General features: G+C 52.1%; 3 protein-coding genes across 6 annotated transcripts; 1 reads left to right on the forward strand and 2 right to left on the reverse strand.

The window, feature by feature from the left end:
- Window positions 1–7,180: 7,180 nt before the first annotated feature.
- SF3A3 (splicing factor 3a subunit 3) lies at window positions 7,181–15,091 on the reverse strand. 2 transcript variants are annotated; one of them, XM_074161887.1, is made up of 17 exons: window positions 14,955–15,091; window positions 14,828–14,875; window positions 14,624–14,676; window positions 14,219–14,324; window positions 13,705–13,777; window positions 13,229–13,320; window positions 12,709–12,791; window positions 12,186–12,324; window positions 11,795–11,863; window positions 11,366–11,433; window positions 10,958–11,065; window positions 10,569–10,638; window positions 9,582–9,746; window positions 9,364–9,474; window positions 8,819–8,909; window positions 8,176–8,231; window positions 7,181–7,594 (listed from the first exon to the last, which is right to left on the reverse strand). In XM_074161887.1, exons 1-17 carry the CDS (start codon window positions 15,048–15,050, stop codon window positions 7,517–7,519), a joined length of 1,506 nt encoding a protein of 501 aa, XP_074017988.1. In that variant the 5' UTR covers window positions 15,051–15,091; the 3' UTR covers window positions 7,181–7,516. The 2 variants fall into 2 exon arrangements, with proteins under 2 accessions (XP_074017988.1, XP_074017989.1); XM_074161888.1 differs by lacking the exons at window positions 14,219–14,324; window positions 14,624–14,676 and having other exon boundaries at window positions 7,283–7,594; window positions 14,955–15,050.
- Window positions 15,092–19,753: 4,662 nt separating this feature from the next.
- Window positions 19,754–47,350, reverse strand: FHL3 (four and a half LIM domains 3). Of its 3 annotated transcripts, XM_074161924.1 has the most exons (7): window positions 47,281–47,329; window positions 25,895–26,016; window positions 23,982–24,163; window positions 23,731–23,905; window positions 22,898–23,067; window positions 22,548–22,734; window positions 19,754–21,381 (listed from the first exon to the last, which is right to left on the reverse strand). In XM_074161924.1, the coding sequence occupies exons 3-7, from the start codon at window positions 24,135–24,137 to the stop codon at window positions 21,230–21,232; spliced, it is 840 nt and encodes a 279-aa protein (XP_074018025.1). In that variant the 5' UTR covers window positions 24,138–24,163; window positions 25,895–26,016; window positions 47,281–47,329; the 3' UTR covers window positions 19,754–21,229. The 3 variants fall into 3 exon arrangements, with proteins under 3 accessions (XP_074018025.1, XP_074018024.1, XP_074018023.1); XM_074161923.1 differs by lacking the exon at window positions 25,895–26,016 and having other exon boundaries at window positions 47,281–47,350; XM_074161922.1 differs by lacking the exons at window positions 25,895–26,016; window positions 47,281–47,329 and adding an exon at window positions 34,513–34,660.
- Window positions 47,351–48,135: 785 nt separating this feature from the next.
- Window positions 48,136–53,226, forward strand: UTP11 (UTP11 small subunit processome component). The gene is made up of 8 exons (XM_074162026.1): window positions 48,136–48,328; window positions 48,416–48,477; window positions 48,980–49,082; window positions 49,337–49,450; window positions 50,185–50,278; window positions 50,576–50,706; window positions 52,198–52,308; window positions 52,918–53,226. Exons 1-8 carry the CDS (start codon window positions 48,266–48,268, stop codon window positions 52,999–53,001), a joined length of 762 nt encoding a protein of 253 aa, XP_074018127.1. The 5' UTR covers window positions 48,136–48,265; the 3' UTR covers window positions 53,002–53,226.
- The last annotated feature ends 3,445 nt before the right edge of the window (window positions 53,227–56,671 follow it).

Below are 56,671 nucleotides of genomic sequence, written 5' to 3' on the forward strand. Positions count from 1 at the left end.
AGGGACGGAGGGGAAGCTGCGGGGATAGCACCAGTTGGGAGGTTCATTTCCCAGTGAAACCAGGAGACGTGCTTTTTTCAGTAGCACCTTGGATTAATTTTTTGTTGAATTTCCAGGAGCCCCAGCTGGCACAAGCCAACCTTCGAGCTGCCGTTTCATTATGCAAATGAATTACTGCAGGTGCAAGCAGTGGTAGAAAATGTCACCAGACATTGTCTTTTGCAGAGCTGAGGTAGGAGAGTTTGGCCTAAATTGGCTCTTTCCACAGATGTGGGAGCAACAGCCAAGATCTAGAGACTAGGAAAAACCCGAGCAGTTCAAGTGGGGGCTCTGCTGCGTCCCCGCTCCCGTGGGGAATGGACGAGAGGCTGCAGAGAGGAAACGAAAGGAGAACACTCCAAAATACCTGCTGTAAACACTAAACCTCTCTTCTTACAAGAAACGTGGTGCTGGATGGTATTTTTGAGATAGAAAACCCCTGTGTTTCATCGTTTTCACTTGCTATGGATATGATGGCATTGTGGCCTGAAACAAACTCAAAAAACGCCAAGCCCTGCGCTGCGGTTTCAGTGCAGCAGAACATCAGGCTGGTTGAGGCTGCCCTGACACGTGGAAGGGGCCGGCTACAGCTTCAGTCAGGCTTTTTTCATCCAGTCCCACATCCGCTGCGCCAGAACCTCTCAGCCGGCAGCACCTCGCCGGGCAGAGCCTCTGGGGGTATCCAGGGCCGAGCCTCCCTCCAGCGCACCCAGGCCGGGCTATGCCCCCTGCCAGCAGCACCCAGCCCCGCTCAGCACCTCCCACCCCCGCCACGGGCCGGGGGACTCACACACCGTTTTTTGTATTTTTGCAATCTTTTCTTGGAAGAGACAACAGCGACAGAGAACAGCAGAGTGTGTATTTGCACGAGCGGCAGCGCACTGACACCAGTGAATTCTGCCCGAAAAGCTACGCAGCAGCTCCGGGTGATGCAATGACAGGCTGGGGGGGATGCCAGGGGGTTGTTCATGTCACAGGCTAAAGCTCACGTCTCTGCTCTGCCTTTAGCAGTAGAGAATCACAGATGCAACACAGGATAATCTAAAACATGAGACACTTTTAGAGTGATCCCATTTTCCTGCCTACTAGTTTTACCTACCCGTAGCAGAGCAGTTTTAAACTAACAAGTAAGAGTAATCTGCACTGGAAGCAGACTATTAACTAGAGCAGACCCCATGCCTTCAGTCAAGGCAGAATTTTCTGGTTTTTAAGCAGGCTTAGAACCCTCCTCTTCCTGCTCCTGAGGTCACTCCTGCCTGCAGCCCCAGCAGCGCACAGGCACACGCTGCAGCAGCTCTCAGAAACTGTGATCAGCTTTGCAAGTCTCACAGGCTGACAGGTTTTTGGCAGGGCAGGGAAGAACACCTCTGTTGCTTCCTTAGTGCATAGATAAAGTGCTTTTCCTCTGGATGCACTGGGGGCCCCTTGATTACAAGTATTTAAAACTCACTGAAACAGGAGCCAGGACTCTCCAGTCCCGGGAAGGTGCAGGATTTAGGGTGGATTTAGCCACGTGCTTCAGTGTCCCCCGCACACGATACTGGCTTAGCGACAAAGCTCATGAACGAGCAAGGCACCGGGGCACCAGAAATTCATCCTCTCCAGTTGTAACCCAGAAGAGACATTAACTGGGACTGGGAAGCAGGTGGAAAGGGGAGAGCATCCCACGGGGCAGCTGCCCAGACCCCCCTGCTCTGCAGGAGCTTGGGCGGGAGCCAGTGTCACCGCTGTCACCAGCCAGTGACCACCAGCCACCTCCCAGTGAGAGGGAGCCACACATCCACCCGTGGTCAGGACCATTCACCGAGCAGCTCAGGAGTGGCAGGAGCCATCCCTGGGCAGATGCCCCCCCAGCAGACGCCCCTGGAAGCTGTGCTGCAGGACAACACCGACGGAGCCCATCAGCATCCTGCAGCCACAGCCGCTGCATCTCAGAGGCCTGGGGCCAGCCCATGGGCAGGAGGCACCTGCACTGGGGGAGAAGCAGCCACCTGGGACTGGGAGACTTGGTTCCAGAGACCAGGACATAACGAGGGCGTTCGATAGCAGCCTTGGCTGAAGTCAGAGAGGACAGGGAGCCTAAAGAGCGCTGCGGAGCTCCGCTGCAGGGGGGGTGGGCTGCTGCTTACCCCCAGAGGGAAGCTGAGACCCTGCAGTGCAGGAGCAGGACCACCCCACATGCCATGACCCTCAGGAGCGGGGCCAGAGTCACCTGCCCAGCACTGTTGACGTGAACTTTGCCATCCAGTTTGAGACAGCTTGCTTTCAGGGTAGCTGGGCAGCACTCCTGGTAACAGGCAGCCTTCACCCCGCCAGCACAGACTGGTTTGGCCACCTTGCAGGCTCGGCTACAGCCTGCCACGTAGTTCAAGCCCGTCTTCTTCATCTGGGAGGAGGAGAGAGACATTAGCCTGGGGGTCCTGCCAAGCCTTTGGCATTCACATTACAGGGAGGCAGCCGGGCTGCTGGGCACCTCCCAGCTCACAGGCTGTCCTGCCATTTAGCCCCAAGGCCGTACCTCACAGAAGTCGTGCCCGACAATGCATCTTGCAACAGCCTTCTTGCCTTTGAAACATCCATCCCCGTGACAGGAGAACGCTGCGCACACTTTCCCCTACAGGAGAGGGCCAGAGGAGACACTGGATATTCATGGGTCTGGAGAGCAGGACCCCCAGGACAAGAACTGCACTTCAGGCAGCCCTTCTTTCTCGAGGGCTCCTTTCTAAATCCCTCTGTTCTTGGTATTCAGCCAGTGCTGTCTCAGGCATTTTAGCTCCAGAGAGATAAAAGACTGACAGCGCCCCGCCTGAAACTGCAGGAAACTTCAGTGAAGCAGCGTTTCAAACCCCCTTTTCCTTCCTCTTAACAGGGCTCTGCAAAAATAAGCACCTTCCCCTCCATGTAGGCTCAGGAGAAAGGCTGCAGTGCCCCATCAGCCCCGGGGCTTGGGAAAAGGCCTGTTTGACAGGGCTCGTTACAGGCTCTTTCATTTCAAAGCTCGTTAAGGTTTTGTTCCCCTCCCAGAGGCTTTTGACCCCACGAGGCAGGGGCAGGAGGGACCCTTCCCTCTGCCCCACTCAGGTGGGAGCTCGGCCATCCCCAGAGAGCCCATGGCCGCAGCGTCTGCCCGGCGGGTACCTACGTTTCGGGGGGGAGGCCGGGGGGTGGTGGTGGTGGTCGTAGGCGGTGCAGTGGGGGGTGGCAGGTCACCTGCGGGCACAGGAGGAACCGCGTGAGGCTGTGCCCAGCACACAGCCCGCAGCCAGAGCTGCTGGTCCATCCCTTCCCCTCGCCCCGGCTCTGAAGGAGAGCAACCCCAGGGCAGAGGGGATGTGGTGCTGCATCCATGGCCAGCCCTCTGCCCCCCGCCTCCCTCCCGTGCAGTGGCATTAACCTGGCACCCTCAGGGCGCCCCGGGGACCCCGCAGGCAGTTACCATAGGAGCTGGCATTGAGCTGCAGGCAGCGGGGGGTGCCACAGCAGTCCAGGACACACTGCTGCCTGCTCACGCTGCTGTTGGTCCTGCACGTCTCCACACTGCACCCGCTGCTGCACCCGGCTGTGTAGTTCGTGCTGGAGAAACGATAAAGCTGCAACAGCAGAGCCAAAGGAAAAAACACTAGGAGTGTGAAGAGATGACTTTACGAAGGAGCAAAAATAACTGACAGACTGCGACAGAGAGCAGGGAAACAGAAGACTGGCAGAGACAGTAGAGTACTGCGGATTCCCGATATAAAGAAAAGGAAAACACAGCCCCCCTGTCACAGCCCCCCTGCGCCTCCGTCTCAGCGAGCTCCGTACCTCACAGTAAGTCTCATTGTGGCAGGTCACCGTTTCGTTGGCATGGGCTTCATCCTGGTAACACCTCTCCCCAGAGCACCGAAAGCTCTGGCAGGTGAGCTGGAGGGAGAACACACCGGGGTGTCACCGCACAGCACAGCCTCCTCGCATGGCATCACCATGCTGTCCCCGACCACGCACCTGCAGGGGCTGCCGCTGTGCACCCCCCGGCCATGCCCCAGCTGCCTCTTTCCATCCCAGGAGATGCTCTCATGGCAGTCCTGGCTCCCGCAAGAGACCAGTCGGGCCAGAGACCCTGCCCATGGGGCTGTATCAGCCCAGCCAACAGCTTTCCTTTCCTTACCGGTGCTCCTTCTGTCCTGTTCACAGAGGCACTGGCGGCCACCGAGGCATTGGTGGCGGCTGCTGTGCTGTGGGCCACTGAGGCATTGGCAGCCACTGCTGTGCTCTGGGCCACCGAGGCGCTATTGGCAGTCACTGTGCTGTGGGCCACCGAGGCATTGGTGGTGGCCACTGTGCTGTTCTCTGGAAGACACAAAGTTCCCCCTTGGTGAAGGAAAACACCAACCTCATGCTCAGCAAGCCCTGCATCCCCTCCTGAGCCTCTGCATGGTCCAAAGGCATCTGCAGGAAGCATAAGTGACACCGTGTTTGGGATGCGGATGGCAATAAGTGACACAGTGGCCCGAACAAGGTCCTTTTCCAGCCAGTGACCGGGCAGCCCACAGGCAGGTCAGAGACAACAGGCTTCCGCAGCAGCACTATAGACTGATGTTACAACAGCTTCTCCCTCCCCCTTCCAGCCACACTGCACGTGAAGAACTGGCCTTTCTAGGGTCAAAACCCTGAAAATAAGTTCCTCAGTGCAGCTCCATTCTACAGAATACAGCCTGGAGGGGACAGGCACAAAGTCCCCACTCCCCACAGGACCCCCAGGTTTCCCCTGGGGCGCAGAGCTCACCTGCTGTGGCAAGAGGGTCCTGGCCGTGGAGGTGCAGAGCCAAGACGCAGAGCAGCAGGCCTGGAACAGAGCGGGGACAACTGAGACCACCACGTCTGCTGCCCCAGCAGCAACTTCACCCCAGCCCGAGGAGCCTCCCCAGCAGCACAGGCAGTTTGCCCTCCAAACACCAAATCCAGCCCCACCAGCTGCCCTGGAGCAGGGTGGTGGCCTGTTCCCCTTGGGGTGGTCATGGGGAGCCCCACAGACACACCTGAGGTCAGGGACCCACACTGGCCACAGGGGACCAGCCCTGCTGCAGAAAGACCCCCCTCCACTTGCCCGGAGCCCCAGGTGACCAGCAGCCACCCCTCACCCCAGGGAGCCCCTGGCACAGCCTCTGGCAGCCGGGGCAGGGATGGACATCCTGGGCACACCGGCACGGACACCGCTCTCCATCCAGCAGCGGAGCCCCCGTTACCTTGAACTGGAGGGATGAGCCATCGGCAACCTGCCATCTTCATCCACCAGCACCGTCACCAGGACCTGTCGGGAAGAGGCAAGGTCAGAGCTGGGCAGCGGGAGGGGACAGTCCGGTGTCACTGTTGCAGTCACAGCAGCATGTGCCCCTCAAGTCTGCCCGGCACAAGGTGCAGGAGGTGGCAGAAACAGTATCAGGACACATTACGTAAAATAGACTTTTCCTGTTGAGGGATTTTTTTTGAAGGAACCTTTCTCCTAGGAAATTCTACAGACTCCAGAGAAATCCTGGTTGTTCAGCACTCCATTCTTGGTCCCTGTGGTGGCAGGACACACTTTTCAAGCAGAAATAAGTGCCTGAAAACACCCACCACCGGCACCTACCACCAAAAGCTCTGAAAATTTGCTGTCCAGGTCATCCCAACAGGCTCTCAACCCAGAAATCACCTAACGTAGAAATAACCCTTGTCACTGCGCTTGCCCAGATGTCAGGGAGCCACAGTCGGGCCCCTCCAGCTGCAGCCGGAGGCGGCTGAAGCAGCGCAGGGGGGGGCCTGGGGGAACACTCAGCCCCGGGACGTCCCCAGCCGCTGCCTCCCGAGGGGCTCCCCACGACAGGGCCCTGGGGCACAGTGCTGGGGAGCAGGAGCCCCCGGGGAGCCACGTGCTCCCGTTGGTGTGGCAACTGGCCGGCAGCAGGCAGAGCCGCAGGCAGCTGCCGGCAGCAGGGAGGCAGGGTGGTTACGGTGATGCCTGGACCACGCAGCCCTTTGCTGATGCTGCTGTGAATGAAGATGTGACCCCCCTGGCAGCAGCACCTGCCACAGGAGGACCCAAGCCCACCAGCCCTCAGGGCAGCAAGAGAGACCCTCCGTGGCAGCTCTTGCTGTGGACAGGTAAAGAAAAAGTCTAGTGTTAAAAATGCCCGTTTCCAGACACACTGATGCAACAGGCCCTCAGGACCCGGCAGGGACTGGAGCACAGCCCCACTGGTGCTGGCACACAGCTCTTGTGGAGCCAACACCTACAGCTTTCCCGAGTGAGATCATCACACTGCCAGCACTCAGGTATTTCTGGTTAACTCATAACTGGCAGTCACATCTGTCCCACCCGTCCATCTCCATATGCTTCTCCCCCTCAGCCCATGCTGGCATCTCTGACCTCCCCAACCAGGGCAGCCACCACCCAGGCCAAGCCTGGAGACCCTCACTGAGCTGGTGCCACCCCAGCACAGTCCCGCTCTGGGGCAGGTGAGGAACTGCCCATCAGACACAGCCTCATCCCTCAGAGAACAACCTCCCCCCGGGGCAGGGAAAGAGAGAGCCCGTGGCACCGACTCACCCTGCCCGTCTGCTGCCCGCAGCCCCGGCCAACACCTGCAGCCGCTGCAGGGGGTGGCAGCACCTGCAACACCGATGCCGGCTGCACCCTGGTGCCACCAACCAGCCCCACCCCAGCAAGCACCGGCTGCGCACACTGTCACCCGAGGGACGGGACTGTCACCTGCTGCTCCGCAGCATCTGAAAACCCAAATGGCCCCACGCAGCAACAACAGAGGAAGGGTGTTTAAGGCCCCTCAAGAGATGTCACAGAAGCCCACTCTGTGCCAAAATGAAACCCACCTGAGGAGCTGGAGGGGACAGGACTGTCACCGCGTGGGAGAAACGATGAGCTGCCCGCACAGCCCAGCCTCAGTCACACTGTTATTAACACCCTGAAAAAACCCCAGCGGCCAAACCTCCGCAGGGAGACAGCTGAGGCAGAAGCAGCAACGCAAACACATTTGTTTTGCAAAGGAGTCCAAAGGCAGCCACACGCTTACAGCAGGACACAGCACCGACCATCGCTCGTCAGCATCCACCAACCACCTCTGCTTTACAGTCAACCCTCATCACAAAAATTTCCATCAGAACAGGAATAAGGGAGAAGCAATTGTTTCCGACGATTCAAACTACATAAAAAGCATTTAAAAAATACCATAATTAAATTTCTTCCTTCCAGCATACAAAGGGAGACAGGTTTCTCAGCGCTTCCTGAATTAAAACCAGTTTATTTTTCAAGTTTGTTTTTTTTTTTTTAATATAAAATAACATCACAAGTCTGCTCTTCACAAGGGGCTTACTAGAAAGTGATTCTATAAAGTATCCTTGAAATCTATATTCATGCACATAGAAAATCCAGAAACTGAAGCAGAGTCAGAGCTGCTGACACATCTCCACTTGCTTTTCAGACGTGAAATCCTTCACTTGGGAAAAGCTACAGCAGCCCTTGACGTTTCAGGTCTTCATAGGTCTTTTTATTCACCACGTTCCCACTGGAATCCTCGTATTCCTCCTACAACGGAACGAACAGTTTAGAGACAGCCGGACACAGCCTGGCTCAGGCTGTACTACAGCATTTGAGTTTTAGCTCCAGCAGCACCTACTGAACAGGACCCTGCTGCCCAGACCCTCTTCAGGGGAAGGACTGCTGAGGGTCTGCGAGAAGAGCTTAGTCAGAGCCAAAGTAACCACCAGCTGAACTACAGGCTGCACTTCCCACTGCTGGCCTGCGCACCCATGAAAAATGGTTTGAGATAGAAGTTTACAAAAAGGCACTAGAGTAAGTAGACACATTGCTCACTACAGCTCCTTTTGCTTCTCACAAAACAGAGATGACATTGGTACTGAAACGCAGCATGTTAGAAGGTTCTCACACAAAGGGCTGAGTCTGTCCTGTCAGAACTACAGCACAAGAAGTGCTTTTCATACACCACCCCCAACAGGAGCTGTGCAACCAGCAGTGTGGGTTCTGCTTATCTCCCCAGCACACAGGGCACTCAGAAATTCTTCTGACAGAACCAGGCAGCTCATGCAGTAGACGGAGGCTTCCCTGTACACGGGACTAGAGACACACATGCTTCTGTAACATCTCACCTCTGTATCGGGCTGCCATCTCTCTGACGCCTTCTGCTGTTTCAGCTTTGCCCACACTGTAAATACAAAATCACACAGGATCTGATGCCATTTCCCTTCAGATACTAGTTTTTAATATAGTAAAATATACACATGAACAATAACCTGTATCTGTTAACCTAAGTGGTGCAGATTCAAGAAACGACCTCTGCACGAGGAAGCCTCCTCAAAACATCAGCACAGATGAGCCGCATTAAATTATAATCGCTATAAGTCCTAAGTACTGTAGGCTTTCAAAATCTGCCCATAGGCTCTACCATTTCTGAAGGTTTTTCTGGCTTCCTCATGAAGATGTTGACAAACATCAATTAATAAGAGTTACATGGAACGATGTAGCCACACTCTGCCTAAAGAAATGGTGGGCCATTGCACCTGGCTGAGATTTCACACACAAAGCATCACAAGAAACAGCTGGTAACAAAGGAAGGCTTCGTTCATATCCCAGCGAGCACCTCCTTTTCAGATCCAGGAGGGATAGTCCAAGGAAGGATCATCCCACACGCACCACGTTTCTTACCCTCTTTCCCAAAACCAGTCTCAGGTCATAAGATAAGACAAATGTTTGGCAAGAGCTAAAATGAGCATTCTTGTTCCTGTCACTTACGTGAGACTGCATCCTCAATCTGTGTGACATTGGCAAAGTGTGCCGTGTTGGGAATGCCCAGGCACCTCATCCCGTGAGCATGTCGCCACTCCTGGGGGAAGAGGCAAGAGGTCAGTATACAAGAGGGAATGCCCTTCAGCCGCAACACCAAAGACTAAAGACATATTAGCCTCTGGACAGGGTGAAACAAATACTATCAATATACAAATCTACCAGTCCTAAAAGCCTCTATAAAAATATTTTTTCCGTATTTTAGACAGTAATGATACACTGGCAGTCAACAGGCACTCTGCACCACTCAAATCTGGATACTGGAATTACTGTTCAAACAAGAAGGGACCACACAGAAATTTGCAGACAAGATCTTCGCGTGCCCTACGTAATTTATAGTTCCAATCGCATGGCCCTGCAGCATCAGCCCAGACACACGTTTCAGAAGTGGAAGAAGTGCCACTCGGGCACTCCAGTGATTTACTAGTTACTTAACTTATTATAAAGATTATCTGAACATAGTACTGATGTTTCTGTAGCAAAAATTTACTTACTGCAAAGTGACGCTGGAAAGCTTTGGGCCCTCGGTAGGTGTAGTTACCGCAAATCTCACAGTTGTAGTTGATGTTTAAACCATGTAATTTATACAACCAGTACGGGATGGGCTGGCGAGTAAAGAGAAACAATGATTAGGCCAAAAGGCAAGGGAAGCTCCAACAGAAGAGTGGAGTCAGTGACACCTCCCTCTTTTCCAGACCCAACAGTCTCATACCTTGCCATCCCAACCAAGAGGCAGATTTTTAGGATTATAAATGATTTCATTTTCTTCATCTTCACTCTCACTCTCGCTGATCTGCTCTTCCTCCTCCTCCTCCCGCTCTTCCCCTGTCCGCGCCTGCTTACGCTGCACATTCTCATGAGTGAGGTGTCTCTGTTCCTGGAGTGTGAGGAAAGAGAGGGAATTGTTCACACAATGTGACAGCAACAAAACAAGGGCAAACTCTGGCAGCGTGAAACACTTCCTCAGTGTACAGAGGGAGGGGAATGGAAGACCAGTACAAAACAGAGAACTCTCATTTTATTTAGCACAACTTAAATTTTCAGTATAACATTTCCTTCCTAAAGAATGACAAACCTGTACTACCATTAGCACTTCCAAGATGATGAGCTAATAGCAACAATCACAAAAAGCAATCACCCCAAAGTGAAGCAAGGACTTAAGGCGAGCATCAAGGCACAAGAAGTAAGTGTTCACAATACCCTGTGGCTTAGGCATGAAACAGAAATTATCTACATCAATGTGGTGCCTCGGAGAAGAGAAAGGAAAATAAATAAATAAATAAAGACAGGCTTTCCCAAGGGAACACATAGCCCCTGTATCTGGGTCTGTTCACAAGAGCCTGCCAAATAATTAGCTAGCGGAAATATCAATGTAATCCATCATATTCTACTGACTGACAGAAAAAGCTATCTGCTAACACGCTAACAACTCTGGACATGAAAGTAGCTCTCCTGAGCATGCTGTCAATGAAAGCACTGGGTAAAGATGTGGGTGACCTTCCAGTCATAGAATCCCAGAATTGTCTGGGTTGGAAGGGACCTTTAAGATCATCTAGTCCAACCATCAACCTAACTCTGATAAAAAAAAAAAAAAAAAAAAAAAATCACTAAACCATGTCACTAAGCACTATGTCAACCTGTCTTTTGAATATTTGACAGCTCCGAAATAAAAAGCTCAAAGACAAAATATAATCCTTACCCCAAGGACTTCTACATACTCATAAATCTGAGCTTCCAGGAATGCAAGATCTTTATTTCTTTCAGTATCTCTGCAAATAGATAAAGAAACTTTATGAAGCCCGTTCCAGAACTGCAAACATCATGTGTACCCTGAACTTCTAAAGCCACATGTGACTTGTGTACGGCAAGAAAACAGAAACAAGTCTCAGGCAGCTTGTGTGCACTGAACTGCAAACAAACCACCCAGCTCCGGTATCTGCCACTTGGTTCGGGGTTATTTGGTCCAACATGAACAGCTTCTAATACTCTAGGAATCTGTCACAACTATACAGGAGTGATGTCTACAGAATACTTCTCATCCAAGTGAGGAGAACACCACCAACCTGAGAATGACCTTTAGGAACTCACCTCTTGCTTCCTTTTGTCTTTGGATTCTTAGCAAACAAGGAAGGATCAAGCGCTTCCAGGGATTTGCCTTTAGTGCTGAAAAGTCTCTGAGCACGCTCTTCCAGAGTCCTGTGGAGATGCAGGAGGAGACAAGGGCAAACTACAGTTGTGCATTTCCCAAGAATTATTAGAATTCATGCAACAAATTCTAAATTTAGAAAATCTCATGATCTCTTAAATCTATTATCTTTGTCTTCGTTCCTTAAGCCAAATTCTTCTATACAAGAGACTTCAACATGGGGCACTTTTCAAAACAGTAGATCCCAGTATCCCCGGATTGGTTTGTCTTTCATTCAAGCAATTCTTGTACAATGCAGAGGACAAAACAAGTATCCCATAAAGACAGAAGACCTCAAAGACTGCACTTACCCACCACATTTTAGTCCCAAAGCCAGTAAAGCTGATTTTAATCTGTCCAGTCCCAGGGAGGCCAATTCCTGTTCAATTAAAGTAAGTCACAATAAGAGAGAAGCTGTTAGACAAATACAATATGGATGGATGTCCATTTTAACTCATTAAAAAAAAACCAACCAAAAAAAACCCCACCCAAACAACATTCAATGAAGGACTCTCAAGAGTGCACCACTCCTCACTGAAAAATGAGGAATGTGACAGATCTAACCAGATCTTTCAAGTTACATCCCCTAATGGGAGAAATTAAGTTGCCAGCATAATCAAAATTTTATTCAGAGAGCAGAGAGCCAGAGGTGAAGGCACCCCAAGTAAAATTATTAAAAGAATAACTAAGTTTCCACCTGCTCAAAACTTCACGCTGAGTGCAGAGCACTGAAAACATACCTCCCAAGAGGAAAATGCCGAGAGATCCAGGTGAGCCCCAGCATGAGTGAGTGCACTGCTGGTCTCTTTCTGCCAAGAAAAACGACAACATCCATGTGACATCCTACAGCACTTCACGCAATGAAACAGTCTGACCTCTACAAAAACAGTTCATTTCACACAGAAAAATTCTCTCACTCGACTGAGCAATAGAACAACAGAAAAGACACAAAATTTGTTTCAAACCTGTTACATTGGTTTTCAAATTTGAGTGAGTATTAAATTGCATCTTTGTGATACACATCACACACCCTGCTATCAGACTTAACCTCAGTCATGGCTTTACACAAACGCTTCACAGAAAACCTATCACAAATACAGAAGCATTCACACAGGCCTAAGGACTGCTCACCGGCCAGCCAGGGAACGTCCCATTCTCCCACTTCTTCTCAAACTCAGTCTGAATCTTCCCAAAAAGTTCATTCTGGTCCAGTAACGGTTTCACTCGATCTGTGTAATCCTGTAGGTACTCAAGAAGCATTTCAAGGTACCTGGCAGAGCAATCACGAGCACAGGTAATTCAATACCAACCTTTAACACATTTCTCTAACCACATCTTTGGAAAGTGATTACCCTCTAGTACTCCACAGGGAAGTCACCAAGATTATGAGAGTTTTCAACACATGATTTCTAGATGCAGCAGTTACAAGGATAAAGTAAGGTCCTTCCACAGAGCAGGATGTGGCTTTCCACATTTTTGCTGTGCTGCGTGTTTTCCCAGGGCTCAGACACATGACTGAGTTACTATAGCTCAGTGACCCAATTTACACGACCCAAGTTTGACTGTTAATTATATTCTTAGCAGCTGTACACTTAAGAAGCAAACTCCTTCTCCTCAACTGTCATAAAAGCAGCAGGGAGGCAAAACAGCTCACCTCTTATATTCGGCATTTTTTCTCTCCTTGGGAATATCGAAGAGTTGGTCAAATGTGGATAAGTAAGTGATATAATCCAATTTCTAAGAATGAAAAAGTTTGGGTCAGATTTTAGACACCTGCAGCCAACTTAACATCCAGTTTCTAGTTACCAGACCAGAAGAAAAGCACTAGCTCATGCCATTATTCCGGACTGCAGAGGCCTCTGTGCTCTAACACATTGCCTCAGACACCTATCAGTACTTGGCAGCAGAAAACAGAGGCTTTTTTACCAGGCCATTGTTACATTAACAACAGAGAGGTATCAACTGAAGAGAACAGAAGAGGAAAGTCAGGAAGCAGCATTCAGAATTCACATGCTCTCAAGCTGTACGTGCAACAAAGGGACTTTGAAATAGCTACTTTGAAATAAACTTATTTACGTAAGAAAAAAAACAAGCAAGAAATAACCACGAACCAACCAAAGAAAAACGCTTCAGCTTTAAGCACTGAAGTTGCCCAGACACATGCAGCCACTTACCTCCGATGACTTCAGATTAATGTACTTGAGATAACAATCATGCAGATCTAAGTATCGTCCATACCCTTCCTCATCTGTGAACTCCACCAGATCTGCAGGACAGATCATGAAGAGCTTTAACATGAGCTTAATCTTCCCTATTTATTATTCATATGCTTTAGAACTTGAAAAGCATTAACTGTGGACTAATTTATGCTTAAGGAAAATGTTTACAAGTGGTCAACATCCTCCATCCCAGAAGATGCCACAAAGACGCTCCAAGAGCTGGAGCCCCTCTGCTGTGAGAGTCGGGGGGGTTCAGCCTGGGCAGTTCAGGAGAATTTAAATGGCAAAAGAACAATTTTCAAAAGACATTTAATAAAAGGGAGGTGGAGCTCTGAGATGTGCAAAACGGATCAAACTCCTCATTAAACAATGCCTCTCAAGCAAGCACCGAACCGTCACTTAAACTGGCCTCAGAAAAACTACAAACTTACTTTGAGCTTCTTCACTTGGGTTGTCTCTGGCCTTCAGCAGTTCCTCAAACTCCACTGACATTGGAACACAGATCTTCCCGAACAGACAGAAGTTACAGAAAAAATTATTACTTCAGCTAATGCCCCAGAACAATATAAAATCATAACAGGCTGCAAACAATAAAACTGCTAATTGAAAAGGTACCCAAAGCATTTCTTCACCATTGCTTTTGCACAAAGAAAAAAAGTCTGACTTTAGCCAGCATGAGATGGGCAGCTCAGAATGCTCCCGAGATAACAGAGAGCACACAGAGAACACATCCTGCACCTTCTGCTATTCACAGCACTCTCGCAGGAGCACACATGCCGCCTGATGCACTGCCTCACCTTGAATGTTTTATTTTCTCAAGTGGCATTTTAGTATAATTAATAATTGGATATTAGGGTGATTAAACTGGATAAAAGCTGTTTATTGCAGAGATGAGGTCTAACAGACCAAAAATCACCTATTCTTATGAAGGAGATAACTACTTACCTCATTTGGGTGCTTCCGGTGAAATTCCTTAATTTGTTTCAGTCTGTTGTAGAATTCTGCAAATTCATTCGGCCCTGAAATGGCACTGAGTTCTTCTTTCCGTAAGCTATGAGTTCATGAAAAAAGGGCAGATTACAAGTGGAAAAGAAAACCCTGCAGCCTCCCCTTATAAACTTTCAAGGCAGCTCTGGGTCTCCCCCCGTGACTTAAACCAAGAAAACAACAAAATGCATCCGACGTGCGATCTGGGTCCTGCTCTGGCAGGCTGAGTCTCCAATGCCTGACCCCTGGGCTCGCGTACCAGCACCTCTCCCCACGGGTTACAACCGACTCAGAGGAGCCCCAGGCCTCAGGCAGCAGGCCCCACGGGGCGCACGCAAGCGGGGTGTTTGTGCGAGCACTTACCCGTCCTTGTCGTCGTACAAGTCCCTCAGGTTGCCGCTCACCTCCATGTACCTCTGCAAAACAAGCGCAGGCCCCGCCGTCGCGGCGCCCGTCACCGGGGAGGGACCAGGCCCACAACCCCCCGGCAGCCGCCTGGCCCGCCCCGGGGCCGCCGTCAGAGCCCACCCCGGTCCCACGGCCCGCCCCCGGCCCCGTCGCACTCACGTCCTGCATGGCCCGCGTCCGGTGGTCGGAGTTGATCTGGTCGCGGAGCTGCGGGGAGAGGAACGGGGTGAGCGCGGGCCGGGCCGGGCCCCCGCCGCTCCCCTTCCCCCCGCGGCCCCGCACGCACCGTGGACTTCTTGGTGAGCATCTCCTTCACCATCACGTCCATGAGCCGCTCCCGCTCCTCATGATACCGCCGCTGCTGCTCCAGGATGGTCTCCATCCCGCCGCCCCGCCGGACGCCGCCGCCCCGTCCTTCCGGTCCCGCCTGCGCCCCGCGGGAAGGCTCCGGCCTGGCCCGCGCCCGGCGCGGAGGTTCCGGCGCGGAGGTTCCGGCCCGGGGGCGGAGCGGGGCGGGGCCCGGTGCCGGGGGGGGAGAGGCGGGCCCGGCCCGGTGATGCCTCTGCGGCCCGGGGGCGCCTCAGGCCGGCGGGTCCCCGGCCCCCCCCCCGGCGAGCCCCGGGCCGTTCTGCCGCAGCCGCCCTCCCGGGAGGCTGCCTTCCGAGCCCCTCGGGCCCGCCCCGGCGCTGGCCGTGTTGGGTGGCGCGGACAGCCCCGAGGCGCTGGCCTCGGATGTGGGGTCAGGACCGACCGCAGCCTGGGGGCGGTGGCCTTTCTCCAGAAACGGCGGCAAAGTGGAGGAGGCAAAGTCCAACGCAGGAGGCAGCTGCGAGGCCGTCGCCCTGGCTGGGGGCGGCGGGGCTGGGCCCGGGCCGGGCCGTGCGGGGTAACGGGGCCGGGGGGAGCCGGACCCGCACGAAAGGCTGCTGGAAGCGCTGCCGGCGGCTGCGCCCTGTGGGGCCGCTCGAGCGAAAACGCAACTGCACGCGCTTTGGAACAGCCTTGGCACCTGCCCGAAAGGGCTCGGCCTTGGGCCCGGCAGCACGCGTGCCGACAGCCTCCTGCCCAGGGACAACTGCTGCGAAACGCGCTCGTACCCCTGTGCAACACAGAGTGGGCAGAGAGCACCCCATCCTGCAGCACAATACCCCATCCTGCAGCACAATACCCCATCCCGCAGCACAGCACCCCATCCCGCAGCACAATACCCCATCCCGCAGCACAGCACCCCATCCCGCAGCACAGCACCCCACAGCATCCTTCAGCCGTGCACCCACACGCTGCCCACCCCATCCCCGCACTCGTCCTCTCCCCAGCGTTGCTGCTGAACATGCAGCAAGGACAGAGAAAACAGGAAGAAGTACTTAGAAGATGTCATGGCTTTAATTACCCCTATCAAAATTATTGCAAGCGTGCTTAAGTAAACATTCACCCAGCACGTCCCAGGACCCATCTGGAAGGGAAGGCAGTCTGCAGGCAGCACCAGGGCCCAGGGCCGGCCACCCTGCCTTTTGGGGGCCCTTTGCTCCCTGAGGGTTGCCCGGGGCTGGGCGGGCAGCCAGGGTGTCCAGCCCACGCAGCATGGGGTGCCGAGAGCCAAGGCAGAGGAGGGCAGTGACCGCGCTGCCTCAAGGCTGCCTCCACCTTGTCTTCCTGTGAAAACTCTTGAGCCCCAGGAAGCAGGGGAGACGGGGGCCTGCAGGCACGGTTGCTTAGCCCACACGCAGTTGTAATCCGTGGCCCTCGGCTTCTGCAGCTGGGCTGGAGGCGAGAGCTGAGCGCAGGGCGGGCAGGGCATGCCCAGCCTTGGCACTGCCACATGTCCCTGTCACCTCGGTCATCACAGCCCCCCCAGGCAGAGCTCCTGGCCCCACGGCCAGCACCGTGACCCCTCCTGGGTACGAGCCCCTGCTGCCGGGGACACCCTCCCACCCCCCCCATCCCAGGCAAGGGGGTGCCAGTGGCTGAGGCTGCAGCAGTGTTACACAGCCATGAATCAGAGTCCTGGAACAGGCCTGAAAGAAATAAACGTGTAGGATCTGGTACGCAGCCCCCTCTCTGCTCTCGCGGGCCAGGGCTGGTGCCCTTGGTACCTGGGAAGCGCAGAGGTTGGTTGCCTGACAGGCTTTCACAACATGACTGTGCCTGAGTGACACCATCCTGGTGGAAGTCCTCCCACAGAAACCGTGGCTGCAACCTTCCACTTTCACTTGGATTTTACTTGCCTTCTTCAGATCCACCCTAAATGCCAAGGAGAGATCATGTCAGTGCTTTGCCCCTACTTTGCCAAATGCAAAGCTATAATTAAATTTTAACTCACAAATAAATTATTCATATTTTTCTACCATGCATGATAAATTACTTTAAGCCAAAAGCAACAACAACAAAAATATTTGGCTTAATTATGGCAGAGAAACGTGATCCTGCCCTTGGGAACAGCCAATTCACTGAGGAGAGAGTGATACTGAAGGTACGAATATTGTCTTTAATTACTCTTGCACTACAGGCTGCCCCAAAGTACGTCATTTCTTCCTCATGAATGCCTGTCTAAAAATAAAAACGGAGATAAGATTCTGAACTTAGTGTTCTGTGTTCTTCCATTTCCCATTGCATGAAACTTCATCCCTGGAAAGGGAAGGAGTTGAACTCTAGCAATGTCCACATGGCCCCTTTATTTCGGGCTGCTGGCGTTGAGAGGGATGAGGTGGGACAAGACCAGCCCCTGCGTGTCCTCCCTCCTCCTGGCCCCAGGAACAGCAGCACACCAGGAGAAGGTTTGCTCCGGGGAGATGGTTGCTCCAGGAGGTGCCAGTCTGTCCCGCAGCAGCCCCTGCAGCCCCTCGGTGCCATGTGCCACCACAGCCAGCTTCGTGCCCGGGGCCGTGGGACAGACCAGGGAGGGACACAGCACAGTTCTCCTGGAAGGAAGGGTGGGATGACGGGAGCAAACCTACTTGAGCAGAGCTATGCTCCTTGCCCACCTCCCCGGGACCTTCACTAGGCTCTGCCCTGTCAGGGTAGGGACAACAAAAGAGACGTGGGGGAGCATTCACAGGATGCCTGCAGGGTTCAGCCTGGCTAAACCCACATCCCTACCTCCTAACACTGGAGACAAAGGAGAGCTATTCACCCTTTAATATCAACCCTGAGACCTGCCTGTTACCATCGTGGGGCCAAGCCCAAGCCTCCAGCTTCTCCTGGCACAGCCTCCTGATGGGTCACCTGGAGGGATGCAAGAGCAGCCAAGGCAGGTCCATGCTCGGTTTGGGAGCTCAGACAAGGCATCACCGGCACAGCAAGCTGACACGCTGTCTGAACCTGTGTGCAGCCACGGCTGGAAAAGCGGCAAACGCCAGCAGGCAGCTGGAATTAGCCCTTCCCTCCTGCCCAGCCACAGGCAGGAGCAGGCAGAGCTCGCTCCCAGCCGGCAGCTCCCGTCGGCTCTGGGGCAGACATCGCTGCCGCCCGGACTGTACCCCATACACCAGCTCTCCTCCAGGGAAACCCCAGCTGGAAAGAGAACAAACCCCTGGGAGGCGAAACCACTGCCCGTGGCAAGCCACAGCCAGGAGCAGCCGTGTCCGTCTCCTGGGGAGGGAGCACAAGGCTGGCATGTGCCCAGCACGGCCACTGCTGCACGGCCTGCAGTTACGGCTGGTGCCCTGGGCCGTGACACAAGGCTCTTCCACGCACCAGGAGCATCACGTCCTTGTACCCACCCCCGTCCCTGCCCGAGCCCTGCGGCTGCACCAGCCAGCCCACGGCAGGACCCTGCTCGCGCTCTGGCGCTGGGCTCCGGGCCCAGAGCCGGGACCCCTTTCGGGTCACCCCACCGGGTCCGGCAGCGGCTCGGACCTGGCTCTGCCCGATGGGATGCGGTGCAGCCCCCGGCCCTGTGCGAGCTCCTGGCAGGCTCAGGCACCGAAGCACAGCTCGGGCATGTTTGGTTAATGCCAGGGGCTCTTTCTGCATCCCCAGCGCCTTCCCCTTCTCCCACCTCACCCCGCACCCTCCCCCGGCATGGTTTGCCTGTACTTAGTAATATTTTCATGAGTGTTTTAGCTCCGCACTCGGGGAGTCTCGGGGGATGTTTGTGCATGACATCACCCTCCCCCTCCCGTAAATCAGGCACTGGGCCATGCACAGCCATGACCCATTCATGACAGGGATAAAATCCAGATGTTCCAGTGCTCCATGCAGCTGGGTCATTTCCTTTTTTGGCTAAAAACGTGAGGCTCTTGAGGCTGAGTGAAAGAGGAGCCCGGGGGCCCTTTGTACAGAAACCTTTTGTGGTTAATCCCTGGAAACAGCGCTGCAGAAACAAGGGTTTGTAGTGCTCCAGCTGGAAGACAGGCTCAGCTGGGAACCTCCCGGGCTGGAGCTCCTCGCCTGCCCTCTGAGGCCGAGCAGCAGCAAAACCAGAGCCCGGCGCGGGTCACAGGGCAGCAACAAAAACCTTGCTTGGAAAGCCCTGGTAGCTGCCAGAGCAGGAGCCTTTGAAGGAGCCAGGAGTGTCCTGCACAGGGCTGGCGGTGGTCCCGCAGGGGCTGTGCCTGTCCCCCTGCCGCAGCAGCACCCGCAGGGGGAAGGGAGCAGGGAGCCGGGGCCCAGAGGAAGTCGTGGCAGCTGTTAGTAAATGTAAAGGAATCTGTGGAAAACAGTTTCAGATGCTAGGGGAATAAACGGCTCCCTGGCTGATAGAAGTGAGTAATGAGCATGCACCGCTGCGGGGAAAGCTGCCAGAAGGAGACAGACCACTGCTACCCCGGCTGGAGACGATGGCAACTTCCCCACCAAACCCTCCCGAGAGGCTCCATGTGCGGAGGGGAGAGCAGGGGAATGGCAGCGTGTCTGCACAGTGGGATAGGACTCAGTGCCACAGCCGAGCAGCTGAGCCGGAGCTGAGAGTCAGCCTAGAGGCATCGTGGCTGGCACCGGCCTATGGTTTGGGGAAGCAGGAGCATTACAGGGATCCCCTGTCCCCAGGACAGGGTTAGGGACAAGGACAGGGCTGAGCAGGGAGCCGCAGCACCGACTCAGACAGCACTCTGCCCTGCACCTGCCGTTCCAGAAACACATGAGAGTGAGCATCACTAAAACAGTTTATTATATAAAGCTGTAGGAAGTACAGAGGAGGCTGAGGTTTAGGACACTTCCTTCTAGAGACTGCTCCAAGCTCCTCAGAATAGCAAACACACAAACTCTGATTTGCCTGCATCAAAGCTTTCAAACAAGGATTTAACAAGGGATCTGCATACAGAGTTAATACTTCAGCATGCATAACATTTTCTGTTCCTAAGTGAAGCCTGGGGGGGGGCTAGCCCCTTCATCCCGCAGTTGGTTACAAAATGACAGATATTCATGACAAAAGAGTACAAAAGGGAAAAAAAAAAAAAACTACAAGAAGATGCTTTCAGAAAAGCATGTGGCTGTCTGAGCAGGAAAGCAGGGTCAGCATACGTGCCCCAGCAAGGCAGAAGCAGAAGGGATGTAGAGACAAGGCAGCCATTGAGCGTCCCACCGCAGAGGGGGCTGAGGGGGGCACAGGGCCGGCTCAGCCATGGGGCGAGGACGGCTCCAGCCCTTGTGCGAGTCTGGGATGGTGCACGATGTCCTGTTTGGCACAGTTAGGGCCAACCCAAGGACTTGGCAGATGCAAAGCCCCTCCTCAGGGCAGCCCAGGTGCCACCTTTGCTTCTCATCTGGGACACAGCGAGGGAGGAGTGTGGCTGGGGGAGCCGCCGCTCTCTGCCCGCCTTGGGGGGACACACTCAGCCCAGGCAGGGGCAGGCTGGGGACACCCCGACTGCCCGTTATTAGCTGACCCATACCTGTGAGTGATTTGAGCTCCTCATCCTCATCTGGGTGAGAGCACCTCCATGGAGATGTGCAGAGCAAAGAGTCTGGCCTGCAAACGGTGAGGTGGCTACAGAAATCCGGAGGTTGATCCCATCCGGCAGGACACATGCCCTTCTCCTGGCCACACTCCAGCTTGGTGTCCCCAAATGTCCCAAGCAGGGCAGAGAGCACCCTTCACACCTGGGTCGCCACAGGCCAGCCACACGCAGAGACAGGCTGTGCTGCAAAGCCATCCCCTACGCACAGCCAAGCCACACGGACCAGGAGCTGCTGCCTCATGCCACACAGAGCAAGGGAAGCACGTGGGGAAAAGAGAAAAGTCAGCACCATGCCAGGGGAGTGAATACATGCTGCCAGCGCACAGATCCAGCAGCCCAAGGCTGAAGCTGCTGCTGCCGCCCTTTGCTGGGGCCCTGGGCTGGGCTCGTGCCTGGTCAGACGGGAAGCAAAAGGAAAGAGTAAATAATGGGGGGTCTTGAAGCTCCTTTCTCAATTTTATTTAGCTTTGACTCTGCACAGAGCCATAGCATAGCGTACTCTAGCCTTCAGAGAGGGGTGCAGGAACCCCCTGAACACACCGTGGTTCGGGCTCAGCCCCCATCTCCTGTGCCTTGTGCCCTGCCCCTGACAGGTTGTTGGGGCATCTGGCACAAAGACCCTGAAGAATAGAGAAAGCCCCTGCCCCGCGGTGTCCTCGGAGGCTCATAGGTCGCTGCTGCAGTCGCGGCACAGGATCTCATCGTTGTCAGGAATGAAGCCTTTCCCGACCAGAGAGGTGTTGCAGCGGGCGCAGTTAAAGCAGTTGTGATGCCAGTGACGGTCCTCAAAGGAGACATATTTACCACCGCCAAAGCCTATGGGAGGGACAGGGCACAGCGTTAGAACCCCTGGAGAAACAGGGACAAGCTTCCTGCAGAGACCAAGTCTTGGGCTGTTCATCTCAGAGTCAGGTCTTCACGTGCTGCTCTGTGGCACCAAACACCCCCCAGTATCGAATACATCTGAAATTTAATCTCCTCTCTTGCAGGGGAAGAGAGGAGCAGGGAGCGGAGCTGCAGCGTCGCAGTGAGGGAGGGGGCTGTGGGGAGCTCTGGCAGCGCTGCCTGGAGTAGCTCCTTCCAAGTACAGTGCGAGTGACATCCTGGGAAGAGCCCTCCTGCCACCAGCCCAGGCCCAGGCTCCTGCAGAGGCTCCGCGGGCAGCTTCCTTCCTCTGCGGCAGTGCTCGGACCTGTGGGCTGTGACCCCCTTCTCCCCAGGGCTGCGACAAACTGATAAGGGCCGGACGGGAAGTGGGGTGGCCGAGAGCTGCCCCGTCCTCAGCCAGTCATCTCTGAGTCAGCAGCTGATTCACGGCTTTGCTGCCTCCCCAGCAGCAGGAGACTGAGCTGCAAAGGGAAAGGTCAAGTGGGGGAGGACAGGAAGGAGGCCAGACCCTCTCAGGGGTTTCTGCGGGAGAGGACCCCCTGCTTCCCCTCTCTTCAGCAGGTCCAGCAGGTCCAGACTCCAGGCAGCAGTTGCTGCTTCAGCTCCAGCTAGAAGTCTCTGGCTTTCCCTGTCTGTGGGCAATCTTTCGACCAAGCAAGGCAAGCTCGAGACACGAGATCACACTGTGAGGGGTCACTTTGGGAGCCTTTACCCCTGAGCAGAAGGAATTCCTCCCAAGGTGCACAGTTCACCGCCTTGAAAAATGCAGAGGAAGGGACACAAGCGGCCCTAGGACCACTGCAGGGGAGATCCTCTCTCATAGGGGCTCCTTGGAAAGTGGCTGCAGTTGGTTTTGGGGGGGACATGTCTGAGGGCACCTTGCACTCCCCAGCATTTGTCCCCAGGGGGCTTGAAGTGCCTGGAGACACCTGAGCAAGGCTGCGTGGTGGAGATGTGTGTGAGCATCCTCTGGGTCACGCGTACACTCGAGAGTGCAGCTTCACCCGGAGAAGTCACCGCAGGTCTGGTAACAGGGCAGGTAGGTCATGGCCTGTCCTGGGGAAGCGCCCTGTACCCAGGGCCATTGTGCTTACCTGTGATGGGCTTTGTGCAGGCGCTGCACTTCTTGGCGTAGAGGTTCCCAAAGCACTTGATGCAGTAGGGGTTGTCGTCCTGGGAGGTGAACTGCTGCCCAGCCAGGGGGGTCTTGCAGCCCGTGCAGACGAAACACTCCTTGTGCCATGGCTCATCCCGGTAAGTCACCCCTCCCTTGGTGAGGGTCTGCGGGGAGAGCGCACACGGGTGACACGGGGACGTGAGGAAACAGGCCACAGCACTGGGGTGCTGGCGCCTGAACCCGTCCCTGGTGGGGCTTGGGCAGGAGTGGGGAACACGTCCCTGGACCAGAGAACGCGGGGGCTTTGGGCTGTCAGGCCAGACATACCTTTTTGCAACGGGTGCAGCGAGGAGCGAACTTGCTCTCGTAACAGGGGACACAGTAATAATCCTTATTGTCAGGGATGAAGGACCGTGACCCGATGGGCTGCTGGCAGCTGCTGCATATGAAGCAGTGCTCGTGCCAGGTTTGCCCGTTGTACTCCAGCTTACGGGACCCTGCAGAGAGAGGCGGTCGCTGACAGGAGGGAGCAGCTCACACGGGGGACAGAGGAGGCTGCGCAGGATGGACCGTGGTCCCCCACACCCTGCTCTGTGCCTGCCCTCCCCACGGCAGCACCAGGACACAGCAGCTGGAGCGGGGAGGCCCAGAGCCCCCCCCCCCCCACCAAAGGGAGGCTGCAGGAACATGCCCCAGACCCACACGCAGCCCGCGGCAGAGACGCCTGTTGTAACCCATTTGTAACCTGCATCTGAAGATGGTGCCAGAATGGCCAAGCAAAGACACGCCTTTGCCTCAGGCCATCTCCAGAGATGATCATGCATCTTTAGTCATTCCTTCTCTCTTTAGTCATTCCTTCTCTTCTTGTCAGCACACACCAGAAAATGCCCAGGAAACCCTTTGTTATCTCCTCCCTGGCTCACTTCCCCATGAAAAAGGGGAACAGACAGACAGGGCTGCTGTGGTGACCACAGCTTGGAATCCTGCTGCCTTGCCACACAAACAGAGTGCCCGTCCCACCCTGTGCACCCTGTGCAGTGACAGTGGGGCAGGAGAGCAGGAATTCAGCTGTCTCCTTGCTGCCCTGGTGTTGGACCCTGCAGCCCTAGCTGATGCCGCTGGGAGCAGGAACAAATTGCAGCGCTTGAGTCTGCTCCTACCTGGCATGACCGTCTTCTCGCAGGCGACGCACTTGGAGGAGAACTCGCTGCAGTAGCAGTCATTGCAGAGCAGCTCCTCGCCCTGGCAGGTGAAGGGCTCGTCGGCCAGAGAGCGGTCACAGCGGAAGCAACGGAAGCAGTGCTCATGGTAATGGCGGTCCTCATAGTACAGCTCCTGGGGGGACAGCCAAGGTGAGGGGGGACTGATGGCCCCGGGGAACCCCCTGGCCGGCCATGGGGCCCGTACTCACCCTGCAGTCGTGGCCGATCAGCTCCTTGCACTCATCGCAGGTGTTGGCAAAGTGGGCGTCGTAGCAGGGGATGCAGTAGGGGCCATTGTCCATCTGGATGTACTTGCGCCCATACAAGGACTCCTTGCAGTTGTCGCAGTCGAAGCACTCTGTCATGGTGCCAGCCTGAGGGGCTCCTTCACCTGCCAAGAGACCAGGGGAGATGCTGGGTCAGTACCAGCTTACGCCACCCAAGATGTCCCCGCGCAGCCCTGCCATCTCCAGACGACAAGGGCCCGAATCCTGCGTTGAGCCAAACAGGGGAGGGCATGGACTCGAGCCGCGGCACCTGCTCCAGGGCTGTTCCCACTTCCAAAAAAGCCTGTACACAGTCGGGGCCTGGCATGAATCTCGCTTTGGGTCAAGTTCAACAGTTGGAGCACTTGGGCACCACTCAGAGAACATAAGCACGTGGTTGAACTTCTCACCGCCTGCCTCCTTGCTGGGAACCAAAGTACAAACAATGACCAAAAGAGAGAAACATTTTCCATGGGAAGTTTTGATTTGGCACCAAAAACAGGAGCACGCACACACTGGGTGCACATCACTGTCACAGCAGAGAGCCAGCCACCCCGAGGGAGATCTCTCTACCAAGCAGTCCTTCCGAGACCCATGCTCAGCCACCAGCACCAACGGTGAGACTCCTCCCGACAGCCTGTGAGCTCATGCTCTGCCCGAGGAGGCTGTCAGCGTTTCAAATCCTGGAACTTCTTCGGAACTCTAAAGCAGCTGCTCCACAGGGAAGCAGGAATCGGGTAGCCCATGCCATGCCCAGCTGTGAAACCACATCCCAGCAAACCATTTACACATATTGCTCCAACTACACTCTTCAGGGAGAAAGTGTTGGGGAGGGTGGGTGTTTTACAAGCAATAGAGGTGTTGGGGTTTTAAATGCAGGAGATCAGACATCTCTTGTTGCCTCGTCTCCCTCTCAGACAAGAAGTTGTGGAACTATTTCACTTTCTTTGGAGCACTAACTTCAGAACGAGAGCATCTTCCTTCTTCTGTTTGGTTTAACCTGGTTATTCCTAAATATGGAGTTTTCCACTCGCAAAATCACACCCTTCTTTATTACAGGTTGCTCTCAAGTGTAGACAAGCCCACGGAATTACATCTGAGCAGTCAGCAGCAGAGCGCCGCACGCTGCAGTTTTCCTCCTGAACCCACCCACTTCAGAAAGGGCTATTATGGCTCAATCTCCAGTTTAGCGTTTCGTGGCGCTGGGGGCTCCCCGACAGCCTCTGCGCCTCCTCCCCGGGGGTGGCGGCTCCCTCTGGGGCAGGAGCAGATCCAGACAGCCCTGACTCACAGCAGCGAGCTCCCCAGGGCTATTCTTGGTCAAGCCACACGGCTCCCAGCTGTTGTCAAGCCTGGTATGTGCCGATAGGGCCGCCGGTGAATAAATCTAGTGTTCCCACATGGCTACGTGACCAACAAGGGGGAACAAAGTCTCTTTTCAGATGCTGTCATTTCCCAGCTGCCGTCCTGGCCGTGTCCCGCTCCGCTGGCCGCTCCGTGCCCTGCAGTGGGACAGGCGGCTGCGGGGGCTGCGGCAGCTCCACAGCATGTCCCCGCCACCAGCATGTGCTTTGGGCCACCGCTCTGCTCAGCCCGTCCTCCAGAGCCCCAGCTCCAGCCCCAGACTCGCCGCCCGTGGAACAAGGCAGCCCAGGCCGGGCAATTCCCAGTCTGTTATACCGTCTCTGGCAATACTTGTCTCTGGCAATACCCGTCTGGAGACGGGTAGCTGGGGGGGGTTCGCACAGGGGAGCCAGATGGGTGCGGGGGTGCCAAACTGGACCCACTGCCCCAGCTCTGCCCCAGCCCGGGCTGACCCCCAGCACCCCCCTCTAGGGCACCCCACGAGTGCTCACCCGGCTGGGCAGCGGCTCCTGCACCCCCGGCACCCGACGGCTCCCGGCGCTTCTCACCCACCGCCGCCTCCTCGGCCGCCCCACTTGCCTCTGCTCCCTGAAGCCACCCGGGACCTTTCTCTCTGGCAAAGAATGAAAATCAAATTAATAACCCTCCTCCTCCCGCCCTGTTGAAGGGAACTTTCCAAGGTGTGTCTGTAATAAAAGGGCCTCTAATGAGCACTCCTACCCCGGGAGTCGCAGCACTGCCGGGGCAGGGAGCTGCCATGTTTGCTCAATGGGCTGCGCTTTATCTCTGTGGTCTGTAATACAGGGTCAGAGGACACCAGAAAACACGAGGGAATGAAAAACAACTTGAATGGAGAAGCCTTGGGTTTTACTGGTGACAGGGACTCATCCTCTCGAGCGGTGCTGTGCCTGAGCCTGTCCCTGTCCCCAAACTCAAAACAAGGGACAGTGTTTCCCCCTGTCGCAGGGGCAGGATAAACCCACCAAGGGCCGCTGGGGCTCTCACACCACTGAACCATGAACTGCCCCAACGAGGCATGAGTCACTGCCGTCCCCAGCCCCACACGTACCCCTGGGACCCAATGCCAGCCCGCAAACCACCAGAGAGCCACAGGCCACGAGCACCGGCTCCGCAGCAAGGGCTTTGGGCCGTGGCATGGCCAGAGCAAGCTATGCTTGCCCCCGCTTTGAGCGGTTTCTCCCCAAAGTCTACCTACGTCTGCCGCGCCATGCGAGCCACGCGCCGGCTCTGCGGCATCCCGGGGCGCTGGCAAACGCCCAGGCACCGGCAGAGCAAGTCCCGGGAGCCTGACGTGGCCGAGGCCACAATGGGAGCGTACGGGATCAGACTCCACACTGCCTCTTCCACAGAAAAAAGAACAAGCCCAGGAAGTTTGCTCGGGGTTATTTGTGTTAGATAAGCCGTTTGCTCTCTTTGTTCCGGCCTCATACGCAGCGCTGGGCAGGGGTGTCAAAGCCCAATGCTATGCCACAGCAAACCCCACAGCAAACCCCACTTCTGTGCCCCCGAGACACGGTGCTGCTGGAGACCAAGTCCATGGAAAAAAGGAAGGTGGGACAACAGAAATGGAGTAAGAGAAATAGTATAAATGCCCACAATTCTTACTATGATTGTAATGAGGAACCTGGAAATTGTCTCCATTCATGAAGAACAGAGGTGGAGTTTTAAGATACATTAAAAAGACCCCTTTAATTGATGCTCAGATTTAGAAGACACAACATAGGCAATCACTATGCGTGCTAATTAGCATGTGCTCATACCGCACAGCCTGCACCACCCTGTAAACATCAGCTGTGCTAGGCTGATGTACGTAACGCTTTCAAATACTAACCAAGGCGTTGCCCTAAAATGATGGGATTCCAGTTGCAAAGAAGGTGTTTTATTTGCCCATTACCTGGTGGCCGCGGTCCCTGTGGGACAAGGTCCCTCGTACTGGGGACAGTGGAGCTGGACGTGGGGTATTCTCTCAGCTGTTCGCTGGCTGTCTGAGGGCAAAAATAAACCATGGAGATATGCCTGCAGCTGCCTACCCTTTCCCTTTGACAGATATAGTTGTGCTCATGGAGGAAAGGAAGTTCAGTTCCTCTCTTGTGCCCATGAACAAACAGCTTTGGGAACAAGAGCTCCTCTCACAAACAACATTTAAAGTGCTCCAGGATGCAAACCTGATCAGCCTGGAACAGAGCTCAGAATAGCTTCACGTATGAGAAAGGTCAGCAATTTGTCAAGGACACTCTGCAGGGTCCACTTTCTAATTAGAGAGTAACATGCACCCAACACCACCCCGGTGTCATTGTCCGCAGCAACACAGCAGATGGCTTAGCAACAGCCCCAGGAGATTATTACATTAATTTTAGTGTCGGTAAACTGGGGAGCTGTTATGCAAAGGAGGCAATACAGGCTGTCCAGGGCCAGGCTTTCCCCTGCACACAATCACTTCAGGGTTTAACCAGCCTTTTGAGACGATTCCTGCTACAATGAACTCCTCCTGCGAGAGGTCTCATGCACATGGTGAACCTCTAACCCTGTGTCACTGCACACCAGGTTGTTGTTCGTTGTCAGGTCACAACCAGCTGCTCCACAGTGATCCCAGAGCAACCCATAAGGATATTCCCAGGGAAACACTTAATCTGTCCAGGCCACAGGAGCAGACCTGCCTCCAGCTGTCAGGTTCCTGCCTGTTCTCCTCTTCCCTGGGCTGCTCTGAGCAGGGAACTGCTTGTGCCGTTGCAGCTCACACCTAAACAGAAGAGAAAGCACAACCTTGCTGGGACGGGCCAGCGTTCCCCGTGTAAGGATGAAACTGTCCAGGGACCAGGCTTTGGAAGACAGTCCTCAACGTGCTCCAAGGTCAGAGGAGGAGAAGAACACTTTTTGTTCCTGTTGGCTTTCCAGAACCATTATGGGTCCTGGAATCTGCGTGAAATTGTTTCTGCCTGCTGACGACCCTAAAAGGGAAACCAGCTGCTTGCTCCGAGGAGCAGCTCCAGCCCCTCCATTAGGCTGGGAACGTTTTCAGTCCACGTTTCCCGACACAGCTCCTGCAGATCTGCCCAGGGCCACTGCACACTGCAGGCAGGGGCAGCATGGCCAGCCCCGGCTCTCCAGGGGCGGAGGGGACGAGTCCCTGGGGGCCAGCTCTGGCTCTCCCCGGGGTGCCGCTGGGGTTGCCCGCACGCCCCCACATTGCTGCCTCTGTCTGCACCCCCTGCTCTGCTCCCAGACCCCCGCACGGGGCTGCAGACCTGGCACAGTGGGAACAGCATCCCCCCATCTGCTGTCAGAGGAGACCCTGCTGCCGGCTGGAGGCAGCTGGCCAGGGAGGTGCTGCGTGTTCCATCGGGGTACCCCAACCTGCACCCTGCACCCCTGGGAGCGGTGCTGCATCAAGCCCTCACCCCGCTGCTCGCAGCAGCACCAAGTCACATCCTGCCCGCGGGTCTCTGAGCCGCCTCCAGCCGCAGCCTCCCACGGGCAGCTCGGACACCCCAATACAAGGGGCTGCTCGGGGGGCTTTGGCACGGAGGAGCCAAGTCTTGGCAAGGACCGTGAGCGCAGCCACAGACCTCGCCCAGCGGCTGCCCCATGGCCAGCACAACAGGACACAGCAGGTCATTTCTCCAACACGTAGGGAAGATCTGGCTCCTGCAGTCCACCTCGGGGGAGGCAGGAGACAAATGAGTCATTGGGGGCACGGCCAGGCGGCCCCACTGGGATGCTGGGGTGACGCACGTGCAGCGACCGAGCCCGGCTGAGCCGCTTCCCTGGGCACAGGCAGAGTAGCCTCTTGCCGGGAGCAGTCCTGGGCTGCCCCGGGATCTGCAGCACCTTCAGCCAAACGCTGGCACAGTCGTAAGGAAACACCCTGCGTTTCAAGTGAAGAAAGTGCTGTTGGAATCATCCTTGCCCAGCAAGGTAGGCAGCTCCCCACCACTTCGACAGGAAGGAGCAGCAGAAACTGCTAAAGCGTCTGACAAATCACAAGGCATACCTAGATTGTTGCACAACTTCTATAGTCTTAGGATGGCAGATTGAGGGTTTCCTAACATTCAGAAGAGATCTCCAAGGTGCCCTCCATTCGAAGCGCAAAACCACATCACATGGACTCCTCCTGACAGCTCTGCGCACAGACCAAGGTAAGTGCTAAAAGCACAACTGTCCCACAAATGTCTGATCTCACCCTTAAACCGAGAAAAATCTCACCTGACGTCGGGCCACAGGCTGCCCAGCGGTGCCCTGCAGGAAGCACTGCGCTGTCTGCACAGCCGTGACTGAGACACACACCCGGTCCAGGTACACTCAAAGGACCTGGAAAGCAACAATGCTTTTTCTGAAGTATACTTTTGAATTACCATAAGTGACTGGCCAAGTCTGCCAGGAAGGCCAATGAACCTTAGAGAGACCATCGGCAGTCAGCGATCTGCACGTGGCCTTGAGGTGCTTGCACACTCTCCGGCAGACGTGGCTGGGTCTGCAAGAAACCTCGGCACCCCCAGCGCTCGCGGGGCCGTCAGGAAGCTCAGGGTCCCTGGTTTCAAAACACCAATGAATTCATAGACCTTTTCCCTCTAGCACTAAATTCCTGTTCTTTCTCCTAAGATAAGGAAACATAAAACAAAATTTTTCCTATGTGAAAGGAAAACCTGCTGCTAGTAAGTCAGGCTCTCACAAGACAGCATCCCCATACAAGGTAATGGGACAAAGCTCCGAGCCAGCGTTTGTGCACACTGGGACTTTTGTCCCTTCTCTACCCTTTAAAGAAAGAATCTCTTTTTAATGAGGCCACAGTTGCAGGGGAATCCAATTTTCCATGCTACAGTGGAAAACCAGGCGGGTTTGCCCATCTGAGATTCAAATTGTAATTTCTTGTGGCCAAGACCTTGCTCTGCACTCAGTTTCCAGCTACTTCTGCCCCTTCCTCCCCTCATCCTCCCTACCCAAGCAGGTCCCCTGAGTCCAGCTGTGAGCTGAAGCATCCACAGTGAGCGTGAAGATAGGTGGTTTGGAAGAAGAGAAACAGAAGAACTATTGAAACACCACCAGTGAGAAATGCCAGGCTCCTTGTGGGTGCCCGTCTTCACGGTGTCTACTCAAAGCCCGGACCGAGGGCAGAGCTATCAGCAGCAGAGCTGTTGGGACACATTCAGAACAAGCAGCCTGTGTCACTCTGCTAACATTAAAATGGAATGTTTGCTCAAGAGATCAGCTGCTAATCTTACTCAAAATGTATACAAAGAAAGCAAATTCCGTGCACTCAACAGGAAGTCCGGAATTGAAACCATTTGGGCAGTTTGGACCTGTCATGATTCAAGAAGACCACTTAACTGAAGGAGATAGTCCAAGAGCAGAGGAGTAAGATATGAACGCATCAGAAACTTCTCCCCAGCCAAACAAAGTCCCTTTTACCAGTTGGTTAAGAAAACTGCAGCTTAGAAACGTGCCAGAAGAGACTCTGGCCGGTCTCTGGAGAAGGGAGAGGCTCCACACGTTGGGTTCCTTCCCCTGCCCTGTGCAGCACGGGCCAGGCAGGAGCCCGCTGGCAGTGATAGCCCGTCGGCTACCGGAGCTCGTAGGGGGCTGCGGGTCAGCAGCTGCAGACATGGCCGGGGTGACCATAATAGGAAGAAAGATGCTGGAGCCAAGTTTCAGGGAGTGTGACTGATCACAGGAGCTTCGGTGCAACCAGAGGAACGGGAGTCACGGGCCAGGGAAGTGGCTGCTCATATCAATTCTTAAAAAGGAGCAAGGAACAGGAGAGCAATCGCTTTCTGAAGTCCTGCTCCCTTCTCCTCTCCAGCACGTTACTCATCCCATCTCAGAGAGGAGGACCTGCTCCCGTTCAAATATGGTAACAGCGGTATCAAAAACATTGGAGTCACACTGAAAGTGGGCACACACTGTCCTCAGGCTTTCCCCCTGTGTCACAGCCAGCGGGAAAACCCCAGCCCGGCAGCATCCCCGCCGGTGCCATGCTGAGGCTGCCGGCCCTGGACCGCACCACCAGCTCCATCACGTCCCCAGCGCAGGAACACACGGAGTCCCCACCTGCCTGTGGTCTCTCAGCCTCAACAGCCCCAGCAAAAATGCCATCAGCTAATGGGTGCTTGACAAACCACATCAAGAGAGCCTGCCAATGTCAAATCCAGAAATTCCCTTAGTTTTCCTCTTTCAACCAGAAAATTGGGCAAGAATGAGGAACTTGTTGCTTGTGCAGGGCAGAATAGGCTTTTTAGATACATTGAGCAGACCATACATTAACCATCATCCTACTGGCAACAAACAGTAATGCAAGAACATAAAATGAACCCTAAAGATAGTCATCAACCATATAAACCAAATTAATGGGCAGTGGCTGGATTCCAGGCCCCAGGTTTCACACCAGGTTGAGGCAGAAGCTGATCCGGGGAGTGAAATGCCCATACCTTGGACAATTTATCCGTGAACCTTCTTTGTCCATGTCATTATGAAGCAATGGACAAGAGAAGGTGGGGGCTATAACTGGGTGAGGTCTCATCAAGAAAGTAACAAAGAGAATACGTATAAATGTGCACGAAACTACAAATTGGTCTTTCTGGTGCGTCGTGTCACCTGCCTGTTGCGCACAGGTTTTCTTGTCCTGTGTGTTACAGCCTCGTAACCCCACACATCACTGCAGCTACAGCCCCGCAGAGGCACAGGGCACCGGCACGATGTTAGCATTCCCCAGAAATAAACACATGGGAAAACCCATCCATGACCCAAACTCAAAAGACAGAACTCAGCTGCACGAGCCCAGGACATCCTAAACCTTCCCAACACAGAAACCCAGTGAGATCTTTACAGCACCCTGGCTATTACAGGAAGAAAAAGGGAGTCCCGAAGAATAAGCACGTTGTGAAGATTATAATCTAGCAATGAAAGTTTAATTTTAGATGGAATTGATTTATGCCCATCTAACCCAGCAGAGCTGGCCCGCAGCCACGGAAATGCCCAACCGCTGATCCAACCGCTCAAAGCCAGGACTCCGGCAATAATGTCTCAAAATCTCTTTGCCCCATGAAATAAAGGTCATATCCAGTACCCGAGAATTCAAACATAAAAGCACGAGAGGAAATGACTAACTGCACAATGAGGCCAACTCACCTTCATCTTAGATCTGCTCAGCACACAAGAATCTTGCAATTCAAACAGACATCACAGCCCATACGCAGAAAAAAGAATGTGACTGCTCTAGTTGCTAGTTCTTGGGGTCTGTGCATCTCAGTACAGATATCACTGCAAAATAATGGAATTCCACTCTATTTCCCTAAAGTTGTCTTACAATTCCAGCCTTATGCTGTACTTTTCACTTTTCTTTCCCTTAGAGGCAGCTGTTTTTTTAAATGGAGGATGAAGCCATTCTCATTTCTGAGGCGATCCATAATTTAAGTTGGTGTTTACAAAGCTTTTTGTAGTCCCTGAATGAAAGGTGCTTAGGCGATTATACCTTTATTTTGCACATAAGGGCAATCAAGGGGCTGCTTCTGAGCTGGTGGATGGGCTGCAGGGGATGGACAGACGCAGGGGACAGACAGACACAGTCTCAGCGCGCGTGTTCTGTGCTCATGTGCTGGGAAGCAAACCTGCACGGTCTGAGCCCAATCCCTTATTAACTGTTTTCTGCAGAAAGCCTGGCAGGTCTTTTGCTGATTAAGACTCTGCTCAACTTCAGGGTTTTTTTTTAATAAACAAAGAAACTTTGACTTACAGTAGCAGGAAAAGACATATAAACCAGATATGTTTTATTTAATGCATGCCTGTTACTTAAAGGGCAAAGCAAATTTTTTCACCAAATTTGGTCAAAATACTCCCTTTTTCACGTTGATTCTTTGTCTCCCAAACACGAGCATTTGTAGTTGGTTTCTTGCGTATCAGCAGGCACACGGACAGGAAGGTGCCCTGCACTGTAACCCCGGCAGATTTGTGCCTTTCGGGGCTCCCCACCCCTGCAAAGCCAGTGGAGTGGGGAGAAAGCCGGGGAGGGGACGGGGAGACGGTGCAGGGACACTCCTGTGCCACACATGCTCTTGCCCACCGACCGTGTGCCCCTCCACAGCACCGGCTGCTCTGCGGGCGCCGAGCACGGTCCCCTCCGAGGTGCTTCCACAGCTGCTGGTGTCCCCTGCTAGCAAAGCAATCAGCGCTGTAGCTCCAGCATGTGAGCAGCTGCTAAATCTGGGGAAGGACTGAATCCTGGCAAAGACAAACTGTCTCAGGTTTCCATCCCCAGAACTGCTGGCCTGTGGCCCGAAACAAAACCAGGATCATTAGTTGCTGGGTAGATGCTGTAGGTCCCAGCTGCAGCCCCCTGGGAGAGGTACGGCTGTGATGGGGCACACCGAGCCCTCCGGAGCACGGGGAACTGTGGACATCGCTGGGAGGGGAAAATAACCTCTTCTTTTAGCCACTGCCTTCCCAACGTAGCAGCAAAACAAGATTCCTTCTGCTGTTGCTGAAGATTTCCCTGCGAGGTGATCTGGTCATCGGGTGCCTCTTTTACCGCACAGAGCTGGTTAGCTTCAAACCAGCCTCCTTGTGCAAGCATTTCTCACTGGCACCTTTAAAAATCACTCTTAAATACTGCACGTTTTTATAATAGAAGTAATCAGTTGCAATTGTCACATACTTTACATAAAAATCTCTAAGAAATAACTCCTTGCAAGCACTAAAAAGAAATTTGCAAGATGCAACATGCTCTCCAATCCCTGCCATGCCCTGCTGCAAAACCTGCAGATAAAGCATTTGGTGGTACCTGCGAAAGGGAAAACTGTTCCCACATCCAGAAACAGCTATTTTAAGGGGCACAAACGCTCACAAAATTTCTGAATGCCTTTATATCACGCAGCCGCACAGTTTCCACTGCCGATGCTCCTGCTCAGAGCTGGCGCTGCTGCTCTTGCTTCACCCTGGGCAACACGGAGCCTGGGCTTCACTGCAACGGGGTACCAATACGCCCCAATAACCCTCTCTCTGTTCTCCAAACTGTCCAGAACAAAAATGCTCGATTTGCAAGATATTTGTCCCAAATTGGTGAGCCCCTGGAAACAGAAACTCAGACCAGTTCTGTTACCTTGCATTGCAGGAGGCGATGGGGCAGCGCGAGACCCGGTGGCGCAGGGCGAGAGGCAGCTCTCGGAGCAGGGACAGCTGGAGCAGGTGCCACAGCAAAGAGACTCACCAGTAAATCATCACTTCACCAGCAAAACACCCAAGTGCTTGCCCAGGAACAAAAGCAGCCACATCATAAACCAGAGGGTGACATCAGCACAGGGATTGCATTTCCTATGGAGGTCTAAATGTCATTACTTGTGACTGAAATCGGACACTTACAATTCAAGTTACTCTAAATTTTCATAAGAGACATAAGAATTCCGATTCCAGTTGTGTAATATATTTCATCTCCAAAACCTTTCTATTTCTCAATGTCACAATGACAGAAAAGAAAGAGAACAAGCAAAACTCCAAAAAGAAAGTGAAAAGCTAATGAACATCATTATTAGCCTGACCTACCAAGTCAGGTGCTAATGAGGTGAGCAGCAGAACTCACTGATTTCCAGGGGAAAGGGTCAGTGTTACTCAAACAGCATGATCTACTTGGAGCCCAGCTATTCAAACCCTCTGGATTGCCCTCTTCCACTCTCACTCCAACTTCTGCTCCGCGTCTCCTCCTGAAGCCAAGACCCCCGGCATCACGGCTCTGGCAGCACTAACTTCATCACCCCGACTTGAGTCAGGGTTTCGCAGAGCGCGAAGCGTGACGTGGTCTGTGCCGATGGCCCAACACCTTCACCAGCCTCAAGTCCCTTTGCGATTTTCCACACACAGCTCTTCAGGCTCTCCAAAAGCAACACATCCAAGGCTTCTATACAAGCACAATGGGCCAGATTTAATCTTCCTGTGAGTTACATGATGTTTGCACAGGGCTGAGAAATACTAGAAATAAAATTTCTCTTGGCCGACTTACATGCAACACGCTCTCTACTTCTTGCTATTAACAACTCTTCAGTAAGTACCACAATTTCTCTACATATTCCAGAACCCTCTGAGTTGGGCATCACAGCAATTTTCTTGATATTAAGGGTTTGCGGAGCTAAAGGTAGCCACTGAAATGTCTTAAAATTTAAACACTGACTTTTCTATTTGAAGATTTCCATGTGCCAGGAAAAGAGGCAGATGAGAATAACTAATCCTCATTTGAGGACACAAACTAAAGATTAGTTTCTTTACTTGGAAAGTAGTTTATCTCCCTGACTCCCTACTGCAAATAACAAATATCTGTGATGATCCAGTGCAAGAGCGTTCAGTTTCCACGGATCTGACATCCCAAACCTCTCACAGGATTGTTGCTTCCTCAAGTCCCTAACAGCTGTCACCAGCAAAAACATTATTTACCCTTGTAATACCTGCAGGGCAGGGAGTTATTTTATCTCCCTCCTGGGATTTGCACCTCAGAGGGTCTTGGCACAATTTGATCCTGGTAGAACTAAAAATGGAACCAAGATCCAAGTCCCTGCCCATCTTTCTTCTGAGATGCAGCACATTTCCCGTCAGTTGGAAACTGTGACACCCCCGGATGCGTGTTATGGCCCTACGGCCAAATAGATTCCACAAACTGAACTTTGTGTGAGAAGCAGGGAAAAAGGAAGAGAAGGACATGATCTTTAAGGTCCTTTCCAACCCAGACCCTTCCTATGCCAGGCAGACACAGTACTGTGCAGCGGGAGTACAGTTAATCCAGACTCGGGCTCTTTCGACCCAGTAACGCCATTCCTCTGTGAGTTGCTCCCACCATTTAAATTTCGGGCTCTAGGAGGGAGTGCGCTGAGCTGGAGGCGGCCCTGGAGGAGTGCAGCGCTGGGAGTCACACACCAGTTCAAACGGCGTTAGCTCTCAGGAACAAAAAAACCCCACGTTTTCCTTAAATGAGGGTAGTGGAATTCCAAGGGGAGGTCAAAAGCCTGGCAGAATCCAGCAGTTCGGGCTGGTACGTGGGATCGTGGTGCTGACAGAAGCAGTCCTTGCACCCAGGGACAGCTCAGGATCCACTTCTTCTGTTGCTGTTCTTCACCACCTTCACACCCCAAGCAGGGTCTAGGAACCTGCCATCAGCTGCAGACCTCAAAGAGGAATTTTTCTTTACAGTTGGACTCGATGATCTTAAAGGTCTTTTCCAACCTAAATAATTCTGTGATTCTGTCTTCAACCCTGCAGAAGTCAGGCCTTTCAGACAGACGTTTTACATTATTACTCAATTTCTTTTGTTTCACTAGAAGAGCCTTAAAAACCAGACATTTTTCCCCAGCAGTACCGAGTTAGTACACACCTGTTTTAGGGGAAAATGTCATGTTCTGCAGCCACACAGACCCGAACTACAGCAGAAAATACCTAACGTCTGATACACTCACATGAGGGAAACCCTGTGGGCTTGCACCATTCAAGAAATAAGGTTGCTTTACAGTTACAGGAAAAACACATGTCCAGAACAGGCTCTAAAGCTGTAAGATGCAGCTTGAAAATCAACTGCTAATTGTTTTTACAATTTGAATTTTATATTAAAAAACCTCCCAGAGACCTCAGGAGGCAGAGCTCAGCCTGGAAAGGATTTTTATGGTTACACTGTAAACCCACAGAGAGCAGGGATCTAGAACGGAAACAGTTCATTACGGCTAAAATACTGATCCTGGGTTCTGCCTGAAACAGCTGGGACTATTTCTCCAGTTAAGCAAATTCCTGTTACTGAAACTCACTCTGATATTTAAAGAAGTTTGGAAGAGATGCTGAGTAGCCACTCTTCTTCCCAGATATCAATTAATACAGTCCCAATCTTGTTAAGTTTCTAAGTGAACACTTGAAGTTAGGGTAAACAAATTCAAAATATCAAGGTCATATTTACATTCCAGGGTAATAATTAAATATTTAATATCTTGTGGCTCCAGAATTCTAGGTTTTTCTATGCACCAAAATAGTTAGTCATGTAACAACCATCTGTAGCAGCTGGAAGACATTCATTTGACCTGCTAAGATTCATTAGTTTAAAAATACATAAATAAAACATTCATTTTATTTCCAAAAAGCTAACACTGCTGCTTTCAGTGCTATGAGGGTGCTTGGTGAATAATGCTTATGCAATGTCCTCAGCGGGAGGTATCGGACACCAGTTTCACAAATGCATACAAATATCCGTTAACTAAAACAAGCCTTGTATTTAGGTTAATGCTCTTCTGTACTAACTCATTATTCACAGCAATATGAAAACCAGCTTGCAAATGGTTCAGTCTCTACTTCCATTCTTTCTCCCGTGCTCCCAGATTCCCATTGCTGAAATCTACTTTTAAACATTACAGATGAAAAGAAATTTCTCTTCAGAACTGGAATTCAGATACCTGTGTTAAAGAACTACAAAACATAAGTCTCCACGCATGCCTTTTCGCTACAAGAAGTTCCTGCATAATCTCAATACAGCTTTTTAAAAATCAAGTAAACAAGAGGCAGAGCTGAGATTGTAAAAAGAGAGTTGAATTTGGCTCAGTATCCACAGGGATCACTTTTCTGGCCACAGTTTGCAAAGGGTTATTTATTGGCCAGCCATTTTTCTTTTGCTGGAAGATGCTGAGGTTTTAGCAAAGTTTCTGCAGAGTATGCAACAGTATTCAGCATTTGCTCAGCTAATGAGTTAAATCATTGCAGCTCTCTGATGACTTGAAGATTATGGGTGTAGGAAAAGGGAATGCTCGGAGAAGGGAACTTTCAGCAGTCACCACCAAACTGTGGTTAAAACAGACACCAATGACTCTATTCAGCTCCCAAACCTCAGACAGTTTCCATTTTCTCAATAACAAAGCATTTTTGTGGAATGAGGTAACAGCCTCCATCTGCCAGGTCTAACTCTCCACTAGGATTTCTCAAGAGCCGCTGAACCAGGAGGCTGCGGGAGGCAGGAGCCCCCAACGCCTGGGGACAAAGGGACAAGGCGCCGGGACAGAGGTGGAGAGGAGCCTCTGGCACCAACACACAAACTCTCCTGGGAGTATGAATCAAAAGTAGCCTCAAGTGAGCTCCAGGCTCCCAGCTGGAGAGGGCAAGAGGCCGAGGAAAGAGAGACTTTCCAGAGAAGATGGACTGCGAGAAGACAAACGGGTGCTGCAGGTTGGGTGTTCAGCAACCCATCTCGAAGCTGTCACCAGTGCAGAGCAGTGATTTAGGAGTGACACAGGTCCCTGAGCGCACATTGCGAGATGCGCAGTGCCCGAAGGAACACAGACGCCTGCTCCCCAAGGACAGCACAGACCATGGGAAGGGCCGCTCGGGCTGGATTTACCCCTCCACAACCGAAACACTGATCTGAGCCAGAGCAGTCACAGCCTCAGAGCGGAGCTGGGAGGCGTTTTGGTTTTGTTCTTGCCTTGGTTTTGTCCTGGCAGCCTGTATCTCAGCCTCTCGTTCCAGGGATGCTGAGCACCCATCTGTTCTTTGATTTCAGACAAACCAGCTCAGTCCCTCTGAAAAGCAGAACATTCATTCAGATTCTGGTGAAGATTCTACCTCCTGTCGGGACCCGCACACCTGGCTCCCCCTAAGCAGACACTTGTCAGTCAGCTCCAGGTTCAACACATCCCGACCCACCGAAGGATGAGCAGAGACCGGCCGCAGGCTCATCACACAAAGGTAAAAACCTTGGGACAGCTGGAATGAGCTTGGAGGAAAAGGTGGCTACACAGCACGGAACATCAGGAAATTATCTCCATGGTGTATGCGAGTCTTCTGATCTATTTTTTGTCCCTGCTTACATAAATCTTTAAGAAGCAACGCAGGAAACTCTCCGGGACACCGCAGCCACGGGTGCAGTGACTGACTCTGACCTGCAGCTCGGGCAGGTCAGAACATACAGGATCCAAAACTCAGCTACTGCTGCGGTAAATGGTGCTGCCAAGAGCAGTTATTCACACCATCTGGAGCCCTCATTCTGCCTGTGTGACCGAAGACATTTGAAGACAAATCTTAAGAATCATAATTCAGAGGGATTAGAAAAGATTTCTAGAAAATCCATTCTGATTGCATTATTTTAGTCTGGTACGTCAGATTTTATATTTACAAGGATGACAACAAAGATTCCCAAGCAGAAACTGCCCCAAAGCCATTTTGCACAAATTTAATTGAAATTTGCAACCTCTAGATCCATGATACTACTGCAGTACAGAGAAGAATCAATGAGGATAGGAGTGTAAGTGGAGGTAGTGCCATCTAACATTCACCAGAGCATCAGCTTGACACACTTCTGCTGTTCTGCCACAAAACTCTCTAGCCAAAGCCTTAACAAAAGCAAATACATTTAACCCTGGTGCTATTTAGTCCTAGGGAGATGCTGAAATCCATGCATTTATACATTAGTCATATGCACTAGCAAGCAACAAACTCATAAAAATGCATGGAGCAACTGGAACTCAACTCACCTGCAACCCAAATTGAGCAACATGCTAATTAGGAGAAACATTTCACTTCCAAAGATGCCAATTCTCTAACCATCAATCTTTATTTCTGCAGATCAGACACAGCCTCCCAGACATGCACTGATGTAAACCAAGGAGGAGCTTTTTAGTATCAGAAGATCTGGGGTACACTCCCACCACTGCTGATTTCCTGAATGCATCACACAACTTCCTTCCCACCCTGACATCTCGTTCTCTCATCGAAAGCAAAGGCAATTTTTCAGCTGGTTTTCTGAAGGTCTTTGTGTTCCTGTAGCACTTTCTCCTGAGGTTTGTGAAAACGTTAATATGGGTTCAATACCATACCCAGCTGGACACCTGGAGAACACCGCTGGCACGTGGTGTCCCTTCCTCCCCAGCCAGGACAAAACCTCTCCCAAACTACTTTTCTTCCTACGAAGAACGCTGCTGTCAAATCTCAAAAATCCACAATGCTGCTCCTAGTCTCGCTGCAAGGTCAGCCAAAGCGGACTTCCATCAGAGATGAGCTCTGCTAGAGAAGGCTCCCTGGAGATTATAAGAATCATACAGTCAAGCCCAGATGGCAGCAACGTGCAGAGCACATTTCCAGCAAACACAGTGACTGGGCAGAGGACTTTGCAAACTGAAGTCCACCCTGATTTCTGCCATCTGCGAGGAAAACACTGAGGTCTAGGCTGAGGCCTCTGGGAAAGGTCAGGATAGTATTACAGGCTCTCAAGATATTGCTTTTGTTCTCACTATTTGCTTCTCAATTCCTTTGTTAAAAGATACTAATCTCTCTGTAAGGCAGTTACTTGGAGCCAAGAGTTTAGATATTATTGCAAAACATATGCTTAAAAGAGACTGGAAATGATGTTGGCAGTGTTACAGAGGAGAGCAAAGCGCAGCTTTGGGTCAAAACAAAAAAAAATAAATCTAAGCTAGTAAGCAATTCCCATGTGATAGTTCAGGAGAGCCAGCAAAAGCTTCTTCTAGAAAGAAAACAATACTGTGAGAACGAAGCTAACAAGAGCTGGCTGTTGGAAAAATAAAACGGCCAGTAACGAGCCAGAGTTTTGCCAACAGCACATATCCAAGAGAATCTTTCTGGGAAACCGACCCAAGTCATTACGCTGGAAAGCCCCAAGGGACTGGGGACCTTGAGACTAAAGGCTGGCAAATTGCTTCATCAGTTAAGGTTGGTCCCAATGTTTTCTGCTGCATAAGAATAATTTGTTTTAGCCTACAGGTCTCTACAGAGAAATGGGTAAGTTCAGGCTGCTTCCTCTGGGAAGGGAAACAGAGCGCTCGGCAAAGCCCTGCCCAGCGGGACGCTCTCAGAAGGGTTCCCATCCCTCCAGCCCAGTGCTCAGGCTTTGCCCTGTGCACCCTGGCACCGCCGGCCCGTTACCTGCCGGGAAAACCATCCTGGCGATTCCAGCCAGCACCCCACAAGCGAGCAGCTGCCACAAAAATGTGATGACAGTGTCTCCACAAAAGCATCCTCTGGAGACTCATTCACCCAAAATGTATGCAGTTGGAGCAATTATTCTGATGTATCTTGTTTTCTGGAGGGATAAGGAGACCTTGCTCTATCTCTCTGTTTCAGAGAGATCAGTTAATACAGCAGGGAATAGGTGCACTGATGCAGAGTGATAAAGGCAAGGCTTTTGTTTGCAGTCATCTTCATTTCCAGTCCAGCTGCTCACAGTTACAGGAGCGCACAGAAGACAACGAATGTGATCTCTCACTCTGCTTCTGTGCCGGCAGAGGAAAATCCTGCATTGGCAGGGGATGTCAAGGCGCTGTCTAATGACTTTCCTCCTCTTCCAACTCCTTTTGTGATTCATGTTGCCATCTTCCTTGCAATTGACCTAAATAACATGTTTGGGCAGCACTGGAAGCGTTTCCGCCTCATGCTTCAACGGCAGCACGATCCCTGCATCTGGAAAGGGCATTTCTCAGGAAATTCACACCACAAGTGGCTCGGGAGCGTCCTTCCTGAGAACGGGAGAAGCACCCTGTCTCATTTCATCAGTCAGGCTCCTGGCTGCAGGTTGCCCAGGACAACAAAGGTTGCCCAGGAGCAGAGAAAACACCCGCTGCATCTGTGCCCGAGCCCAGCTAATCCCAACAATGTGGGCAGAGTATTCGGTTACCTCATTTCCAGGTGCACCGTCAGCACGAGCCACGACTGGCTCGGGATGAAAGAGGGAAAACTGTTCCTAGCCCTGGACTCGTCTGTACCGTTCATGGTAATTATTGCCCAGCAGCCTCTAATCCTTTCAGGCCGTATCACCCTCTCAGCCCTTGGTGCCTCCGTAGCCTTTTGCTCGGCGCTTGCCGTTCCACTGCGGAAGCAGCCGAAGGCTGCAAGCCCCAACGATCCCTCAGAGCCAAAGGCATGGCCCGGGCCTTGGGAGGGGGAAAGCAAAGAAAGACCCTGCAGGAGAATTTCGGTGGGTCAGCCACCATCAGACACACGGCGATTGCGCGTAGGAGCGACGTGTGAGCACTTGAACCATCTGTATAACCCAACACCTGCAGAACCTCTCCAGCCATTCACCTCAGCAGCACTGCCTCACAGGGACAGACCAGCCCCGGTCACTCCACAGGGGCTTCACACACACAAAGATTTCTGATCCTCTCGCAATCTCGTTCCTTCCTTTACCATAAGTTTAGTCACTCCTGATAGCCACGTAGATATCTCACCTCCTTACAGCCCCACAGAGTACTGATCTCAATGTTATCTCACAGCAGTGGCCTTCACAGGCTGTGTACTGAGTAAATGAAAAAGTAAAGTGTCAGTTGAAAAGGCGTTTATTGCCAACCAGGAAAGAGACTGTGGGGAAATGCAGGGAAGTATTGCAAAGCCGCAGGGACAGCCACGGCACCGCCGGCTCCAGGAGAGAGGTGCCGGCCGGGGGTTTGGAGGCGACAGCTTGCAAGGCAGGACCTGGATCCTCGGCAGCCCAACAGATCCCCCTCTTATTCAAAGGGTACACATAAATACAGTTCCCCTATTGCAATAGAAAGGAAGTTTGTGATCTGTGCCACCTCTTTCAGGTAACTGAGCTTTAAAACTAAAGCAGGAAAGATGCAACCCAAACTCACACATCTCTGTGCTACAGCATGCCCATTTAGTCCACAAGAGCTAGTCCGTATCTGTTATCTCTAAATTTTTTATTAGCTCATGTTTACTTTGGCTGCACATCCAAGCAGTCATTTAAACAGGGTGAGAGAGGAAAATCTTGGACTCTCAACAATGGCCAAGCAGTTTAATCTGCCACCGGGGACAATGACGTGCCTCCTATTGGTGTTTGGTACCGGCAGGGTCAAGTGTGACATGTGCTGAAGGAAGCACTAGGGAAGCAGATCCGTGGCTGTTCCAACAACACCGAGCTTTCCTTGAGCTATTCAGAGGTCCCTTTTCCCCTCGTGTGTTGAGAGAACGGCCCCAGCTGCCCATCACCTGCACCGGCTTCGCCGCTGGCTGGATTTATGGGGCTGGAGGCTGCTAACAGCTCCAGGTTAGACACAGCACACCCCTCCAGCTGACAGCTCAGACATTCAAAACTAAGTTAGGAAGCAGTAAAGATTATGTCCTTGGCAACAGCCACCAAGTTGGTGCTGGAACATAATTTATATTCCTGAACAGAACTGGCACTGGGCAGGTTGGTCATAAACATCAACAAACTTCTGTCCAGCGATGACACCGGCCAGAAGGGTCTAGTGTTGTTATTTATCCATGCTGCTGATTTAAGAATTTTTTTTTTATTTTTTTATTTGAGAAGTTTGAAATACTTTGTAGAAGAACTCTGCAACTTGAGAGCCCAGGCCAATCTACAGTAATACATTCAGAGCAAAATAAACAATATGAGTTAACGTTAACAGTCAGATGACCACAAGCCAAATAAAGCCAAAGCGAGACTGCACTAAGAACGGAACATAAATTTCAGGATTTTTATTCTGTTGCTGTTTGGATTCTGTGCTAACACATTTCTAAGTAACTCTTCATTAACGATTAACTTATCACACTTATCACACACAATATAACTTATTAACATTATCCCTAATGGACATGTCTTTCTGATTCCTCCCGGGGTAATACTGTCCTCTCAGCAGGCTCCTGCTGAGCAGGGGCAGAATCATCTGTTAAAACTGTTCTCCATTTGGCAAATATCAACAGACACAAAGCGAGTCACTCAGCAGAGGCAATTCTGCTCGGATGAAATACAGGAAGGTGGAAGCCATGTGGCATTCTTCAGTTTCCCCTTTCCTTTCACAATCAGACCCTTGATATTTTCTTCAACAGGAAAACTGACGCTCCCCCTCCCTGTAAACTGCTGACAATGGTACTTTACACCTGGCAAAACCAGTGCAAAACGGAAGGAAGAGGAGAAACAAAGATCACGGACTTTTCTCAGCAATTCCATCTCCGCAGAATGGAGCGCTTTTCTCTCCAGCTGGAGCTAAAGACCCACCACTTCTGAACGGACAAACTCCAGCAGCTGCCCATCAGCCCTCACGGGAAACGCCGCCTTCCACCGAGGAACGGCCGCAAAGGCAGAGCTGCGGGGGCTCCACGGCCGTGGGACCCCCGTCCCACCCAAACCCCTCTGCAAACTCAGCCCTCGCGCTTGAACGTCCTGTCCCCTAACAGTGATCCTAAACCCTTGGTAGTTACCTGAAGATTAAAGAACACTGGAAAAGTTTCTCTGCCTCCTAACAGCCGGTCCTTTCCTAGATGCAGCCGGTGTCTTTTCTTGTAACTGTCCTTTTTATTTTCTTTTTTTTTTTTTCCCCCTCTTCTTTCTAATGGAATCAGACGCTGAACAAAACTGCAAGTGTCATTGGCACCACCTCCTCCCTGGACCGAGCTGGGTGCTCCACGGCGGGCGTGGACAATCCAAGAACAGAGGATGTCAACCCAGGATACTGAACACCAGAGGAGAAAAGGTTTCCTTACTTGAGTAATTACAAGAAATTATGAAGCTGTTTGTCTAGGTAAGAAGTTTGGCTTTTATTCAGACCAGCCAGTCAGTCCCCAGTTTTCCATAAATACCTCCCATAAATTATCTTCTCCATAAAGACCTGGAAACTTTCTCACACAAAAGGTGAGGCTGAGGCAACAAGGTTCACGCTCACGTCTCTCTCCCGAGGCTACTGCTGCGATTGGGGCTCTTCAAACATGACCTCATGCAAGTGAAGGACAGGGAAAAATCCCACAGACATGAACGAGGACCCAAGCGGGCCACCATGAAAATGTTGTGTATCATTGCTGTGATCAGCATAAAAGTCCTTTTCCAGGGAGAGGGGATGGGAATCACTTGAGCACTAAAAGTAATAAATTTATTCCATTTTCCTGCTGGCATTTCAAATAACAGCAGCTCGTGTAATAGCATCAGCTCAGCTGCAATTAGAACACAGCAGAGAGCATCTTTCCTCATAGAGCAAGCAATAGAGCGAGAGAGTCCTGGCTGTGAACAAACCAAGTGCTTCCAAAGTCGGTGCATTTCAGTGACCTGCCCGCAGAGAAGCTTTTCCTGGCTCCATCAGTTCAGGGTGCACCCCGACTCCAAAACCCGAGAGAACATCAACCAGCTCATACCCCTCAGAAATCTACTGACCAGTGAATGCTGACTACGGCCACCCCAGGCTGGTCCTCTACAGAAAAATGAAGCATGAATGATCGGTGCAAGCACAACGGCACGGGCCAGGGAAGAGACTCCTACTTCCAAAGACCGCTCTGCCTTTGGTGTGTCCCCACCACTCCCTACCTACAGGTATAAAGAGTTCCTGTTTCAAAACACACCTCTGGCTGCAGAGCATCCACTATAATTAGTGCCCACAACTAACTATGTTGCCTCTATTTTTGTCTCCTATGCCATGCCACCAATCTTAAAAGTATACAAAATTACAGACCTGGCTGGGTAAGAACTAAACGAAGGCACACAACCCTAAGGAAGTAGCCAGCAAGAGAAACAAGAGCACCATACAGTCTCCATGCTTGTAAAAAGAAAGAAAATGGCACAAAAGTCAAACGAGAAATGTCAGACTTCCCCTTTCCTGCTGATGGCATGCCGATCAGGAAATTAAACCACATTTTGACAAAGCAAATTAGGGAAATGAGGCAGCTTCAACACCTTTGTGAACACCAGAAAAACATTACCCATGCCAAAGGCAGATATTTAAATATCTGAGACTTAGAGACTCATAAGGAAATATACAAGAAAACACTTCCCAAAAATTAACAGTAAAGGAATAGTTGACAATCACACACTCATAGCGGCTACAGGAGCCACAGATTTCTAATGCTTGGTAGAGGAGTCAGAAAAGTAAAAGAAATCTCCCCGCACTGCGTTCACCAGGATACGGTGTTCACAGGACCCTCGGCCTGGCCCAGGGCAGCCTTCCCTGCGCTCCTGTAAGAGGATTTCCACTCTGGAAAGATTTATGATTTTCAAAACTGGGAAACAGTGAACGTGTTAAATTCAAATCTGAGTGCAGAGGCCTCAGTATCCATCCTGCACTGTGCAGGTCAGTAACCGCCACCGCAGGCCTTCCCTCCGGGCTTGGGGTCGGCAGAGAGTAATTCCCACTCACGGGCTTCAACCAGGCTAACTGTAAAGTACATCCATGGAGTCTCATGAAAGAGTCAACGTGATTAATGTAACCACAAGTACAAAATACCAACAAAACTGGAAACCAAAAATGAAAACATTACCTGTAAGAAAACATAACAATGCAAAACAAAACTGCATTCAGTAAAAAAACGTTTTGGAAAGATGCTGAGCTATTTTTTAATAGCAAAGTTCAAACTGTGCCTTTGGAGTCTTTGTTTAACACACAAAAAAAAAGCAAGGCTTTGACTGGTCTTTCCCCATATCTACCCTGGGATCCCCTGCAAACAGCAACCATTTAGGACGTGTTGAGAATTTACACTACGTTTGAGCATTTGGTTTAAGTTTACTTCTAAGTTTACTGGCTGGGTAAAGTTTCAGAGCTTTCTTAATAAGACACAGCTTAACCATCGCGACTTCACAGTCCGGGAAAGAGACGCAGCCCAAAGATTTTTTTTTTTTTTTCTTTCAGAAGACGGTGCGAGCTGCGCTCCCCAGAACAGACGGCGCCCCCCGACCCTGCCGCATCCCGGGTAACGACAAAGTCAACCAGCCGGGGCCCGCGGGGACGCCCCGTCCCGGGCAGCGCCGCGGGGGCACCGTCCTCCCGCCGCCCCGCTCCCCGGCCCGCCGCCCCCGGGCAACCCCCGGGGCGAACCCGCCGCCGCCCCGACCCGCCCGCGGCTGCGGGGCCCAAAGCGGGCGGCAGCGGCGGCTCCGCCGCCGTCCCGGGCTCCCCCCGTCGCCGCCCGTCCCGTCCCGACCCACCTGGTCGCCGTCCCGGGGCCACCCCGCTCGCTGCTCGCCCCGGCGATGGCCAGGCGCGGCTCCCCAGCCCCGCGGCGCGGAGCCCGGCCCCGCCCGGCCCGGGGCGGGGCGGAGGGGCGGCGGGACGGGCCGGGGGCGGCGGGCTCGGCCGCGCGGTGCCCGCCCCGAGCGCCGGGTACGAGCTACGGGCGGGAGGCTCCCGCCGGCACCGGGGCCCCCTGTGCCAGAGCCCCGCGAACCGCGGCGGGCGCCCCGTCCCGGCGCTAAGCCCTCCGCCTCCCCGGTGGCTTCCGAGCGGCCGCCCCAGAGCCCGCCCGCTCCCACGCCGCCCGGCTCGGGGCCGCCTGCAGGGCGGGGGCAGCAGCGGCCTCCGGCCGACCGAGGGGTCCCCTGGCCCCGAGCGGGCGGCGGAGGAACCGGACGGCTCCTGCCCCGCGGGAGAGTCCCGTTACGGCTCCCGGCGCCGGGCGCGGGGCAGCCCCAGGAGCCCTCTCCGCTGGGAAATGCCGGCTCCCTCCCCGCAAACCCAGCGGCTGAGCCCGGGGGGCCCGGCTCTGTGCCCGCACCGAGCACCGGGGCTGCAGCTCAGAGCCCGGCGCAGACAAGCCCCGCACAGGACGAGCGGGAGCCCGGCGCTCCCGGCGGCGGGATCGTTCCACTCGATCCCCTCGCGGGGCCGTGCCCTCCCGGGCCCGAGTCTCCCGAGCGGGTCCGGCCGCCGGGCAGCGCCGCGGGTCCCCCCGGGGCCGATCCCGTCTCCCGCCCGGGCCCCGCCGTCGCCATAGAGACAGGGCTACCGACCGGCGAGCCGCGCGCGACCCTTGACCCCGAGGCCCCGCCCCTTCCGCCACGTGCGCAGCGGCTGAGCGTGTCGCAGGGCGGCGGCACCGGGCCGGGCGGGAGCACCGCGGGCGGGAGGGGCAGAGCGGGAGGCCCGAGAGGCCTAAGGCCCGAGTCCGGCGAGCGGAGGCCGCCGCCCGCCACCATGTCGGCCGCCTTCAGGAAAGCCGCCAAGTCGGGGCAGCGCCCGCACCGCGAGCGGGCACAGGTCAGTGCTTGGGGCCGGGCGGGGCCCGCGCCGGGCGGGCTCTCCCGCGCCCGGCCCTGCCGCCCATGCCGTTCCCTCTCCCCTTAGCCCGCCGCCCGGAGGAGGCTGGGGCTGCTGGAGAAGAAGAAGGACTACAGGCTCCGCGCCGAGTGAGTCGGGCCGCCGCGGCGGGGGGGCGGGCGGCAGCGGGGTCTCCGCGGGCCGTGTGGGGCCGGTGTCCGCGATCGCTCACCCTGTGCCCTGTCCCGTCCGGCACAGACGGTGACAGCCCCGTGGCCGAGTCGGGGGGAGGGATCGTGGAGGGCCAAGACCTCGCAAAGTCGTCGTCATTGTGCTTAACGCTAAACTTCTGTTGCCCCTCATCTTTAACGGCCGTTCTGTAGCCGATCCGGGGGTCAGGAGCAGCTCAGCCAGCGTTGCAGAATGGGTGAATGTGTTTCCCTTATAACATCCTTGGACACTGCTCATTTCCAGCCTTGTCAAGGCACACACCGTGGAGCTAAAGCCACCTGCTGGTGCCCAGCTCCAGGTGTGGAGCCTTGGCTGCTGCCCCAGGGCTCTGAGCATCACTTTGAAGGGCTCAGCCTCTCTTCGGGGAGTGTGGGCACAGAGAAACTGCTGAAAAACTTCTGTTTGTGGTTTTTTCCCCAGTGACTATCACAAGAAACAGAATGCCCTCAGAGCACTTCAAAAGAAAGCTCTGGACAAGAATCCTGATGAATTCTACTTTAAAATGATCCGGTCAGAGCTCCAGGTGAGAATCTAAATTGCCATCCAGCAGGGTTGCACTCTGTTGCTCTAAGTAACATAATTTTTTTCTACCTTGTTTTGTTTATAATTTACAAACTAGTAAATAAACTAGCAGACTTGGTTTGATGCCTGTGGAAGGCTTGGAAGAAAATGAGGGGCAGAGGACAGAAAGGCTCTTGTGCTTTTATTAAAAGGACCCAGAGTAACTGTAGCTAGAAGGGGATCTGTCTGCAGGCGCTATGTTCTGTCTGATTTTAGGATGGAGTTCATACAATAAAGCAGCCAAAGGATGAAGTGACCCCTGAACAGGTGAAACTGATGAGGACACAGGATATTAAATATGTGGAAATGAAAAGAGTGGCAGAAGCCAAGGTAATGCTTCATATTTTTTTTGCGTTTTCCAGTTCTCTCAGAATTGTTTTTTTTATTGTGTTTTTTGTTGTTGTTGTTGTTGGCTATTGTGTTTATGTTTAGTGAAATCTGATTTGTGTAATACTGGAAATGATAGATGGAAATGTCAGTGGAGCTCTGTATATAGAGCCTTAAGGTATACTGAATAATAAAATCCATGCTATGCATTATTATAAAATACAGTAATTTCTTATGTAAATTTCAGACATTAAACAAGGGCTCTTGCTTCTCATAAAGAATTGAGGATTATTGTTACTGAAGGGGGTTGTTTTAAATATATGGTAGGCAGGCAATCAACAGAAATATGACCCACTTCTGAAAATGTTTTATGCTCTGATGTTGATCCCCACACCATCGCTGCAATAAAAAATTAAAGAAAGTCAGCTTTGAATTTTCCTTCATACCTTTGCTAGGGATCTCATGGTAATCATTCCTACTTTGTCTGCCATACAGACAACTTACTGTTTTGAAAACTAATTTGTATGTGTTTGGCTAGTTAATACTGGAAATTATTGTTAACCTCTACTCAAAAAAGTTATGAAGACGTGACATAACTACAGACGAGATATATTTTCAATGATTAAAAAAGAAGGAAGAGTTCAGATGCTTGAGAAACAAACAGGAATTTACTTCAGGGAGACATTATTTACCTTGTTATGGATGTTTGGCCAAAGGGATGAGCTTTTTTCCTGCAGAAAATCGAGAGGCTGAAGTCGGAGCTCCATCTGCTGGACGCTGAGGGGAAGAGTCCCAACAAGCACGTGTTCTTTTTTGATACCAAAAAAGAAGGTAAGATTTAAATAGGCTTAAGCAGAAAACTTGTTCTGTGGTGTTTTATTGTAGGGTGTTTAAAATAGTATGGTGCTTTCTTTATACTGTTATAAAAAAAATATTTTATTTTTTTTTTCAGGAATAATAATTCAGGTGCTCTAGAAATCTCTTTTGATTGCTAGCTAAGACCTCAGTTCTGCAGGAGCCGTGTTGCTCGGGCTTCCATCGCTGACTGTACTTAAGCTGCATGTTTGGAAGGTTTGCTGAGCATTAGTCCAAAAAGTCCATGTGAGCTAAATTTCTTTTTATTTATAGTTCAGGAGTTCGACATTGCAGCTCATCTGGATACTGTTCCGGAGCTCGTGGGCAGAGTGTACAACCGACCCACCATTGCAACGCTGCAGAAAGAGTCGCTGAAAGGAGCCACCGAGCCTGCCCACTTGAAGGTACTGCCACTGTTCGTGCTCCAGTTCTCTTAATGCTTTACATCTTTTATATAATAAGCACTAAAGAGGGTTTGTTGTACCGTTGTGGAGAACAAAGTTGTTCCATTGTCTTGGAATTTTTACCGGTGACACAAGGCTGTAGTGGATGTCACTTAATCATCAAGTGCCTGGAGCCTACAGTCAGATCTTCTCCTGGACCAACATGGAGAACTTGTGTCCCAATCCCCTGTGGATTATAAATCAAGAGCTGTCACGCAAGGGCCAGATCTGATTAGGCAGTTTCCTTGACAAAGTTGATATATTTCTGCCCCATTACACCTATAGGACTATCTCTTCCTTAGATTGCTGCGGGTTTACGTGTGATTTTTCGCAGCATCCACTGTTAAGTTTCCCCTCACACCTCACCAAAACCCCTTGCACCCCTCAATGGGGGTGTGAAGAAGCTCATTCCAACACAGATGAATCTGTCGTCGGGTTTCTGATCTCATGGTATTTTTCAGTCAGGTTCTGAGCCTGAAGGTGCTTGAGATTCAGGACTTGTCTCCTCCCTTTTCTTCTTAAAAACATTATAGTCTCACTTCCTGGCTTTCTTAAAGTGTTTCATGATCCTTCAGGGTGAATTGCAATCAACTCTGATGTTTTAATATCACAGCACTTCTGTCCTACAAGTAGCTACACTCAGCTTTAACACTGTAAATGCTGCTCAATTAGTTTAGATGTATTGGGCAGACCCATAAGCTTGAGTTGGTCTCTGTAAGGTAAAAATAAAAGTTGTCTAAAACTGCTGATTGGTAGATTTGTAACCTGTTGTTTTCTGTGTCAGATGTCAGATAACAAACGCCCTGTGGTCCCTTCCTTCTTGCCAGCTTTCTCAGTCTGGCTTGTCAGTAAAGCAGTTGGACAAGTTGTAGACTGACAAGTTTTCTCGTCTAAATGTCTGAGTCATATTTTAAGCATGTTGGGATCTGTTCCCCTTAATTTAATTACTTGAATCACACCTGCAGTAATACCATTTTTGTGCTGGGAAAACCATCCGCTCTTCTTAGGTAAACGTGACCAAACAAGTTGCATTTTGGGAGGCCTCTCTGCAATTTCTAAGCACTTCAGGAATTGATCTCTGTTCTCTCCCACACACACACACACACACCCCCCGCCGATATACAGGATTTTCATTAGACAGTTAAATGTTATCTTGCACTCAAGACTGAAATTCAGAGGACTTAGAAAAATGACATTGGATTTAGGAGATTAAAACAAGCACAAAGAGTTACGTCCTAACTAGAAAACCTCTACTATGAGAATCAAGATGTTAAAACAGTTCTCTGGGATCCAGCCACAGACTTGAAGCAGCATTCTTTAAAATTATTGTGATTTAAAACCGTAAAAAAATGTTTTTGTGGCCCACGTACCTCAGAATAGGTCAGTTATAGACCATAGTGCCTTGTTCCTCTCTGTCTTAAAAAGGCTTCTTTTTTTTTTTTTTTCCTCCAGAAATTAGCCCAGCAAAGGAAGAATCAGTACGACCTCCTGAAGCAGCGCATTGAAAGAGAAAAGGCCATGTTTGTTGTTGCGCAGAAAATCCAGACACGTAAAGATCTTTTGGTGAGAGATTTATTTCTGGTTCTTTGAATCTTTCGTTAAGGTCATTAGGTCCAGTTTTGTACGTACACGATTTGTCACTGATTTTATACCAATGCTTCCAGATAACTCCTGAAAATAAGTAATTCTCTTTTAGTATGGCAAAAGCGAGGAGCTGAAGCATTCCAGTTGTGCCATGGCTAGTAAATCCTATCTGCTAGTCCAACTCTTACTGTGGCATCAAGGACAGAGACTACACTTTGAAATGGTGCTCAGAAGGCTGTTGTAAAATACCGTTGCCTCCTCTCAAAGTACGAAATGCTTCCAAGTAGCAGAGGGAAGGAACCATTTCTGTAGGTTACCAGAAGAGCTTAAAAATCCCAATGATCAAAAAAATTATTTGTCTCAGTGGGACTTGCCATTCACTGGTGCTTTTGAATAAAACAGATTGTGTCCGACGGTGAAAAGAGCAGACAGAAATATAATTCCTGCCTAAACAGCGGAAATTGACCTTTTTCCCCTAATACCTTGTCAGCCCCAGACAGGGACCTTCTGATTTATTTGAGGGTGGTTTGGTTTGTTTTTTTCTTCTTACATACAAGCAAATATTTTTTTCTTGTTTTCTTTTTCCAGGACAAAACTCATAAAGTAAAGGTGAAGAAAGAGACTAAAAATAGTCCAGCTATTTACAAATTCAAATTCCAGCGGAAACGGTAGCCTTTCCATTAAATAATTGGTACCATCTTTGCTTAGAAAGAAAGAGGATTCTGCTTATGAAGAAGGACCGATAGACCCTATCGGTTTGTTTTTCACTGCAGCCTAGCAGTGAATTTGTTCAAACAAATTGCTGTGGGCCTGCAGTAGCCATAAATATATTGTATCTAATTAATTGATTAATAAATCAGAGAGTTTGTTGTCTTGGTATTTACAGTGGGAAGCCACAAGAGGTGCCTGAATGTCCTAGTAATACGCAACATAAACAATCCTTGAAAAGTCAAGGTCAAACTTAGGAGACAAGGAGAGGCATTGCCCACTGGCAGAAAGGGTGCTCTGGGATTGTGGGGTTCAGCTCTGGGGCTCCACCACCACGCGTCTAAAACCAGGGGAGATGTCGGGTCAGCTTTTTTAGCTGTCTTTTCAAGCAGGTTAAAGTTCAAATATTATCTTTCTGATCACTCCCCTTCCCACCCCCAAATCCCTCTTTAGTTTTCCTTTTAGTTTCTGCTCTATCTGCACTAAGTATTTCACTCTCAAACATAAGAGTGGAAAGACGTTGCTAAGGGCACATTGCTGAGCTCAGGCACTATCCTGGAATGGTGCTAGCAGCAGGGAATTGTTTCTTCCACTGTACAGAAGGGAAGAAAAACTACCTTTTTGAATAATTTCCATAGCTGAGAAGCTGTTTGTGCTTATTCTTTCTTCTCCCCTACAATGGGGTAGTGCCAGTGCCACACTGAATTTCCTGTGTTGCCCACCAGGTTTGAAGAGAGGCGATAATGAAAGCCAGCTGGGGGACAGAAACGTGTCCTCTGGGGTGACAGCAGGCTGGTTGCAGGGGGGGTAGCACGAGGGGGGTTTCAGCCAAGAGCGATGAAGATCCGTGAGGGTCCTGGAGGAGTTCGGGCAAGTTGAGAGCGCCTGGGCGTAAACATTCCTCTTCTTATCTCGTTGGCGCGGTGTCTGCCAACGAGCAGCACATGCCCATGCAAGATGGTGGGGAAAAAAAGATGCTCTTCTCAAGCTCTTCCCACTTTGGGAGGTTTCCTCCCTTCTCTTGGATGAAATGCGACGTTTTTACATCCTAAAATGCAGCTTCTGACATCGTTTCTGCCATTGCAGAATTAGCAACAGCGGTGGGGTGGGTTTTTCTCTGGGAAGTGCTAAGGGAGGTCCTGTGCTTCGCTCCTAGAGGCCGTGAAGAGTCTCTGGCGGGGGATGTCACCGTTAACGGGACGCGATGAACCATCCCACGAGCGGGAGGGAGCATCCGACCCCCCGCGGGGAGAGTTCGTCCCGCTCCCCCCGGGGAAGCCCCCGCACCACCCGGAGATGCTCCTCCCATCACTCCCCTCCTGCCGGGGGCAGGAGCGGCGGCCCCGGTCCCCGGGAGGGGGCAGCAACGCGCCGCGGCGGGAACGGGGACCGGGGGCGGGGGGGGACCGGGAGGCCGGGTCCGCGTTCCCGCGGCGAGGGGGTGCCCCGGGGGCGTCCCCTTCTCGCTGCTTTCAGGTCTCCCAGGGTACAGGGCCAGCTCAGGAGAGCAGGCTCGTTCCTTCGGTGGTTGGTTGGAACAGAACCTGCAGAGTTTATACACGAAACTCACTGATTCTGAAAGCTCAAGTTGGCAATATTTGGAGAAATGCAAAAAGCCAGAGGAATGAAAATCAAACTAGATTTTAAGGAAATCGGGAAGTGCACCCATGTTTTTCAGGACCTTTTAGTTGTTTTTAAAACATACAGAAAGGTCCCGACTGCAGTGGTTGGGTGCCTTTGAAGTGAAATCTCTTTTAGAATGAGATTTAAATGGGTAAATATTTGATCCTTATCCCTGACTAATTTTCCCTGCATTGAGAGAGTTACTGAAAAGGATGGGAAAGCAAAACAGCAATTCCACTGGAAGATCCTAAAGGAATTGCTGTCTGGCAGGAGCTGAAAAGTAACAACCTGAACAAGAACAGCTAATTAGCCCCATGCTCGAGATGCCGGGTGCCTCCGATCCCATTGGCAGATCAAGTGTTGCAATGGGCACAAATGAGCTAATCCCTGGAAGAGAGCCATCTCTTCCCAGGAAAGGAGCAAGATGTTACGGGATGCAGGAGGGAGCTACGGGGCTTCGAGCGGTCAGTGCTCTCCCCGTAGAGAGTTGCAGGTCGAGGACGGTACCGCTGCTTCTCCCGGTGGTGGGTGTGCTCTGCCCGTGGGAGCCACAAGCTTTCAGGGAAGACAGATGTAGTTATGGCTGAGAAAAGTGCTGGCACAGTGTTTCAACTGCCCAGAAACAAATTTGGGCTGGAAATCATGTTTTCCAGGAGGTTCTGGAAAAGCCTCTGTCTCCAAGAGATATTTAGGAAAGAATGTAGCTTGTGACTAGGGTTACGGGACATGGTTGCCACCATCCAGCAGCAGATGGCTCTGATGCAGGGCAGTGTCCCCGTGGGTCAGTCACTGACCCAACAGCTCCCTCTGGGACACATCGGAAATGGACAAACCCTTCCCTTCATCTGCCAGACCTGGTTCAACTCCCAAAGCCCTTAGTTTCCTCATCCTACAGCACCAAAATGTTTCTGCACGGGTCTGGGAAGAGTCAGTACCTTCTAACTGAGCACAACACCCAGCTCTCTCAACCGCAGCACAAGATGTGAAGCGAGACACTGGTGGGATCCGCCATCCTCTAGCTGGGCCCTCATGGGGAAGGACACAGAGAAACAGCCCACAGCTATTTTGTGCTTGTGATAATTATAGTATCAAAGGCTGAACCAACAGGTTCTTTAGCAAGGAGATTCCCCACAGCTTGCAAGATACAGATATCAAAATACCCCACAGATTCACGGCTCAGGTTTCAGGTGACTCAATAATATTGTGCCGTATAATAATTTCATGTAATTCCTTGTTCAAGCTGAAGAACTCAATTGATAATGACTGTCTATAAAAGTTAATAGCAGGCTACATTAAAAGCTTTCAGGATTATCTCTAGGCAACTGCAACAATATATTACGAGCAGGAGAACCATCACCAGCCCTTGGGCTTCACGGGTGGTTTCCTGTAGACCCCATTTTCCGACCTGAACCCAACTGGAGACCAGCACAGTGGGGTCTCTCGCCCCATCCCCGGGGCATCAGAAAGCCAGAAGCCGATATGGCGGGGGAGGCTCTGGAGCCCCCATGGGCAGCCACTGCCAGGTCCTCAGTAGCAGGAGGGACACTCTGAAACCCCAGAGCCCTCCTCACTGTTTCCTTTCAGCAGAGTGGAGCAGGGAGATGTGGTCCCCCTCATCCCACCACCCGTGCCTGAAGGTCCTGCACTGTGTGTTGAGTCCACTCACGGTGATCCCGGTAGTCGGACATCCCGGAGTCCCGGCAGCTCCCACTTGCCATCTGGTGCTGCTGTCCTGGGGTCGCCAGTGGCACGGTGGTCCAGGCGTGGGACCGCAGGTGTCCCCCGCTCTGGCTGCCCGAACTCTGTCACTGAGACCCTGCTGTCCTTACAGTGGGGTTCAGATGAGGTGACTTGCCCAAGGGCACCAAGGAGAAAAGGGTGGTGGAGCTCCTCACTCAAGCCCGAGCAGCTTCACAGCAGGGAGTTGAAAGAGCAGGATGTAAATCAGGAATGACTAATTGCTCTCAGCATGGCTACCCTAAACCTCGCTCTTCCACGGGCTCCTTGGCCA

The sequence above is a fragment of the Numenius arquata genome, chromosome 21, assembly GCF_964106895.1.
Source record: "Numenius arquata chromosome 21, bNumArq3.hap1.1, whole genome shotgun sequence".
In the NCBI taxonomy this organism is placed as follows: Eukaryota; Metazoa; Chordata; class Aves; order Charadriiformes; family Scolopacidae; genus Numenius; species Numenius arquata.

Excerpts from the sequence above, each read along its gene's own strand:
- FHL3 (XM_074161922.1), bottom strand. Across the intron at positions 23,906-23,981 it reads TGATCGGCCACGACTGCAGG|GAGCTGTACTATGAGGACCG; the intron begins GTGAGTACGGGC and ends CTGTCCCCCCAG. Across the intron at positions 21,382-22,547 it reads CTGCACAAAGCCCATCACAG|GCTTTGGCGGTGGTAAATAT; the intron begins GTAAGCACAATG and ends TCCCTCCCATAG.
- UTP11 (XM_074162026.1), top strand. The coding sequence starts at position 48,266 with ATGTCGGCCGCCTTCAGGAAAGCCGCCAAGTCGGGGCAGCGCCCGCAC. Across the intron at positions 49,451-50,184 it reads AAAGAGTGGCAGAAGCCAAG|AAAATCGAGAGGCTGAAGTC; the intron begins GTAATGCTTCAT and ends TTTTTCCTGCAG. Across the intron at positions 50,707-52,197 it reads CCGAGCCTGCCCACTTGAAG|AAATTAGCCCAGCAAAGGAA; the intron begins GTACTGCCACTG and ends TTTTTCCTCCAG.
- SF3A3 (XM_074161887.1), bottom strand. The coding sequence starts at position 15,050 with ATGGAGACCATCCTGGAGCAGCAGCGGCGGTATCATGAGGAGCGGGAG. Across the intron at positions 11,864-12,185 it reads GGACGTTCCCTGGCTGGCCG|AAAGAGACCAGCAGTGCACT; the intron begins GTGAGCAGTCCT and ends TTTTCTTGGCAG. Across the intron at positions 9,475-9,581 it reads CTCTTGGTTGGGATGGCAAG|CCCATCCCGTACTGGTTGTA; the intron begins GTATGAGACTGT and ends TTTACTCGCCAG.